At 35.4% G+C, this 72089-nt stretch overlaps 1 long non-coding RNA gene across 1 annotated transcript; it reads left to right on the plus strand.

Annotated features, from left to right (window-relative positions):
* Positions 1-10152: 10152 nt before the first annotated feature.
* On the plus strand, positions 10153-50217 carry LOC109029363 (uncharacterized). The gene is made up of 6 exons (XR_010130695.1): positions 10153-10282; positions 14828-14883; positions 28534-28618; positions 42453-42551; positions 47657-47701; positions 49630-50217. It is a non-coding gene; the product is annotated as an uncharacterized lncRNA (long non-coding RNA).
* The last annotated feature ends 21872 nt before the right edge of the window (positions 50218-72089 follow it).

Below are 72089 nucleotides of genomic sequence, written 5' to 3' on the forward strand. Positions count from 1 at the left end.
ATTTGCATTGTATTTTTAGTTTTAATTTAATATGCACATACTGTCTCTCAAAATAGATATGAGCTCTCTGAAGATAAGAATGTTTTTTCTTACTAATTCTCTTTCAACCTAAGATAAAATTCGATATAGAAAAATTAAAAAGCAAATGCACTAATTGATTGAATTCAAGAGGTGTTTTATTTACATTTATTTTACGTTTTAAAATTACTTTTCCGTATTTCACTGACATTTCAGGAGCTTAAGGTTTTAGCATGAACAAAAGTAAACTGAATTGAAGAGGATAAATGGATACCTGAGAAGAAGCTATCTAAAAGTCATACTACTCTAGGAAAAAAAAAAAGGTTTATTTTAAATATAGGAACATCAAAGAAATGTACAATAGGAAATATTCATTCACAGATAGTTCTGCAATATGTTACTAATTAACACAACCAGCTGCTCCAAGATTTCTCAAATCATATTATTTAATAATTATAGAAACCCACTCAAAGTTTAAAACACAATTAACAGTGATGTTTTTTCTGTGATGCTTTCGGGAGAGCAACCAAAGAATTAGAACCATGCAGCTTGTAAAAATCCCTTTAGGTGATCCTCTAAATGCTGCCTTTGCAAAAATACATATATTTTTCACCTTTTTAAAAATAATTTCAGAACCAGCAAAACTTTTCTTATTCATTTTTCTCTAGTGAATATAACTGCCAAGGTAATCAGGAATAAATTGACCAACTAAATCGAAATACAAAGCTTTGGTGTGATTTCGGCTTACTGCAGCCTCTGCCTCCTGGGTTCAAGCAACTCTCCTGCCTCAACCTCCCAAGTAGCTGTGATTACAGGTACCCACCACCATTCCCAGCTAATTATTGCTTTTTTAGTAGAGATGGTATTTTTGCCATTTTGGTCAGGCTGGTCTAGAACTCCTGACCTCAAGTGATCCATCTGCCTCAGCCTCCCAAAGTGCTGGGATCACAGATGAGAAAATTTTGTAAACTATGGGAAGATGGAGAACCAAGAAGAACATGGTTAGTTTTACAGAAAATCTGAAATGAGCAGTGGGAAAAACAAGAACCAGATATTTACATATTGAATATTTAATGTCCAAGGGAAACTTTCCCTGATGCATTAGGGCAATGGTTATAAAACATGTTTGGACATAACTCTTTCAAATGAAAACCTATACTGATGACACACACATAAAGCTGATAAAAGAAGAAATATTAAGCTTAATGTTAGGCTATGATCCTAGAATTTGTATGTTTAATTACCCACTTGCTTATTCTCTTCATTAAAGTACCTCCTAAGAACTTCTGAGGATCTCCTGACACATGGAATAGCGCAGTTTGCAAAGTATGTAAATTCCAGTGAAGCAGGAAGACTCCTGAGATAAAATAAACTTAGTTATAAAAAATAATATAAGTAATTTTGGTAGAAGCATAAATCACAAAAGACTACTAGAATTTGAAAGAAAACTAAAATATTATCAGTAAAAGTTAAATGAAAATTCAATAAATATCTCCTAATTTGTGTTTCACATATCAATAAAATTATGTCTCTTGTATTTAAATAATTTTATCTGATATAAATGCATTAAAGCAAATGTCACATGGGGAAAAAATCCCAGGGGTAAAATTCATAACGTGATTTTGCCTGCATATCAACAAAGGTTCCCTTAAATTTTTCATGATTTCTGAAGAACTAGCGCTATTAAAGTCCGAAAAGGAACTGAGAGGACTGAGTCTCTCAAGTTAGGAAGAGTTAAGGAATTTATTTGCACTTTTATACTGTTTTCAATGAATATAAAATAATTAAAAGGCTACTCATGTGTACTTTCTAGTGCTATATTTTTCAGGCCAGAAATAAAAATGTGAACAAAAATATTCACATGTATGTACAACAAACTTATAATTTGCAGTGTGTGATTTAGATTTGTGTTAAAGCCAGCACTGTAGAAAAAGTGGGCAAAACTATATGGACCAAATTAGAAGTAAATACGGGGTACAGCAGTGTACAAAAAATCAGAATGATGAAAGGTTTACTGAACTATTGAATAGGAAAAAAAAAAACAACTGAAATAAAAAGAGGATTATTCAAGGGAGAAATTAGAAAGGTATTTAAAAGAAGCTGAGAATTACCCATAAACCTAGGTTGAAAGGACAAATTAGAGTATTTATCCTTAAATAGCTAATTTTCTCAGAAAGAATAAAACTTTTACTTTCTCCTGTTAAATTGGCTTCCTGGTCATGAGTCTGCACCGTGGAAAGAAATTCAACTGCCTTCAAAATAAAACTAAGCATAGAATGGTAATTCTACAGAACAAGGGAATTTAAAACTGTGTGTGAATTGGAAAGCTTATGAGGAAAAGGTACATTTATCTGCCAAAATTTCAGTGTTGTGTTAAATCCCTAACATTCAGCACTGGAGATCTCAGGGGATTTTAATCAAAAGAACATTTTGCAGTTTGGTTTAAAAGGTCAAACTTACTAACTTATCCTTATGTGATGGTAGTTTAGTAATGGTCTAGTAACTTGGCTTGTGATTTGTCATGACCTGGATCACCCTGTGGCAATAGGAAATTGATGTGAATACTTTTAGCTTTACTCAACCATCAAAAAGAGCATTAGCCAGGCTTTTGTGTCAAACACAGTGTAGCTACTCAAAGAGAGAAAGTCTAAGAAGTTGCAAATAGAAGAGATCCAATATTAAAGCTTTTTTCCCCATAAACATTTGAATGTAACACAAAAATATAAACATCAGGCTGCTTCACACAGAATGAAAAAAAGTTGAGAACAAAAGGCAGAAGGGTGTTGGTGCATTTGGCTACTATGAGTTTCTGTATCCCTATCAGTCCTGAATATTTGCTCCAATATGGAAGATAAGGAGAAGTGACCTCTCACACCTCCACTATTTGTACTTCTAAAATGAATGTTTCACAGATACTTAAGGCAGGAATGGATAGTAAATGAGTTATCCAATTATGCAGATAATTAATGAAAACGTTGGTACCAGAAAACTAGGGGAAATTATCTATTACTTTACAGAACAATGTTCTCAAAAACTGAGGTGGGAAGGGAGAAGTCTTGGCTCAGATACTTCTTGATTCGATGCATATATGAATATAATTAACATAACATCTGAGTTCTTTATATCTGTGGGTCATTGGACAGATAGTGCTAATAAATGAGCTAGGACAAAGTTTATTAGATAATCAGGACATTGCTGAATTCAGGTTGTTTTAATTCCTTGCGGTATTATATGTGAAAGCAATGTACTTGTTTTGGTTTCATTTTCTTTTGAATTTTTTTAAATTATATTTTTAAATTGACACAAATTATAATTGTACATATTCATCGAGTACATAGTGATATTTCCAAACGTATAATGTATAGTGATCAGATCAGAGTAATTAGCATATCAATCATCTCAAACTTACATTACTTGTTTTGGGAATGTTCATTGTCATCCTATAGCTATCGGAAATTATATATTACTATTAACTGTAGTCATCTTATAGTGCTATAGAACACTGAAACTTATTCCTTCGGTCTGGCTTTAACTTTGCATTCTATAACAAATCTCTCATTTTGTAGGTTTTAGTAACAGTGCTTACATAATTTTATTATTTTTTATAAATATATAGAATATACACGTGAATAAATTCTTCAGATCAATACATCACGGTAGTTTTAAAGATACGTCCACAAACTGTCAGATACTTCTTTCCTCAAGTCACAGAACTTAACTCGCTTCCACTTGAGGGTAGGCTGGTTTCAGTGACTTACTCTAAAGAAGAGAATATCGTCATATTCTAATGATGGGATACTAAAAATACCATAGCTTCCCATGATGATCTCTCTCTCTCTCTTTCTGTCTCAACGTCTGGCTCTGGGGGAAGCCAGCTGCTATCGTGTGAAGATCCTCAGGCAGCTTACAGAGAGGCAAGGTAAGGAACTGGGGCTTGTCAGGATTTATGTGACCTTGGAAGCAGGTCTTGCCCCAGACAAGCCGTGAAAAGATTGCAGCTCTGACCAACAGCTTGATTTGAAGTTCATGACAGCCCATGAGCAAGAACTTCCCAATTTAACTGCTCTTGAATTCCTGATCCCCAGAAACTATGAGACAATAAACGTGTGCTATTTTAAGTCACTGATTTCAAGTAATTTGCTATGCAGGAATAGGTAATTTATGTGTATACAAAATGCAATTAGGTTAAAACTAATACTGCATATGTATGCATATTTTTATAATTTCCAAAGACTGTACCTATGTGAATAAGGAGGAAAAATATTCAAAGATAGTGATAAGGCCAGGTGCGGTGGCTCACGCCTGTAATCCCAGCACTTTGAGAGGCTGAGGCTGGTGAATCACGAGGTCAGGAAATCGAGACAATCCTGGCCAACATGGTGAAACCTCGTCTCTACTAAAAATACAAAAATTAGCTGGGCGTGGTGGCGCGTACCTGTAATCCCAGCAAGTGGGGAAGCTGAGGCAGGAGAATCGCTTGAACCCGGGAGGCAGAGGTTGCAGTGAGCTGAGATCACACCACTGCACTCCAGTCTGGCGACAGAGCAAGACTCTGTCTCAAAAAAAAACAAAAAAAATGATAAAATATTCTTAATTTTCACATTAAGCAAAGGAAGAGTTTACCTGATTTTCTTTTAAGAAAATTAATGAGGCTTTGGATTTTAAAGGGCTATTTTAATTTGCTGGACACTGAAGGCTGACCCAATTTTAAGTAGGAGAATGATATCAGAGTGGTAGCCAGTAAAGTGAATAGTTTGCTTTAGTCTCTTTTTTTTTTTTTTTTTTTGCACATATTTAACTAGACCATCAGGGTTAAAAGCAAATGTTTCAATAACAAGAGCAAAACAAAGGAAAAAAGTTGATCTAAACATATTTAAAAACGTGGTTTTACATGACTGCTCTCAGTGCATATACTTCATTTCCATTTTTTTTTTTACCTTTACTTCACTAATTTTTTACAGAGCTATACAAGATCATTAATGACCCATACCAAGGTAAACAATTTTAATTGCATGAATATATCACTGGGAATCTAGGCACTGGCCTGCTGAGCAATCTGGGCAGAAAGAAGAAGACAGAAAGCAGAGACTGGAGAAGCTTCTCTCCTTGCTTCTGCCATTTTCTTCCTTCATTTCCTTCCAGAAGCCTGTCACATAAAGTGACCACAATCACATCTTGGAGAGGAGACCTCCATTTATCTCTGTGACACAAACAGGACACTTCTGATTGAATAGAAACAAAAGTCAAGCATGTGATTGAGGTAATCATTTCTAGTAACAGAGGCATTTGCTAGGATGAACACCATCTACAACAACCATCTATGATATTGAGTTTCAAAACATAATATTAAGTTTTAGAAAATTCTTTTATAACCTATCCATCTCTCTCAATCTATTAAATATTCACATTCTTTTAAAAAAATAATAGCAGCTCCTCTTGTCAGGCACATGCTAGTTCTTAAGTGCAAACTATATTATTTACTCATTACAAAAACTCCTGTGAGATTGATATGGTTTGGCTCTGTGTCCCCACCCAAATATCATCTCAAATGGTAATCCCCACTTGTGTAGGAAAGGACCTGTAATCCCCATGTGTTGATGGAGGGAGGTGACTGGATCATGGGAGTGGTTTCTCCATGCTGTTCTTGTGATAGTGAGTGAGTTCTCACAAGATCTGATGGTTTTATAAGCGTTTGACATTCCTCCTTCACTGGCTCTTGCTCTCCTGCTGCCTTGTGAAGAAGGTGCCTGCTTCCCCTTCCACCATGATTATAAGTTTCCTGAGGCCTCCCCAGGCATGTGGAACTGTGAGTCAATTAAGCTTCCTTTTTCTATAACTTACCCAGTCTCAGATGGTATATTTGTAGTGGTGTGAAAATAGACTAATACAGAAATAGAAATTATAAAAACTTTTTAAAGAAAAACCCAAAACTTAAAAAATCAGGCAAGATGGGGCCAGGCGTGGTGGCTCACGCCTGTAATCCCAACACTTTGGAAGGCCATGGCGGGCAGATCACCTGAGGTTAGGAGTTTGAGACCAGCCTGACCAACACGGAGAAACCCCTCTCTACTAAAAATACAAAATTAGCTGGGCATGGTGGTGCATGCCTATAGTCCCAGCTACTCGGGAAGTTGAGGCAGGAGAATCGCTTGAACCCAGGAGGTCGAGGTTGTGGTGAGCTGAGATCTTGCCGTTGAACTCCAGCCTGGGTAACAAGAGTAAAACTCCGTCACAAAAAAAAAAAAAAAAAAAAAATAGGGCAAGCAAAGGGTTTTATTTCTTGCCTGTGCATCCAGAGTCTGTGTTTGTTCTGAGATTCTATACTGTCTCACACACTCAATCCAGGGAAAGCACAGAATGTGGATTACCAAATCTGGGTTCTATTTATTGTTCATCCACTAGGTACATTGCTGTTTCAAGTAAACCACTGAACAGGTGTAGGACTCCACTAATTCCTTGAAGTGCTTGTGTTTGCTTTAATTTTTAAGAAGGACTGGTCCATTAAAATAATCAATTCCAACATTTTCCAATCAGATTTTTGTCATGTAATGGATCTAGAAAGGACCCCATGAAATAAATTGCTCATGCCTCTGTATAAAGTGCTATGTGAAAAATTTCTTGCAGAATATAGAGCCCTCCAAAAAATATGTTTTTTGTAACGTGCACAAGAAAACGTGGCTACGGTTTTTAAAATAAAACCATGAAACAGTGAAAAGTTTTGAATGCAATATTTAGAAGCCAATGTGATTTAATCACATATTCACCCCTCTTACAACTCTTTAATTCCCATTAGATTTTTCTGTTGTGATTCATAATTTTGTTTAATATATTTCATAAAACTGTTTTATATAGTTTATATTTATGCAAAAATATATAATGCATATATATCTTTACAATAATTTATTGCTTCAGCTAATATGTTTTATGTATAATACCTAAAAATCCTTTGTAAAATGAAGTGAAAATGAAAACAGGTTGTTTCTTCCCTCTTCTTAACTTACGTCATCAACACAACTTCAGACCCAGTCATCTGAACCGTATTTAGCAATATTACCAAACAATAGCTCAATTAATCAACAATACTAGGAGAATCATAATAATTCAATCAGAGTGGTTATTTTTAATTATACGAGTTAAGAAACATTTCTAAATTTTTCATTTTTGAAACACATTGTTTAAGGCTGTGATAACACCTTTAGTAACTTGTGAAGTTAAAGCACATATACACACACATACATTCACAAAGCATATATTTATATCTGTTTACATAAGCCTTTTAAATTAAGTGGAACACAAATCCGTGAAAGCAGCTACCTGGCACAGTACAATCAAAACAGCTGGCTGATTGATTAGGTTTTGCCATCTGTAATTAACTATTGTATATGTATAGCTTCAAAATTAAAATGCTCAAAGAATATAAAACAGATGCAAACTGTATGCTCTCATTTGGTAAACAACTTTAATTTCATGCCTTTTTGCTGCATTGTTTGGAAGTTCTTTAAAGAGCATGTATTATTCAAAAACCGCATTTCATTCTGTTGCTTCAGCTATGTGGAGAATGCATGTAACAAAATATACAAACGTATGCAAGTTATTACTGTGTTCTAATTTATAGAAAGTTGCTCTCTGGCATAGTTTTCCTGCCCTCTGCATGTCCTTAGATGTAGAGTATAATATATACAATTAGTATTCATCCATGAAAAATAAAATTTAAAAATAATAATAAATCAAATCTTAATGTTTACTTCAAACTTTTTGGTTTTATTTTATTTTTGATGGAAAAATACGAATTGTACATATTTGGAATACAATATGATGTTTTCATACATGTATATATTTTGTAATGATCAAATCATGGCAATTAGCATATTTGTCACTTCAAACATTTATCATTTCTTTGTGGTGAGAACATTCAAAATCCTCTCCTGTAGCTATTCTGAAATACACAGTTCATGATTTTTTACCTGTCACTCTTCTTTGCCATGGAATGCCAGATTTATTCCTCCTATTTAATTGTAACTTTGTACTCATTAGCTATCATCTCCTCTTTGCCCTTCCACCCAGCTTCCCAGCTTCTGGTAACCACCATTCTACTCTCTACTTCTATGAGTTCAGTTTTGTTTAGATTTCACATATGAGTGAGATCATACGGTATTTGTCTTTCTGTGCCTAGCTTGTTTCATTTAACACAATGTCCTCCAGGTTTATTGTTGTTGTCACAAATGACAGAATTTCCTGTTTTTGTAAGACTATATAATATTTTATTGTGTCTATATACATTTAAAAAATATATTCATCCATGGATAGACACTTAGATTATTTCCATATATCAGCAATTGTGAATAATGCTGCAAGGAAGATGAAAGCACAGACATCTCTTGGCCATATTGATTTTAACTCCTTTGAATATATACCCAATAGTGACATTGCTGAAACATATGGTAATTCTATTTTTAGTTTTTTGAGGTGCCTCCCTACTGTTTTCCAAAATGGCTAAAGATATACGTAATTAACACGTAATTGTTACAGTATTATTCTGAATCTGACTGAGTACTTACTGTTACAAGTACATTTTATACATTTTAATTTTTTAAAATCAATAGAATTATTTCAGCTTGAAGAACTATCTTTATCATTTCTTGTAACACAGGTCTAATGACGATAAAGTAAACTCTGTTAGATTTTGTTTTTCTATAAAAATCTTTACCTTTGCTTTATTTCTTAAAAAAAATTGTTGGATAAAGTATTCTTAGTTCAGAGGTTTCCTTCAGCACTTTGAATATATCATCCCACTCTCTCCTAGCCTATAGGATTTCTGCTGAGAATTCTGCTGATACTCATGTTGGGACCTTCTTGTATATGATATGTTTCTTATCTCTTGCTGCATTCAGAATTTTTTATTTGTCCTAGATTTTTAATAGTTTGATTATTATGTCTTGGTGTACTTCTCTTTTGGGTAGATTTTATTGGAGATCACTGTGCTTCCTATAACTTAATGTTGGCACCTACTCTCAGATTAAACAGTTATTTGGCCATTATTCCTTCACATGTGCTTTCTGGCCCTTTTCCTCTTTGTTCTCATTCTACAAATTCTATTATGTAAAAGTTTAGTCTCTTGGTTGTGTCCCATAATTCCCATAGGCTGTCTTCATTCTTTTTCTTTATTTTGTCTTTTTTCTCCAGTGACTGGATGTTCTGTCCAGCTCACTGTTTCTTCTGACTGATCAAACCAGTCTTCTCTTAAAGTTTTCTGTTGAAATTTTTAGTTCAGTCATTGTTTTTCATCTCTAGAATTCCTACTTTGCTCTTTTTATTGTTTCTATTTTTTGTTGGTTTTCTATCTTTTATTTTATTGTTTGCCAAATTTTATTAAATTTTATATCTGCATATTCTTGGCATTCACTGAGCGACATTATGAGTATTATTCTGATTCTTTTCAGTTATTTCACAAATCTTCATTTCTTTGGGGTTCATGATTGGAGTCTATTTATTTTTTATTGAAGTGTCATGATTCCCTGATTCTTTGTAATCTTTGTGTTTTTATGTTGTTGTCTGCACATTTTAGGAGATAGCTTTGTTTTTTGGCCTTTACAGGAGTTCTTTGGCAGGAACAAAGAACCACTATTTTGTTATTTTCATTTTTGAGACAGAGTCTTGCTATGACATCCAGGCTGAAGTACACTGTCAATCATATCTCATTGCAGCCTCAAACTTCTGGGACTCAAGCAATCTACTCTCCTAAGCCTCCTGAATAGATGGGACTACAAGCGCACATCACCGTGTCTGGCTAATTTTTTTTATTTTTCTTTTTTGTAGAGACAGAGTCTTATCTTATTGCCCAGGCTTGTTTTAAACTCCTGGCTTCAAGCAATTCTCCCACCTCTGCCTCGAAAAGGGTAAGGATTATAGGCATGATCCACCACACCCAGTCCAGAGCTTCACATATTTAGTCTAGCCTGTGATTCTGGAAGGGCTAGAAAGTGAAAACCCCAGGCAGGTAGAAATTGCTGTGAGTTCTCTAGTTGGCTGATCCACTGCCTTTGCTCTGATGTCAGAATAGGCTATTGATTGGTTTTACTGACCAACGAGACCACTGTCTGGGCTTTTCTGTCAGATGAAACTACTGGCTGGGTAATGCAATGGCTTCTGGTCAATTCAGTCATAAGATGTATTCCTGGCTGGAAAATTCTGCTATTTGAAATCTACAGTTAGACAAGACTGCATGTTAGACTCTGAAGTTAGGCAGGGTCACAACCCTGGACAGGTAAGACCTGAGGCTGAAACACACTACTTACATAAAGCTGAAGATTTTTCTCCCTATCTGGGTAGAGCCATGAAGTGGGCTTCCAACTGAGTTTAGTGTCTTATTGACTTTCCGGATAAAGTAAGACTAGCCCTTGCTGTGTTTCTCCAAAATATAGAAAGGTGGAAATATTCCTTCCTGGTTGGAGTCATTGTGTGGGCTTTTTGGCTGTGTGGAGCTGCTACTTGTTTTCCCTGGTCAGGCCCAATCTACCTCTTCTCTTCTCACAAATAGGTGAAGCTGTGTTTCCCTGACTAGGCAGGGTTGTTGATGTGGGTTCTAAGGCCGAGCCCAGAGACTAGTAGTCTCGGGGCTCAAGTTAAATTGTACTTCCCACTGTGCTTCTGAAGGGAACCAGCTTAATTTTGTGGTTGTGCTATGAGGTTTACTGATATCCCTGATCGAGCAGCACAGCTGTCAGGAAAACAGAGGTACCACCAAGATCTGCGCATCAGTAATTTTCTTTGTTTCTGCCTGACCCTAGGGCAGTCAAGCCATGCCATTTCTCCTAGTATTCCCCATGAGGTGAAACCAGAGTTGACTTCCTGAGTAGCATCTTAGAACGTTAGGGAAACTGAATGACTACCTCTTATTCTTTTTTCCTGGTAGAAACTGTGAGTGCAGGGAAACCATCTCCATCTGCTGTGCCAACTTGGGGAAAGGGAAGGGGGAAGCCCAGGTGGAGTGAAACCATTCTTCCTACCCTTCTGATTCAGATTTCATTCAATTCTACATCCCTTGCTGGTATCTCAGGCTGGTTTCCAGGTGTAGGGGTTTTCAAAGGATGTTCCAGTTTGTGGATATTTGCCAGTTAAACTTTCTGTGGGCCAAGTAGAGCCTGAGATTTCCTGTTTGGCTATCTTTCTGACATCACTACTAAGATCTACTTTTTGATAGTTTAGACTGCCGAACTGTGCTCATCTTCTAAATTTTCATTTTAAATTATTTTATTGATGTCAAACTAAGAAACAATACTGAATTATAATGCATGGCCACTCTTCAAAATATAACAATGATTTTGTTAGTTTTTGCAATCGTTCAAGTGATAAAGGATTTTTTAAATAGAATGTTAGTTATGTAGAAGAGATAAAGGTTTTATTTATCCTGAAACATCTATCTTTGTATAAGTATTTCACAAGAAGCTCTGTGGGATCACAAGTAAAACTGAGAGGTGACAGCGTGCAGGCAGTCCTCACAGCCCTCACTCGCTCTCGGCGCCTCCTCTGCCTGGGCTCCCACTTTGGCGGCACTTGAGGAGCCCTTCAGCCCACCGCTGCACTGTGGGAACCCCTTTCTGTGCTGGCCAAGGCCGGGCCGGCTCCCTCAGCTTGCAGGGAGGTGTGGAGGGAGAGGCGCGAGCGGGAACCGGGGCTGCACGCGGCGCTTGCGGGCCAGCTGGAGTTCCGGGTGGGCATGGGCGGCCCCGGGCAATGAGGGGCTTAGTACCCGGGCCAGCGGCTGCGGAGGGCGTACTGGGTCCCCCAGCAGTGCCAGTCCGCTGGCGCTGCGCTGGTTTTCTCACCGGGCCTTAGCTGCCCTCCCGCGGGGCAAGGCTTGGGACCTGCAGCCCGCCATGCCTGAGCCTCCCACACCCTCCATGGGCTCCTGTGCGGCCGGAGCCTCCCCGACGAGCACCACCCCCTGCTCCACGGCGCCCAGTCCCATCGACCACCCAAGGGCTGAGGAGTGCGGGCGCACGGCGCGGGACTGGCAGGCAGCTCCACCTGCAGCCCCGGTGCGGAATCAACTGGGTGAAGCCAGCTGGGCTCCTGAGTCTGGTGGAGACGTGGAGAACCTTTATGTCTAGCTCAGGGATTGTAAATACACCAATCAGCACCCTGTGTCTAGCTCAAGGTTTGTAAACACACCAGTCAGCACCCTATGTCTAGCTCAGGGTTTGTGAATGCACCAATGGACACTCCGTGTCTGGCTACTCTGGTGGGGCCTTGGAGAACCTTTGTGTGGACACTCTGTATCAAGTTAATCTGGTGGGGAAGTGGAGGGCCTTTGTGTCTAGCTCAGGGATTGTAAACGCACCAATCAGCGCACTGTCAAAACAGACCACTCGGCTCTACCAATCAGCAAGATGTGAGTGGGGCCAGATAAGAGAATAAAAGCAGGCTGCCCAAGCCGGCAGTGGCAACCGGCTCGGGTCCCAGTCCGCACTGTGGAAGGTTTGTTGTTTCACTCTTTGCAATAAATCTTGCTGCTGCTCACTCTTTGGGTCCACACTGCTTTTATGAGCTGTAACACTCACCGCGAAAGTCTGCAGCTTCACTCCTGAAACCAGCGAGCCCACGAGCCCACCGGGAGGAACGAACAACTCCAGACCCGCTGCCTTAAGAGCTGTTAACAGTCACCGCGAAGGTCTGCAGCTTCACTCCTGAGCCAGCGAGACCACGAACCCACCAGAAGGAAGAAATTCCAAACATATCCGAACATCAGAAGGAACAAACTCCAGACGCGCCACCTTAAGAGCTGTAACACTCACCGCGAGGGTCCGCGGCTTCATTCTTGAAGTCAGCGAGACCAAGAACCCACCAATTCTGGACACAAAACCTCAAGTAGTCCCTCCACTGAAAGCACATTATAAGGATCATTTTGCCTCAAAGCCCTCCTACAGGCAAGAGGAGCTTACTGTGACTTCCAAGAAGAAAATGATGTGGCATGAAGCACTTCTCTGATCATATCACTGCTGTACTAAAGGTATGTTCTACATGTACTTTTTGGGAAGAAATTGATGGTTATTTCACTAGTGTTTATTTTTGATACAAAGGACCAAGTAAATCTGAAGATTAAGGTCTATTTTCTTATAAAGAAAAGAATATCAACTATTCAGACTGATGCAAAGTTACTTTCTTAGCATAAATTCTAGGGTTATAGTTAATACCTTGCCTGGAATACTTGGGCCAAAGTCCAGCCGTCTTTGTCCCGCTTCTTATTCTGTAAAACTAGTTTTCTGCTCCATGTCATTCCACCATATTTTGCTGGTCATTGTGAGAATGAAATTAAAGTAAGCATGAAAAGCATTTTACACAACACGTAATACTTACTAAATGTTCAATAAATAATTAATTAGAATTTAAATTTTTGTGCAGCTCACTTTTATAAATAAAATCCTAACATTTTTTACTAGTAATCAAGCAAACGTCTTCACATATCAGGCCTCTGTTAATATCTCAGCTTTTACTCTCATGGCATGAAGTAACTTAAGTACTTACATTGTTATACCATCATTTTGCTATTTTTGGAATCACCTTTCTGAACTGTATATTGATAATTGCAATAAAAAACTAGACAACACAGCACAAGGGATCTCAGACCATAAATTTAAAATAAAAAAATTGTATATAATTTAACCCAACAGCTGAACATAAATTATCTTAGAACAATAAGGGCAAAAAAAAAAATGGTTAAAGAATAGAAGTAAAATTGTGGGCTAATCTCCATAACTTTACTAGACAACAAACAGTGCTTTCATAATCTTAAAGATTTTTCTTTGGATGCTGTTGCTTAAATATGTATGATTTACTTAGGCTAGAAGAAGGAAATATATCAATTTGGTGCCTACTAAAGCAATATTTACTTGAATTAGATTTAGCAAAGTATTTCAATGTTATAAGATGGGTAAAATGTTCAGACATAGATTCTTTCTGGGGGAAAATGTATTTATAATTATTGCTTTTAGAAATTATTAAAATATAGTTGTGAAGCAGCGTTAGTAAAGCTGGACTGTGCTTCAGATCTGATGCATATCTGAAAGACAACGTTTAAGAGCTTTATTTTCTACATTCTTCAAATTGAAATAAAGCATTTTTCTAATGTATTAAAACACTATAAAAATAATGGTAATATTCTTTGAAAAAATTTAGCTCTGTATTTTAATACAACAGACTTGAATTATGAGAATTCATGGAGAAGGGATTTATTACGAGCTGAAATGACTATAAAATACTATCATTACTGGGTTAATTCTGACTAGAAATTCTCTCTGAATGTTTATGGCAGTCCTATTTTTGATCAATGAGTTAGAGACTTGAACCAAATTATCTGTCTTCTGCTTCTCTTTCTTCTTCTCTCTTTGTCTTGGCTTTCTCTGTCTTGCAAATGGAAAACATCATTATGTATACACACAATATAGTTTGAAGCTTCAAAGTTTTTATGTGATCAGAAAATCATGCCCATTTCTAGTCATATATGTGTGTAATCAATATTCATAAGAATGTCTATTGCAACACATTTTGTAGTGTGTTGTATATAATATTGTCCTTATTAATATAACAGAAGTGCCGATTATTCATTAAAGGAAATGTATGACACAGAGAAATTTTAGACTTATATCTCTTATGTTTTTTACAAGTGAAATGTTTTTCTGACCTTGTAATGAAAAATAATAGGTTACTGAAATATAAATGATGTTCAAATTAATTTTATAAAATAAGCAATTATACAACTTCTAATATTATTCTATGATTATTTATCTTACAACACACAATTGTGCCCTAGGTATGGAATGTATTCGGTGTTGAGGAGTTTGGACAGTACAGCAGCAGCTGCTCTAGGTAAGATAATCAGGGCAGTCCATTCTGAGAAGATTGCATAATACACACACACAGAAATATATAAATAATTTAAAGGCACTGTCTTATTTTTGTATGACATGCTTGTATGTCACAGTAGGAATAATTGTCTTCATCATTTCTTGGTCATTTTCTTGCTTAGTAATGTTGATCCTGAAGATCAAGTATATTTTCAAAAATGCTTAAGCATGGAGTAAGAGAACAATGTAAATTGTTCTCTCTCTCCCTGTCTTTCTTTCTCTCTTTTCTCTCTCTCCCTCTCTCTCTCTCACACACACACACACTCTCTCTCTCTATCTCTACACACACAACACACACACACACATCAACATTCTGAATGCCACATAAAAAATTTCTGAGACCTTTCATTTCTATGACTTGATTTATGGACAATAAACTTCAGTCATGTAATAAAATGTAACTTAGTTTTTAGTTTATGCATGGAAAATATAACTTAGAAAATCACCATCTGTATACTAAAAATAAATTGACGAATACAGATAACAGGGGATACAGTACAATACAGTTACAGAAACATAGTAATCTTATAAGTGGTAAGCAAATTGGACTTTGAGTATAGATAACACATATTTGTTATTGTTTTTCAAGTTATTTGTAATTTTATTTTCTCCAAATCTCTATTCTCTGATTAGTCTATTTCCAGATGGCATAATTACGTTTCCAAATTTCTAAGATTCTGCCCTTATGGTTTAACTTGTTTTATTTATACCAGAGCAGCTGACTTCAACAGCTGTTTTTTTCCTGGAATAGATTTTAGTCAATAGTTTGCCATTTCCATCAATTCAGATCATCTGATTTACTATAGTAGAATATTTCTATGGAGTATTTTAGGAGTTTTCCTCATACTTGAAATGAAAATTTAACATTAGATTTTCAAGTTGTTTGGCCAGTATCTCCCTGAAACTTTTTAATGGACCAAAATAATACATACTCATTTGGCATTGATATTACCAATTGAATAATATGGATCACTAATTGCTCTTATGATAGGTAATCATATCTTTGCCACTTTTTATTAAATTCAGATGTCTTATATTTCTTACATGTCAATGATAAGTTGTGTTGGAATATTTTCCCATTTATGCTATTTACAGTTTTTAATTTAAAATTTAAATTAAATTGCTTTAAATATCAAAAGATTCAATACACTTAAAATTTATTTATAAATACACATTTAAAAAGGAAGTTAAGTTAAAATAATAAAATACAGATGCTTCTCAACTTATGATGGGGTTATGACCTGATAAACCCATTCTAAGTCAAAAATATAAGCTGAAAATGCATTTAACACCTTGATAAAACTATCATAAAGTCAGAAAAAGTTATAAAGTCAGAAACCTGCAAGCCAAACAATCACAAGTCCAGAATTCTCTGCAATACAAATTTCACATATTTTTTACATAATTTTTTAAATTGTTTTTTAAATATTTTGATAATGTTCAACCATAGAGGGAAGCAAGGTTAATTAATGAGTGCAGATACTGAATTCAGATGGAAGCTTAATGGTATTCAGAAGGAAATGTATGCTTTACTTGCTTTTATAAAACAAAATGAATAATTTCATATTTTACAAAAACAATGTTCAAGAAATGCATGATCCAACAAAAATAATGTGTAAAAAAATTCATGAAGAAAAATATAAAATTTATTGAAAGATCTTTGAAAGGCCTAAGTCAAGGAATAGGTTCACCATGTTTCTCTTTAGGACGATACACTGTGAAAAGGTGCATGCCAATTAAACCTACATCAACCTATAAAGGCAATGCATTCTCTTTTTTTTCTTTTCTTTTTTTTTGAGACGGAGTCTTGCTCTGTTTCCAGGCTGGAGTGGGGTGGCACGAGCTTGGCTCACTGCAACCTCCGCCTCCCAGATTCAAGGGATTCTCCTGCCTCAGCCTCCCAAGTAGCTGGGACTATAGGTGCGCACCGCCACGCCCAGCTAATTTTCGTATTTTTAGTAGAGATGGGGTTTCACCGTGTTGGCCAGGAGGGTCTCGATTTCCTGACCTCGTGATCCATCTGCCTCAGCCTTCCAAAGCGCTGGGATTACAGGTGTGAGCCACCGCTCCCTGCCGAGGCAATGCGTTTTCAATAAAAATGCCCCTGTTTTATTTTTAATCCATTTGGTATGAGTAAACAATTAATATTAGATTGTATATTAAAATGTAAAGCCAAGAACAAAGGTGTCAATTTTGAAGCAGAAAGAAATGAAAATTCCACATAATAAATATCGTGGCTTACTATAAAATTATATATTGTAACACTGGTGAAAACTGTCCAATAACACAAATGCAGAGACTGAGGCCTGTATTTTCTTGTTGGCTCTAGTTACCAGTTTAGAGACACTCTTAGCTTCTAGAGGACTTTCTCTAGCCCTTGAGCATAGCCCCCACATCTCAGAACCAGAAACTGGCATCATGTGGTTCTCATATCACACCTCTTGGGGCTGCTTCCACAGTCACATATCTCTCTGACCACAGCCGGGAAAGTTATTCCACTTTAAAGGACCCATGTGATTAGACTGGGCTCACACAGATACTCCAAAATAATCTCCTACTCTCAAGGTTCATAACCTTATTCACATTTGCCAAGCCTTCTCTCCTCTTTTTGGCATAAGATAACATATTTGCAGGTTTTGAGGATTAAGACCTGGATTTCCTTAGGGCTCATATTTTTCATTCAATCCCATAAACTAACGATGAGATAGGCAAGTTGATAGACTGGATATGTGCAGATCAGATATAGTATATATAAGAGCAATTTTAGCTTACTGTCTGATACTTTTCAAGACTAGAAAGATATTTATTGAAAAATATTCTGTTGTGCTCATATATGTTGTCTTGATACTGAGTCCACTTATTTTTAGTACTTGCTGCAGGGATAAAACAGTAGATACATTGACCTTGACTAGTTTCCATCTATCTAGAGTGTCGAATCTGTTATATCTGAAGCAGAAACGTGTTTTCATTGACATTTTTACACATAATTTGCATCTAGAAAAAATGTAGGGACAGAGCTGCTCTGTCGTCAGATCTGCTAAAGGAAAACGTCACCCTCCCCAGTCAAAACCAACTATTCATGGATCAACTGCTTTATTTGACACAAGGAAGAAATTTTGGTGAGAGCAGGAAACATTCCTCTGCTTAAACTGAAAGATGGGGACAATATTATCTGTAGCTATCATTCATTGATTTCTAGATATTCACTGTCAGAATCACAAGTTATCTGTATTACTTGTGTATCTATTTATCAAGCATAAAACATCACAATAATATTAATCTACAATGCCTAATTTTTAAACTCATATATGTTTTCCATTGCTCCATTGTCTAAGATAGTGGTTCTTAAATTTGAGTGTGCTTCAGAAGCACCTGAAGGACATGTCAAAACACAAATTGTTGGGAGACACCTCCAGAGTTTCTAATTTATGTGTACGCCATACACATATGTGCATATGTACACACAGGCATGATACCTGCTTACAAATAAAAGAGTAGAAACATAACAGTAAAAACATATAAAACAGAGCATTATTATCTTTCTCCTTCACTAAGAGATCATCAACATTAGCTGAAGATGCTTCTTTCCTTGTAATTTCTTGAAGGTAAAGATCTTTTATAGTGCTCTTAGGTTAAAAAATAAAGTCAGAAATAGGTCTCTAATCTAGCCAATGAACAATCACTTGATATCCCTGGTCTCAGATATAAGGAGCAAATGTAGCTCAATAATCTCAACTGAAATAGTTATAAGGGTAAAGCCTGGGATCTCTGCAGAACCCAGAAGCGTAAAAGAATGGAGGGGAGGTCCAAGAATAAGAGGATTTAAGGAATCCACTAAAATGAGGCTGTGTGTAGACTTAAAGGTGACAGGAGGGCAAAGGAAAGAAATGCTTTGCCCACACTCTGGGCTCTAGATTATCAGGATCAGCCATGAATAATCATAAGTCTTCCTGCCAATGGCTTGTCTGTGCCTGTGTGCCCAGCCAGATGCCATGGCCATGATGGAAAGGCTACGCTTTTGTGCACTGTCACCCAGAGTTGTTGAACTGTGATGCAGTAATCAACACCCTCACTTGTAAGCTTGCCATCAAATTCAGCAAAGCACACTACACCATTACATCCAAATTGTTAGTGGAGGGGTGCCAGGGAGTGAAAGCAGATTCAGCAAAGACAGTTATGGTGCCAAGAGTAGGCACTCAGTGAGAAAATGATGCCATGTAGACCACTGGGTAATGTGAGATTCAAGACTAAGCGGGCCAATGAGAAAGCAAGGAGCATACTCTAGAGTGTCTGTTCTTCTGGAAGTTTCCACTGAATTTTTCTTCAGAAGTTGTTAAGGCAAGAGAGGTAGCTAAAGGGCAGCTGGATAGAGTGTGATTGATTGCAGTTATCATCCTCCTAAGTATATGTTCAACTTAAGAAAAATAGTAGTTTTAAAGAAAGCTTCCTTGCCCTTTTTACCAATTGCCACTGCCTTACCCTTTCATACAGGTGCCACTGAGAAAAAGGGAGAAAAAGTAGCTATTCCATGTGCCTGTACTCTTCAATATTATTGTGCAGCAAAGGGTTAACTTAGCAGGTCTAGCTTGCCCAAACTGCAGATTCCAAAGGTCTTCAGGACCAGCCCTTGATCGGCTCCTGGGAGATAACCTCTGAACTCTTGGAGTCTTTTGGAATACAAAGAGTGCTTTTGTAGATTTGAGACCTTGGAAATGCCAGACAGTTTATGCTAACAATGTGATTAATGGTAGATGCTTGTTTTCTATTCCTGGAGCTTTGGGTCACACTGTACCAGTTTGAATTCTGGGGGTTATGGGTCTGAGTAGCTCAGGTGAATCAAATGAGAGCCACATGCCTATATGATTTACCTTTAAGTCATATAGGTAAAAATACTATAAGTCATATAAATCAAAAACCCTGGGAACCGTGGTTCAGGTGAACTTCTCTGATTGGCACCATTTTACATGTGCTGTCACACATCGTTGCTTGGAGAATTAAGCACTATTTCAGTGCTTCCAGTGAGAGAGGACAACTAGAAGCTTGTTCCTGGTCTCTCTTGGACCATCTGCTATAAGTGTCTTTTATCTTGCTAATTTTAAGCTGTATCCTTTACCTGTAATAAACTACTACCATGAGTGTGACAGCTTTGCTGATTTCAGTGAGTCACTCTGGTGAATCTTTGAACCTGACAATGGTCCTGGGCATCCCTGACACAATTATTCAAAAAGCTAACTGTTCCTCCATAGTGACAGAAATATGTATCATGAGTGTTTTTGGCAAAACCAATGAGATAACTCAGTGTATTAGGAATACGACAATATACTACACATGCACATGCACACACACAGACAAAACCAGGACTCTGTGCTGGAGGGCTTGAGGTAAACAAGAGATAAAATTCATAAAAGCCAATGTAAACTGGATACAAATTATTTTATTTACACAATTGTTTCTATATTTTTGGTATTTATAATTTATGGGCTTGTTTTTATATTTGGTTATAGGTGACTCCCACTCGAAATATTTTGTTATATGAAGAAAAGGCTAAGCATGAGGAGGTAGAGCCTATCTTTTAAAGAGTAGTAATAGATAACCTGTATGACATAGGTATTGGATTAGCAGGAGACAGGGCAAAAGGTCTCTCTTTTTTCACAAATAAAATAATAGAGGAAGATGAGGTGAATTGAGGAAGATAGTAGCAAAAGAGGTAATCACCTTCGCACTTCTTTGAAACTAGTGATGTTGTTCTTAAAACCTCAGCTTACCCGAATGTCACCTCTAAAATAATTAGAATGTCACCCCATTTTACGAATAATTTACTACCATTAGCCAAGAACTGTCATAATAAATACTCAAGTCTATGATACTGTGATGGGAATGGCATCCCCAAGGTGCAGTCAGTGGCTCCAGCTGCTTGGCTCCTCAAACAAAGCTTTGGTTGATTTTTTAATGTCCAAATCCACCCAACAAATAGTTATCAGAGTTCAATTCAAGTTCAGGAAACATTGCATTTGAGTCTTGGTTTTACTACCAGAGTTTTATTTCTTCTCAGAGGTATTGGGTGTGAATGATTAGCATAGGTTATTTTACAAACTCTCTGGACATGACTGGCATCCAAGCTCAAAATTCTCATAAACTTCCAATTAATTGTAAAGTCTAACTTTGTGATATTGAATAGGGTCAGTAATTGTCTGATCTTTGCTTAGCAATTATGGATAATTGCAATGGCATGCATGAATTAATAGACACATATGGCACTTAAACATATTTCTTTATTAATTTTTACTGAGCTGATTTTTGTGCTAATTAATATGAGTGTACTCTAGGGGGCAATAAACAATAACCTCACAGGTACACATCTTGGCTTACAAATACCTGGTTCAAGGAAGGTTTATTTCCTGGATGGAATGCAGTAAATTTTTTAAAAATATTATGTATGCTTGGTTCTGTGCAATTTTAGATTTTATGATAAATTTTGATTTTAACTTTTGTATTATTTTAATTTTTGCATTATGGGAGTAAATGATTTAATTTCACTTTTAAGATTAAATTATTTATTCATCTATTCATTTTCTCTTATGCCTATCCCCTAGTTATGTTCCCTGCTATCCTGAGTGCTTAGAATATATATATTTTTTGTTTTACGTTCAGGGTTATATGTGCAGGTTTGTTGTATAGGTAAACTTTGTGTCATGGGGGCTTTTTGTACAGATTATTTTGTCACCCAGGTTTTAAGCCTTGTACCCAATAGAATGTATCTTTAAATTGTATTTATTCTTTTAAAATATGTAGATTGTGTATGTATTTGACTAACGTAAATGGCATTTTGCTATAGATATTTCCTGTCATAATTTTTTACTCAACACTGTTTAAAGACCTATTCACACTGCTTACCGTACAAGTAGCTTTTTTGGCTTTTGACTCCTGAGAGTATTTCACTGTTTGTTTTTCATCCATCCCTCAATAATGTGTGCCCCTACACTGCCTTCTACTCCTTACCACCAAGTACCATCGCAATTAAAATCTCACTCTTGGCTTGTTTGGAACATTTATAAGAATCTTTCTAGGATTTTTGAGCCATGAATGATAATACTTAAACTATCTAATACTGCCAGTAGGGTTGCACCTGTATAAATTCCTGCAGGAAGGGCAAGATGGTTTTCTTTTTTCAGAAAACTTGTCAGTTTCAACTTTACTAACTTTTTGCCACATTGATATATGTAGAGTAGTACCTTACTAATGTTTCACTTATTCTACACACTAAAGAAGTTGACTGTCTCTTTAATTGTTAATGATTTACTTTTGCTTATCTACAAATTGACTTTGCCCATTTTTCTATTGTTTCTTTTGCCTTTTTGTCAATTTTAATTAGGTCTTCTTTTGTATCATAGATACTCTTTCACCATTGATTTTATGTTTTGCAAATATATTGTAATATGTACATCTCTGTTAAATTTGCACAAGTTGGTTTTTATTGAACAGAAGCTCTAGACTTAGACAGTGAAACCTTAGTATGATTAACTCAAATTTATTATTTATTCCTGTATGATTTGTGATTTATTCTGGCATGTTTAGTATAGTGCTTACTCATTCCTAAGACATAAAGATATTTTGCATATTTCTATATATCATGTTTTTTAATTTGCTTTTATACAAGTTTTACATTAATCCTAGGTCCGACATTTTAAACAGTATAATTTTAGTTTTACTCTTTCATGTAACAAACCCATTTTCCTTACACTACATTATACATAGTTAAACTCTTCACCCTTTGACTTGTGAGACCATATATTTCCTATATAAAACACTTATGTCTCCAAATTGTCTATGTCTTTGTCTGATTGTCTGTTCCTAATCCATTATCATACTGCCCTTATCATAATGTCTTTATAACACACATGCTAAAGCCTAACAAGGAAAGGACTTCATTGTGACCCTGATTTTTTCAAAGTTAATTTAGCTCTGTGTGGTCCTTCATTTTTAATTTTAAAAGGTTTCAAGACTCTTTAAATTGTAAAGCCTGATAATATGATGACTGTTACTCCAAAACTCATTTTGCGTTTTTAAAAAATTATCATTGCATTTAATTTCATAGGCAAAATCTTCCATGCTATTATGACATTTTGATTGTTTAGGGATTTATATTATTACAAATAATGTTACTGTGAACATTTTTACCTGGTACATATATTTATGATTTTTTTTAAACAGATACGCTAAGATTTGGTCTTTGTATCCATATATGCTCAATTTTAGTGTTTAATGTTTAGTATTTAGTATTTATTATCAATTTTAGTGAAACTGTATTTGATGTGATCTAGTAGAATACGCAATTGTAGTAAAATTGTATCTGATGTGATCTAGTAGAATATAGTAGTTGTACCAAATATTATACTCAGTAGTAATGTATGAATGTCCCCTTTGCTACAAATTTTGCCACTTTCATACTGTCAAAACATTTAAACATTTTGCCAACATACTGTGTTTGAAATGTGGTTCTACCCTGGAGTTTTAACTTGCATTTTCGAGGTTACTATTAGTATTGAGCATCTCCCTAGGTTCCTGGAGGGCCCCAAGAAGGGCTGCCAGATTTATCTGACTGGCTGCCTATCTGTGGGACTCTAACTTACATAAGAGAAAAATAAACCACATAATATTGGAATTTCTTTGTATGCACAATTAAGTCTAAACTCTCACTAATACAGAAAACTTGGAGGGTGCCTGATATTTTCTGTTTGGGTCAAACCTCATTTTTACAATAGACAAATTGTAAATAGTTTAGATTTAACAGAAAATTTGCTGAGATAGTACAGAAAATCTCCATACACTCTGCACCCACCTTCCCTTATTATTATCTTATATTTGCATGACCCATTGTTGCAATGAATGAAAGAATACTGATACCTATCTTAGTTCGTTTGGGTTTCTATAACAAAATACCATAGACTGGATAATTCATAAACAACAGAAATTTATTATTCACAGTTCTGGAAACTGCAATGTCCAAGATCAAGGCACAAGCAGATTTGGTGTTTGGGGAGGGTCCTTCCTCATAGATGGTGCCTTCTTGCTGCATTTTCATATAGCAGAAGGGGAAGGTATGTTTCTGGGGCCTCGTTTCTAAGGGCATTTATTGCATTCATGGGGCTTGAGCCCTATGACCTAATCACCTCCCCTAATACCATTACTTTGTTGGTTATAGGTTTCAATTTGTGAATTGCTGGGGGACACAAACATTCAGACCATACCAATACCTTTCATTTTATTAAAGTCCATAGAATATTCAGTTCCTCTTGGTTTTAATCTAATATCCCTTTCCTATCTCAGGATGCAATCACATTAGTTGCCGTGCCTTTTTAGGTTCCTCTTGGCAATAATAGTAATTAAGACTTACTTTGTTTTTGATGATCTTGACATTTTGAGAAGTACTACTGTACGATGCACTTTATAGGAATTTGTTTGATGTTTTCCTCAGGAGTATATTGACATATGGGACTGATAAAGTTGGATTCCATTCAAATTAAAAACATTTGCTCTGTGAAAGACACTGTCTAGAGAATAAGAAGACAAGCCGCAAGTGGAGAAAGAATATTTGGAAAGAAATATTTAATAAAATACTGTTGTGTTTAATATTCAAACAACTCTTAAAACTGAACAATAAGAAAATGAACAAACAAGCTGTGGCTGTAGTCCCAGCTACTCAGCAAGCTGAGGTAGGAGGATAGCTTAAGCCCAGGAATTCAAGTCCAGCCTGGGTGACTCTACCTCCAAAAATTAAATAAATAAATAAAATAAGGTAAATAAAACAAGAAAATAAAAACTTACTTAAAAATGGGCAAAATATCTGAACAGACACTTCACCAAAGAAGATATGCATATAGTAAATAAGCATATACAAAGATGATCAACATCATATGTCATTTAGGAACTGCAAATTGAAACAATAAGATACCACTAGCTATTTAATAGAATAACTAAAGTCTCAGACACTGGCAACAACAAATTCTGATGAGGATTTTGAAGCAGTAAGATTTTGGTAAAAATGGCACTGTCACTTTGGAAAACACTCTAGCAGTATCTTACAAAACCAAACATTCTCTAACTATATGACCCACAAATTAATCTTCTTGCCATTTACCTAAGTTCATTGAAAACTTATGTCCACACACACACGAAAAAAATGCACATGGATGTTTACAACAGTTTTCTTCACAATTGACAAAACCATGATGCCCTTCACTACTTGAATTGATAAGTAAACTGTGGTACATTCTGAAAATGGAATATTATAAACCTTTGTCATTTCAAATGAAACAATTTCTTAGATACAACACCAAAACCAAAATCTATCAAAAAAAAATGATAAACTTCTTTCATCAAAATGAAAGCTTCTAGTCTTTGACATATATTGCTAAGACCAAATGCAAAATATGTACTGTATGAAATAAACATTTACAAATCATATACATGATAAAATACTAGAATCCAAAATATAAAATAACTTCCAAGGCCCATAATTTAGAAACCAGCAATCCAATTTACAAAACGAGCAGGTGATTAGAACAGATAATTCATCAAGAATGACATAGCCAATAAGCATGCACATGAAAATATACACGTGAAAAGATGCTCAGTATGATTAGTCATTCATAAAATGCAAGTTAAAAGCACAGCTCAATGCTACTGCATACATATTAGAGTGGCTAAAAGCAAAAAGACGATACCAAATTTTGGTAAGCATGTGGAAGAACAGGAATTCTCATACACTAATGGTGGGAATGTAAAATGATATAACCATTTTGGACCACAGGTTGGCAGTTTCCTAAAAATTTAAACATACATGGACTATACTGAGTGGATACACTATTATGTATTTAAGAGAAATGAAATTTATGTCTCTACAATGACTTGTACATGAATGTTCATAATAGCTTTATTTGTTATTACCCAAAACTAGAAATAACTCAAATGTCCATTAATTAGTAAATAGATGAGCACACTGTGGTATGTCCATACAATGGAAGGCACTCTCCACCAGCCCCAGCCCCAGTAAGGAACTCTCAATCTCCTCACTGTCTCTCAGCTTGCTCATTACTTCTTATGAAAGCTATTTTTTTCTTCTAAATAGGATAGATTCCCTCTTATCAACTATATTTCTACTGCATGAGGAATATCCACTATGATCCTTACATTAAATTACAAATATGTGTATAGCCCTCCCTCTAAATAGGAACAGAAAATGTTATTTATATTTACATTCCAAAATTTAGAAGTATTGATATTATAAAGAATTATTTGGAAATGAATATATCACTATGGTTAAGCTGGTCATTATATTCTTACAGAGCTATCCTAAAATTAGAACAAGCTGAATAAGCTGGAAATCAGATTTTTAGAACTTATCATAGATCTGAGGATACAAAAGAGGTTTAAATGATCTAAATTCAATAAAGAAAATGACAGGCATTCCTAGGAAGAAAAGACTTGTGGCTACTTAAAACCTTGTCTAAATGTCTTGGTTCTGCACTAATTCTAATGTGATTCGTGTACCCAGATAGGAAGAGTACTTTTCATGATATCTATTTCCAAATCCTTTACTGAATACACCCGTTTTAACTACTCTTATTACTTTTATAATATCCGTAAGATAAAAAGAAGATAAGCATAAACTCAATCACAAAATAAAAGCCTCTGAATACAACCACTCTAAATTCTAAATTTGTGTAGTAAGATTTAGAGTTGACCTTGCCAATGAGATGAAATTTAAACTTTGTTTTCAATGAAAGCATCAGATAGGTAACATTACTCTTAAGAAGGCTTGCAATTCTCTTTTGAAATGCAAATCTAAAACTTAGGTATTTCATAGAGCTATAATATGGGATGTATATAACAAGAAGATACATGTTTCATATATCCTGCAATAAAATGGGAATCAGTGAATGAGCCACCTTAATCTCTTGCCTATTTTAAAAGCTGAGCACACACTTTCTAGTAAAGAAAATCGATAGAAAGGGAGACAAAATTTTAAGAAAGAGAACTACAAGTCTGAATTAGAAACATACGTGATTAATACCTCAACTCTGCTATGCTATTAGGCAGTTTTAAATACTTAAAATTTTAGCAGGAGGCTGAAAGGATTATAGTATGTTTGCAGATACAATATTACATCCATTATGTTAAGAAAACAGACTAATCAAGAAATCACTCTTTAATGTACTATGACTCATCAATTCTTGAATGTATTTTTACAATTATTAGATGTATATGAGGTTTCCTTCAAGGATGTCACCTGGAAATAAAAGAGATGTGGAACTTCGAAAAGAATTACTTGACAGATACCTTGTATATATACATTTAGATAATCATTTTGGGAGACCTAAAGATAAATGCTAGGAAACTAGCTTTCAACTTATGTACATCATTTGATCGCATTGCACCAGATTACTCTTAGGAGAGGGTCTGATCAACCTGATAAACACACTCTGACTGGGAAACTGTAAGATAGGAACAAACTCAGCATACCAGATGATGGGTCCAATGTTTGTCTGAAAGAACCAATTTACTCTGTCAAATCTTTCTATATGCAATGAGAATAATAGAAGCACCTTTTTAAATAGTTATATGAGGCTTACATTACATATTATTTGTAAAACAGCATAGTGATAGTATACATTAGATACTCTTTTTATATATAAATAAAATTAATAAACCAATGATGGTGAATCCAGAATTGAAGTTACAACTTAAAATATATACTAAAACAATATTAAAAATGATAACTGAAAGTAGTAAAAGACTGATAGTCTTGTTTCTGATAATCTAATGACTAATAATTACAATTCGAAAATTAAGAAAATAGATTTTTAACAAGTACCAAAATCTATTTCCTCTGAGATTAATTATTTCTGAGAAGCTATTGATGAGAGTCCCTTGGGCAAGTCATATATTTTCTGGCTTCACAATTAAATGATGACCTTAAAATGAAGAAAATCTTAAGTCTTTTCCAAATCTTGACTGCTATGATTTTGATTTTAACATGTAATAAATATTTGATTTATGAGCTTAGTTTTAAGGGATTAGAATATATTTCCTGAAAAAAACTTTGTAATTTCTAATATTCATGTATCAATAATATTTTGATAAAAATGATTTTCCAATACAGCTAGTGGTCATTAATAAAACAGAAAAATCATTTTGAGAAAGTTTGGTAATTATAATAATTAAACAATAAGAATTGCTAACATTTACTCATCACGCTTTGTTTACCAGGCACAGTGCTATGGGTTTTATTTAAATGGCTTTATTTAATATCCTCCTAAATCACATCGGGTAAGTAGTTTTCCTCATTTGACCAGAGATTGAGAGAATTAGGTAATACAGCACCAAGGCTGGAAATTCAGTCATCCAAGTTTAGATATTAAAAAGAAGAAATACAAAGATGAAGAATTGATGTTTATGGAGAAAGATTACTACCTTGAAAAGGAAAGTAAACTTGAGGCCAGTGAGTGTTTCTAGAATATGGAGTTTGACTTGTCTAGTATAGTGGTGGTTGAAGTCAGAGGTTTGGGTTCTCTAATGAGGGTGCTTGTCTTCCTTCAATTGTATTAAACAGAGCATAAGCAGATGGTAAATGTTCAAGTTGATTACATTGACCAGATGGAATTGGATAACAAACTTGAAATAGTTTGAGAAAAAAGGTAATACAGATTTGAGGATATAGACCAACAAGTTACCAGAGATTACCAAGGCAGCTATAACTAAACAAAAGAGGGAAAAGATCTATAAGAACAGCAGTGATTTCTCTTATTGGAGGATTAGATAATTAAAGAATCTGTCAGCTACAATTTAATTGAATTAAAGATGTATAAAAATGATAAAACATAAGTGTGTGTGTGTGTATATATATATATATATCTCATGATAGTTTGCCATAATTTAAAGAAATCGGTTTGTATTCCCAGCTAAATTTTTAAGAGAAGCATAATTCCCTTTTAAACACCTGAAAAAGAGTATCTATTTAGTCATATGTATTATTTGAATTTTTACAAAACTGAGGAATATAACACTGGAGGTATTCTACTTTAATTACCATAAAAATTAGTTAAAACTATGAAAAAATAATCAGATTATAGATAACAATTTAAAAAGACCTTAAGATAAAGTCTTAAATAATAAAATCATGACAAATTTAAAATCTTATAAAAATGTCAGAAATTATTACAAAGAACTTCTCATTTTTACAAGTATTACTAGAAGTGACAAATGAGAATGATCACTATAAAATTTTCTGTTTGTCATTTTGTTTTGAAATTTTTGGCTAAAGCCAAACCATGTGAAAATTAGAAAGAGGTAAAAAGAATTACTGGAAAGGTTTAGATAAATTTATCATGTCTCGTGACTTATATATGGTTACATAAGACAATGACATAACAAGAAAATCTAAGAAAACAAATTAAATATACCTGTTAGATAAATTTTCTTTTAATTAAAAGTAGAGGATGATGATACTATTGTTTTTAAGGCATCTGGTAGCATTTACCACTCCAAATTCATAAATATTAATACCATGTAGATATCATGAATTTGTCTTCCAGTATTTAAAATAAGGTTGTTTTTGATATTTTTAAAAGGATAACTCTTTTTGTGTAGAACATCATGAACACTTCAGGTTGTTTACCAGTTCTGCTGTGCTCAAAATTAAGTGTACGTGCCAACCTCAATCACTGAGACTTTCAAGAAAGCTGCTGCCTATTTCCAAACTTTCTGTGCAGAGTGGAGAGCGGGAGGGCAGGAAAAGAGATCTACCATGCTCTGTTGATAAACAGTGATCCAGAAGGAGCATACGTCTTTATGATACAATTTTTTAAATATATAATATGCATCTTGTATCCACAAAAAGTTTTAAGTGGCTCCAATAAATGCTTTCTAAAGTACATGCATTCTTTTTTTTTTTTTTTTTTTTTTTTTTTAATTGAGAAGGAGTCTTGCTCTGTCGCCCAGGCTGGAGTGGAGTGCAGTGGTGCCATCTTGGCTCACTGCAACTTCCGCCTCCCGGGTTCAAGCAATTCTCAGCCTCAGCCTCCTGGGTAGCTGGGATTGCAGGCGCCCACCACCACGCCCGGCTAATTTTTGTATTTTTAGTAGAGAAGGGGTTTCACCATCTTGGCCAGGCTGGTCTTGGGCCGGGCTCACGCCTGTAATCCCAGCACTTTGGGAGGCCGAGGCAAGTGGATCACGAGGTCAGGAGTTTAAAGTACATGCATTCTAAAGCTATTTTCTGTCTTAGAAAGGGGAGCCATTATGTAAAAGTGCCTCAATATAAGCAGGGCTAATATTAGAGAACTAAGAAGAAACTTTCTGTCCTAATCTCCATTCATTTATAAATCGATTTTAATATTACAACTATGTATTAATAGAAGTAGGTTCTAAATCACTTATTTGTAATCAGAAAAAGGTAAGTAGCCTAAAATATGAAAATAGTTTAATAAAATACATTAAAATGATTAAATAAAATTCAGTCAGGAATATAAATTGGGTAGTTACTTTGTAATAGGGAATGTGAAAAACTGCTGAAAATGACAACTACATTGTGCTAATATATAATATATATCATCACAAATAATTACATATATAAGATATATAGTATATATAATATATTGCTTATCTAATTTCATCTCTGTGACTTCTCTAAATTTAGACATTTTCTCTGTTTACAAATGAGAAATTTGAAGCCCTAAGAAACAAATAGCTTTTCCAAAATCACATTAGTATTCTGCAGAAATGATGTATTTATATATAGGTCTAATTCCAATACTGGAAAATTAATTATTTTAATTAGCCATGTAGATCAGTTCAATCAATAAAATTAATCATTTTAGTTAAGTATCCAAAATAGTTTAAATATTTAGAACATAATATTAAAAAGTATGTAGAATAATATGAAAAAATGTTCACTCTACATTTTTCTAAGAGTAAAGGGTGACTCTACATTATTACAATATTGCTTCTGTATTTGTCGTATTTCTTAAAATCAATTGTGCTCAATGATACTTACAAACTTTCTGAAAAATGGAATCTAGTAACCAAATTTTATTTGTTAATTTAATGGTCATGAAAGAAGAATGAATAGATTTTTTCAGAAAATGTACCATCAATGTTATAGGTAATTTATTAAGAATATGAAAAATATAATATTTGATGCAAAAGTATAAAATGTCTAGACTTTTTTAAAATGTCACAAAAATAATTCAATAATAACTCAATGGGATGAATGGCATAAAATGCTTTTGTATCTGTTTAAATGAAGTAAAGACACTGGTTACCTGATTTGGCGTGGCATAAAAATATTATTTTAACCAGTAGGCTTTCAAGAAAGTTTGTATTTGTTTAGAAAAATAACCAAATAGGCTTTTCAGAGGATAGAAGTTTTCATGTCAACGCTGTGGATGGAAGAAGATACTCATGTCCTAAGTTAATTTCTCAGCAGTATAATAAGAAATGCAAAGGAAATTAGAGAAGGGGCAGTAGAGAGAGAAGAGAAAAGGTGAACCCACTTGTTGAGTGGACTAAAGCTGAAGTTATTGGAAGGGAGTGAAGGAAGGAAAATGAGTCTTAAAAACATTTTTTATTTATCATTATTACAGATAATTATTTATTTATTTATCTACCTATTTATTTCAAATTATGTTTCAAAGTAATTGTTTGCCAAATATGATGATGCATAAAGGTGAAATTTTAAAGGTGAAATTTCAAAGATTTTAAAGTGATTATGTTCTAAATCACTGTCATGATTGTAACTTGTGATGGTGGTAGGGGAGAAGGCTTGACAGTAATTAAGAAGTAGAAAAATAGATTAAAATATCTACTCAGGATGAGAAAGGCAATATAAAATAATCAATAAAGGTAACCATGAGTTGAGCAGCTGAAATACAGAACTTTCAGAGGGGTGAACAGAGCTAGCCTGTCTGAGTTGGTAATATTTGCAGTGAAGGCTAAATGATGGGAAGCAAAGCTTTCTAGGAGAAGAGGACCTCAGGCCCTTGTTTGGAAAGGTCTAAGGTGTGTGTTTGGAAAAATTTTGGCAAACTTTAGCAACTGTGTCACTGTTTGTGGGGAGATTTATAAAGATATAGCTAGAGAGAGAGTTAACAGCATTTCCAGTGATAAGTTTGGATTTTATTTCAAGTACTAATGGAAGAAAATGATAATTTTAATCAAAAGAGTGCCGTAACTATTAGTTAATGCTCTCAAATCTCCAAAAAACAAACAAAAAACAAAGAAACACAAAATACGGAAAAACTTTACTATATAAAATGTAAGTTTAGTGTGGGAGTTATTTGGTAGAGTGGGAAGAAAATTGCTTGTCATCAAGAAGGGGTTGTGCAGCCCATTTAGCTCCACTCCAATCTCGAAAGAAAAAAAATTGTAAGGCAAAGAAAAAGGAAAAAAAAAATAGATACTAAAAATTTTACCCAGAACTGTTATGAAGGTTTGTGGTTATATTTTCTACATATTGACAGATGGCATATGTAATACAATGCATATATTGATTTTCTTTCCAAAGTGTCATGAAATATGGTGAAGATACACATAAGCAATTAAAACATTGCCTTAAATTTCTTATATTTCAAATACGAATTTTAAGAAGAGGCAAAATGTCTAATTAACTAATACCCTGCACCTGAGATCTTTAGGCCTAAATTGGGCTGAAATACAAATAGCTGACACCTTTTTCTGATATAAATACTATTGATAATGTTTCAAAGATGTGGGCATGGCCATTGACACTAAATCTATTTCTAGGAGGGTATCAGGATACGTTTGGCTCAAGTAAGGAAATACCAACTGAGTGTCTTATTGAGGGAGGTGGTACTGTAGGTGGTTTTAGGAGTCAAAATTATCACACAGACCCAATCCTTGGCTCTTTTCATTTTTCCATCTGCATTCTCATCATGGTACTTCTTCCTTTATAATCATAAGATAGCTGCCATAACTGCAGTGATTATATCTTCCCACATTTATTAAGAAGGGAAGAAGAAAGCCAAGGAGATTTCCTCTCACTTCTCTCTGTTATTGTCAAGAAACTAAATATTGTTCCATGACATTGCAGATGACATCTTTTCTCTCTAGTTGAGTAGAACAGAGTAGCCCAAGTTCTACTATGCCTGTCAGAGGAAAAAATGGAAACAGATTGTTGCGATTACATAAATTCTTACTCTGGGACCACTTTTACATCTAAGAAAAATCAGGAATCCGTTGGTGAAGAAATGAGAATGACAGGCAAGTGACAAACAGTGTCTGCCACAATAAGGAAAATATATATGCTAAGAAGGAAATTGTTAAAGTGTTAGAAAAAGATAAAATCTAATTACCCAAAGAGGGAATGGGAGTGTATTTTCAATAAAGAGGATAATTTAATTGAACACAATGTGAGGAAAAGCACAATTATTGCTCTGCTAAGGGGAAGGAGCAATAAGGAGATTAAGAACATCCAAAGAAAATAAATCACTGTGAAATTCTTTGGGCAAATCACTGTAATATTTGATGTGTTCATAAAATATCACCTATTTTATGATTAGATATTATCTATGGACACACATTTATGAAGGACAAATGAAAATATCAAGAAAAATAACAGCAAGACATCTGAAAAACAACATAATTAAATATAGATGACAAGAGTAGAATGGCTAAAATCCAAAGCACTAATAATACCAAATGCTGCATCAGCATCTCTCATTCATTACTGCTGAGAATGCAAAACAGAACAGCTAATTTGGAAGATATTTTCAGTTTCTTACAAAACCAAATATACTCTTACCATATGAATCAGCAATCTTATCTTGATCTTATTGATAGCTACCCAAATCTGCTAAAAATGTATGTCCACGCAAATACCTGCGCATTGATGTTTACAGTTTTATTCAAAATTGCCAAACCTGGAAGCAACCAAGATGTCTTTCAATAGGTTAATGAATAAGTAAACAATGGTCCATCCATACAATGATTTAATTATTATTCACTGCAAAGAAAAATGAGCTCTCATGCCAAGAAAAGATATGGGAAAACCTTAAATGAATGTTACTAAATGAACAAAGCAAATCTGAATAGAATCACTGTATGATTCCAACTCTGGCATTCTGGAAAAGGCATAACTATGGAAACAGTAAAAAGATCAGTGGTTAACAGTGGGTAAGGGAAGAGGGAAGAATAAACTGGTGGGGAACAGATGATTTTTAGGGCAGTGAAGGTATTCTGTATGGTATTACAATAGTAGATACATATCCTTATACATTTCTCAAAAGCCATAAAACATGCAACACCGAGAGTGACTCTAATGTAAATGATGGACTTTTAGTGATAATGATGTCTCAATGCTAGTTCATTATTTGTAAAAAGTGAACCACTATCACCTGCCTAAGTTCTCAGGCCAGTAGCAGCTCTGCACTTCCCCGGGATGAGGCTCCCAGAAGGAGAGGCAGGTGGCCATTTTTGCTGCTCCACAGCTCTCACTACTGTTGCCATCAGGATAAGAGGGTGTACAGTGATCAGGGACTAATCCAGAACCCGAGCACAGTGCAGCTGTTTGCCATGTGGGCCCACACCACCGCTACTCCACTCTAGGCATGGCCTCCAGACCCAGGACTCCAGCCACTTCCTGCCTTGGCTCTTGGGCCAGCAGCAGCCCTGCATTTCCCTAGGATGGACCTCCCAAAGGAAGTAGGTATGCCATTATTTTTGTTGCTTTGCAGCCCTTGCTCCTGTTGCCCTGAGATATGGGAGGGAGCACAGTGATTAGCTACTGATGGAGATCCTGGGCACAGTGCAACAGCCTTATGGAAAAGTGGCCAGACTATTTTCCACACAGGTCCCCACCTCCACTACTCTTCACTGGGCAGTGTTTCTCCACCTTGATCCCCAGTACAACCACATTTCCCCCATCTGGACACTTCAATCAGTGTCAACTCTGCATTTTTCTGAGGAGGGAATCCTAGAAACAGCCTACAGGCCCTCTCCCATTGCAACTGCAGTGGTAATGACCTTATTGCCCTCAGTCTGGGAAAGAAACAAAGGGCCTGATCACTACATTGGACCACCAGGACACCACAGCCACTATACAGAAAGGAGTCCAGTCACCCTTCCCTGTGAGCCCCCACCCCTCACTCTTCACCAGTCAGAGCCCCCAGCTTGGGAACACACAGCAGCTGTCTTCTACCCACAGCCAAGCATTTCCACTGCCAGTGGCTCTGTGTTTCCCTGAGAGTGGCTCCCAGAAGCAAAAAAAGGCTCTCTGTCCCTGCAGCAGTTCTGTCCCTGCTGCCCTCAGACTGAAGAAGACACAAAGAGCCTGTGGGCTTTACTCATTTCCAACACAACACAGTCACCATCTGGAAAGTTGCCCACTCTCTCCTAACTGTGAGCCCTCAACCACCAGCTTTTCATCAAGTGGGGCCAATAGTTGGGCCAGCAGTGCAGCAGCCCCAGATCCTTGCTGACCAGTTCTAATAGCAGTGGCTCTGTGTTTTTCTGAAGTGGAGATCCCAGAGGCAACTGAAAGTCTGTCTACTACTGTCACTGTTCATCGCCAGGTAAGGTGCCCTGGTTTTGGTCCAGAACACAGCTGCCCCACCACAGGCCAGTCACACTAATGGAAAGCCACTTTGCATCTCTCTCTGGAGTGGAGCCCCAGGAGACAAGTAAAAGGTCCTCTGCCTCAGGCACTGTCATGGTCCCTCCTCCTACTGCCTCCTAGCTGGGAAGGGAACATAAAGCCTGAGCTTGCCCCAGTGCTGCAGTGTGAAGCCCAGCAGTGCCAAGCTGAGAACTGCAGGCAGCACTCCAGTGGGAGAGGAGCACACACTTTCAGAGCATTGAGAGGTAGCATGGCAGCAATCACGAGGAAATACAGAGGAGTCATGTGGCTGAGCAAAAGCCTGTCTACACATTCTTTGGTTATATGCCATCTGTTGGATCAAAGCCCAAACTTCAATACCAAAAATATTAACATACACTCCTGTGAAACCGTGGATGAGAATTCAGCTACAGATAAAGACTTGCATAAAGCCTTGGCCTTCTGGAAACATATAGAAAAGAAGTCAACTGATGGTACTCAAATTGCACCACAGTTAAAGGAGCACCAACCCACACAGATGAGAAAGAACCAGCACAAGAACTCTGGTAACTCAAAAAGCCAGAGTTTCTTCTTACCTCCAAATGACCACACTACTTCACCAGCAAGAGTTCTTAACCAGAATGAAGTAGCTAAAATGACAGAAATCGAATTCAGAATATGGATAGGAATGAAGATCATCTAGATTCAGGAGTAAATTGAAACCCAATTCAAGGAAATTAAGGTTTACAACGAAACAATATGGGAGCTGGTAAACAAGATGACCATTATAAAAAGAAACAAACTGATCTGATACAGCTGAAAACCCCACTACACAAATTTCATAATGCAATCACAAATATTAACAGCAGAATAGACCAAGGTAGGAAAGAATCTCAGAATTTGAAGACTGGCTATCTAAACTAATTCAGTCAGGCAAAATTTTTTTAAAAAAGAATAGAACAAAACCTCCAAGAAACATGGACTTATGTACAGAGACTATGTCTACAACTCACTGGCATCCCTGAAAGATGAGGGAGAAAGAAAGCAATTTGGAAAACACACTTTAGAATATGGTTCATGAAAGTTTCCCTAACCTCACTAGAGAGGCCAACATTCAAGTTCAGGAAAAGCAGAGAATCCCTATGAGATACTACACAAGAAGCCCATCCCCAAGATACATACTCATGAGATTCTCCAAGCTTGAAGTGAAAGAAAAAATGTTAGAGACAGCTAAAGAGAAAAGGCATGTAAGAAATATTTCAGCAGAAACCCTACAAGCCAGAAGAGATTGAAGGCCTATATTTAGCATTCTTAAAGAAAAGAATCTCCAAGCAAGAATTTCATGTCCAGCTAAACTAAGCTTCATAAGCAAAGGAGAAATAAGATTATTTTAGACAAGCAAATGTTAAAGGAATTTGTTCCTACCAGACCTGTCATAAGAGAGACCCTGAAAGAAGTGCTAAATATGGAAAGACTATAACCAACCACTACAAAAACAAACTTAAGTACGTAGATCATTGATACTGTAAAACAACCACACAAACACGTCTGCATAATAACCAGCTGATAATATAATGACAGGATCAAATCTGCACATATCAACGTTAGCCTTGACTGTAAACAAAATTAATGCCCCAATTAAAAGGCAAACAGTGGCAGGCTGGATAAAGAAGCAAGACCTGATGGTATGCTGTCTTCAGGAGACCCATCTCACATGCAATGATACCCATAGACTCAAAGTAAAGGAATGGAGAAAAATCTACCAACCAAATGGGAAATATAAAAAAGCAGTGGTTACTATTCTAATTTCAGACACAACAAACTTTAAATGAACAAAGATTAAAAAAAAAAGTTGAGCATTACATAATGGTAGAGTTTGACTCAACAAGACAACAAATCAAAATATATATATACACACAACACAGGAGCACTCAATTCATAAAACAAGCTCTTAGAGACCTATGAAGAGGCTTAGATTGCCTCACAATAATAGTAGGAAACTTCAACACCCCACTGACAGTATTAGACAGACCACTGAGGCAGAAAACTAAAAAAGACATTCAGAATCCGAACTTGACATTTGACCCAATGGACCTAGTAGACATCTACACAACTCTCCACCCCAAAACAACAAAACATACATTCTTCCCATCTGCACATGACAAATACTCTAAAATTGATCACATAATCATACATAAAACAATCCGCAGCAAAAGCAAAATAACTGTCAGAGTTTTGTTTACCAAACACACTCTCAGAGCACAGCATAATAAAAATACTAATCAATGCTAAGAAAACCACACAAAACCATACCATTACATAGAAATTAACCAACCTGCTCCTGAATGACCTTTGGGTAAGCAAAAAATTAAGGTATAAATCAAGAAATGTACTGAAATTAATGAGAACAAAGACACAGCATACTAGAATCTCTGGGACAGCAAAAACAGTGTTAAGAGGAAAATTTATAGTGCTAAACAACCACATTGAAAAGTAAGATAGATCTCAAATCAGCAATCTAACATCATACTGAGAGGAACTGGAGATACAAGAGCAAATCAACCCCAAAGCTAGGAGAAGACAAGGAAAAAAAACGAAAACAAAAACAAAAAACAAAATCAGAGCTGAATTGGAGGAAATTGAGACGTGAAAAACCATACAAAAGATTAACAAATCCAGGAGCTGGTTCTTTGAAAGAATCAATAAGATAAATAGACAACTAGATAGGTTAATAAAGAAAAAAAGAGAGAATATTCAAATAACCGCAATCAAAAATGACAAAGGGGATATTAACACTGACCATACAGAAATACAAAAAGCCCTCAGAGATTACTAGGAACACTTCAGTGCATACAAGTTAGAAAACCTAGAAGAAATGGGTAAATTCCTGGAAACATACAACCACCAAGATTAAACTGGAAGAAATTAAATCCCTGAACAAATTAATAATGAGTCCTGAAATTGAATCAGTAATAACAAGCCTACCAACCAGAAAAAGCCCAGGACCAGATAGCTGAATTCTACCAGATGTATAAAGAAGAGCTGGTACCATTCTGAAAGTATCTCAAAAAAACTAAAGAATATGAATTCCTCCTTAGCTCATTCTATGAGATCACCATCGTACTGACACCAAAACCTGGGAAAGACTTGGCAGAAAAAGAAAATGTCAGACCAATATCCTTGATGAACATAGTTGCAAAATCCTCAATAGAATACTAGTAAGCTGAATCTACCTGCACTTCAAAAATATAATCCCTCATGATCAAGTATGCTTTATCCCTGGGATGCAAAGTTGATTCAACATATACAAATCAGTAAATGTAAAAAAAAAATCGATAAATGTGATTCATCACATAAACAGAACTAAAAACAAGAGCCATATAATTATTTCAATAGATGAAGAAAAGGCTTTTGATAAAATTCAACATCCCTTCGTGTTAAAAACCCTCAACAAAATAGGCATGGAAGAAACATATTTCAAAATAATAGGAACCATCTATGACAAGCCCATAGCCATCATACTTAATAGGCAAAAGCAAGAAGTATTCTCTTTAAAAACCAGATCAAGACAAGGATGCCACCTCTCACCATTCCTATTCACCATAGGACTGTAAGTTCTTGATAGATCTATCTGGCAAGGGAAAGAAATGAAAGGCATCCAAACAGGAAGAGAGGAAATCAAAGTATCTCTGTTTTCAGACAATATGATTCTATACCTAGAAAAACCCATAGTCTGCCCAAAAGTTCCTTAAGCAGATAAACAACTACAGCAAAGTTTCAGGACACAAAATCAATGTACAAAAATTAGTAACACCTTTATACACCAACAACATACAAGCTGACAGCCAAATCAAGAATGCAATGCCATTCACAATAGCCATAATAAGGATAAAATACTAGGAATACAACTAACCCAACGAGGTGAAAGTCCTCTACGTTGAGAATTATGAAACACTATTCAAAGAAATCAGAGATGACACAAACAAATGGTAAACCATTTCATGCTCAATAATAGGAACAATCAATATTGTTAAGATGGCCATGATGCCCAAAGCAACGTACAAATTCGGTGCTACTCTTATCAAACTACCAATGACATTCTTCACAGAATTATAAAACAAACTATTTTAAACTTCACTTGGAACCAAAAAAGAGCATAAATGGCCAAGAGAATTCTAAGCAAAACCAACAAAGCTATGTCACAAGGTTATAGTAACCAAAACAGCATGGTAGTGGTTAAAAAAAAAAAAAAGACACATAGACCACTGGAATAGAATACAGAGCCCAAAAATATTTCTGTACACCTACAATCATCTAATATTCAACAAAGTCAAGAAAAACAAGCCATGAGGAAAGGATTCTCTATTTAATAAATGGTGCTGGGATAACTGACCAACCATATGCAGAAGACTGCAACTGGACTGTATACCTCCTTATCCCATATTAAAAAAGTCAACTCAAGATGGATTAAAGACTAATGTAAAACCTAAAACTACAAAAACCCTGGAGATTTCTTCTTGGCCTTTTGGCTAACATTAAGTGTAAAACCCTGAAAAATAACCTAAGAAATATAATCCTGGACATAGGACCTAACAAAGATTTCATGACAAAGATGCCCAAAGTAATTGCAACAAAAACAAAATTGACAAATAGGGCCTAATTAAACTAAAGAGCTTCTGCATAACAAAAGAAACTATCAACAGAGTCAGCAGACAACCTATAGAATGGGATAAAATAGAATGGGATCCTATAGAATGGGAGGAATATTAAGCCAAGCTTGGATAGTGTATAAGAACTAAGGTCATACCAGAGGAGCTATGATCAAATGATGTCACTACTGCTATCTTGGCACTCTGGCAGCTGAAATTGTCACAGACATAAATTGCAAATTATCCAACTTTATGTGCTTCTATCACTTAATCTAGATTTAAAATGTTGGACAAAAATCCAAATTAAAATAATTAAATACAGACATTTTGATTCCCAGATTAGTATATGAGGAAAACAGAGGCAACTCTACAAAAGAAAGAATGGAGGGAGTGGCACATCGTAACAAATTAGAAGACAGAGGGGTGCAAACCAACAGCCTCATTCAATAGCTTATTTCTCACAAGGTTAAAGTTTTCTTAAGTTTTAACATATCACAATGAGCAACTTTAATAAAATTAATTTTTAAAAAGAACATTAGTATTTTTAAAAAGTTTAAAAAGAACATTTAGTATTAAATACTAAATTCATTATCATTTGACAATCAACAATATAGATAAATGAGTTTATTCCAAATTGAAAAGATTATATTAAGCTAGAAGTATAATTATCTGCATGGCCTGTTTTACCAGATTCAATACATTTTTAAGAATTCTAGGGCAATTTGGAGTTGCCTCAGAAGCCTCAAGGGATGGTTTGGGAGACAGAGGGAGCAGAGCTCTGGAGAATTCTGTTTTAATTACAGCAGTTTTACAAACATTTGCTACATTGGAGGTCTGCATAAAAGTATTATTTTGAAAGGGTTTTGAGCTCCCAAAATTTGAAAACCAGTGAATTATGAAATGGCAGCTTCTACCCACACTATAAAGGAACAATTCTGTATATAAATGAATTTGATTGTTTAAAGAAAATGATTTATTTGTTTCACAAGTTAACTATGTTTTATCAAGTGTTTACTACAAAGCAGATACTTTTCTAGAATTTTCAATAAGCTATTGAATTTAAATAAGTTTTATAGAAGGATAGGGATGTAGTGTTTGGTAGCACAATTGGGGAAATATAGTTAACAGTAATGTATTTTATATTTCAAAATAGCTGGAAAAGATTTTAAATACCCCATCATAAATAAATGATCAATGTTTGAGATAATGAATCTTCCAAATACCCAGATTTGATCATTATACTTTAGAGGCTTGTATCAAAATATCATACGTACCTTATAAATATTTACAACTACTGTGTGTTCCTAAAAATTAACAATAAAATTAAAAGTTAAATATCTTCACAGGTTTGCCATTGGATGTAAACGAAAAAAAGTTAGAAATATGTACAATCATTTCAAAACACATTTAGTTTTATGTACTTAGAATCTCTTGGCATGTTTTGGTGTTGCCAATTAATTTTCACTCAGTCAAACATTCTGGTCTACCCTACTCCATATAAGCCTTGTTACAGTTGGATTGAAACAACAAGAGGTTTAATGGGTTAATGAGACTAATGTAATATCCCTCTACTGTATTTACACAAGTGGAATCTCTTCATTATATTAATAGAATCCTGTAGCAAGCCTATGCTTTCTTCAAATGTGCACTTGCATAGACTGTACAATACCTAAGGTGAACCCTAATGCAAACGATGAACTTTAGTTGATTATCATATGTCAATGTAGGTTTATCAGTTGCAACATGTGTACCACTCTGTTGCAGAATGTTGATAATGGGGGAGGGTATACATGTGTAACAACAGAGAAGAGATAAGAAATCTCTGTGCCTCTCTCTTATTTTTGCTGTGAATCTAAAACTGCTCTAAAAACATCCAGTACTAAAATTAAAAAGTACACTTGAATATACTTGAATGCCACATAGTATCTGAAAATATTGTAAATTTAAAATGCTCCAGCCAAGAGGAAAATAAATTTTTACAGTAATCCTCTTATTGGCAAAAATTATAACTTCCTCTTAAACAGCTGTTAATCACCCACATTTAATCTCCAGTTTCTAACCACAAAAGGAAACTAGAAGGTATACATAGTATAAGGAATATCTTCCTATATAGAGAGAGAAAACTTTAAAATATGTATTTGTATGTGCTTTTCATATAATAAAATTTGCTTTGTCTCTTACTTCTAGCTTGTTAGAATTGACAGAGCTATTAAATGAATTTGTATCTTTTGACTATTGCCTTTCTTCTTTCCTTCATCTTCCACATTGGAGCACACGTATGATGCCTAGAGATGTAAAAGCCGTTTTGCAAGAATGAGAATGAGTGCTACATGCTAAGGAAGGTGGAATGGAAAGTTAAGAACAGTTAAGGTAACTGAGGACATAATGGAACTGCCATACTTCCTCTGAATATTCTCCAATACTACGTATGGAACAGAAAAATAATTCCTATCTGATGTAGCCAAATTACTGATTCATTCAACTGAAAGTAATTCTAATTGATATGACAACTGCAAATATTTATTGATTTATTATGGAAGTTAGTAACTGAGATGACAAAACACATAGGTGAAAGGAGGTACAAGTTATACATGTTCTACTTTTTCCTATGTTGCCACACATGACTATAAATGTCCCAAATTAAAAACACGTAGACATTCAATGTTAGATGTATTCATGAAATAATATTTTTATTTAATAAAATAATCTTTTATACATTAACAAATATTGATGGATTTTAATTATATAAATTTTATAAACACATGTATTTTTCCAAGAACAAATAAGAAATATCATTAATTCAATGAAACTAAAATATGAAAAATTACTTTTATGTGTTTATTCAGTTCATATTCAACTTAAAGCAACTCACCTGGATTATTGGTCATGATTCAGTTTGTTTATTCTTTTTAGAAAAAATATTTTATATAACAAATGTTTGCATGCGGTTTTATACTGATATTTATATAAATGTTACCTGATTAATTATGAAGATTTTCTAATTTAAATTCAAGTGTTATAGAAGAAGTGGACCTATACATGGTGCTCAGATGAGATCTGTACAAAACACTCCTACACCCTTATAGGTTTTTCCATTTATAAATTATATGTTTATATAAGAATTGTAGACAAAGATTTTGTTCATATTAATTAATTAGAAGTCATATATGAGGCTGGGTGCGATGGCTCACACCTGTAATCCCAGTACTTTGAGAGGCTGAGGTGAGTGGATCATTTGGGGTCAGGAGTTTAAGACCAGCCTGGCCAACATGGTGAAACCCCATCTGTACTAGAAATACAAAAATTAGCCAGGCCTGGTGGTGGGCGCCTGTAGTCCCAGCTACTCAGGAGACTGAGGTAGGAGAATTGCTTGAACCTGGGAGGCAGAGGTTGCAGTGAGCCAAGGTCACACCGCTGCACTCCATCTTGGGAGACAGAGTGTGACTTAGTTTCAAGAAAAAAAAGAAGTCATCATATGAAACAAGTTCATAAACCACAGTTTAATGCACAGTTTAAATACTAAATAAGATGTTGGCCACACTTGTCTTCCCACCCAAAGTGAACTTTGGTTTATTTGACACAATTTAGGAGTAGACGTTTTGTTTAATGCCTCTTTTATAACCACTGAAAAGGAAAATTTTGACATAATATTTCAGATTGTTCAGGGGCTTATGACTGTATTTTTTCTCTTTATCAGATTGTTTCTCAAATGTATTCATAATTTTTTTTGGATTTTTTTAAAATTTTATTTTATTATTATTATACTTTAAGTTTTAGGGTACATGTGCACAATGTGCAGGTTAGTTACATATGTACACATGTGCCATGCTGGTGCGCTGCACCCACTAACTCGTCATTTAGCATTAGGTATATCTCCTAATGCTATCCCTCCCCCTTCCCTCTACCCCACAACAGTCCCCAGAGTGTGATGTTCCCCTTCCTGTGTCCATGTGTTCTCATTGTTCAGTTCCCACCTATGAGTGAGAATATGCCGTGTTTGGTTTTTTGTTCTTGCGATAGTTTACTGAGAATGATGATTTCCAATTTCATCCATGTCCCTACAAAGGACACGAACTCATCATTTTTTGTGGCTGCATAGTATTCCATGGTGTATATGTGCCACATTTTCTTAATCCAGTCTATCATTGTTGGACATTTGGGTTGGTTCCAAGTCTTTGCTATTGTGAATAGTGTCGCAATAAACATACGTGTGCATGTGTCTTTATAGCAGCATGATTTACAGTCCTTTGGGTATATACCCAGTAATGGGATGGCTGGGTCAAATGGTATTTCTAGTTGTAGATCCCTGAGGAATCGCCGCACTGACTTCCACAAGGGTTGAACTAGTTTACAGTCCCACCAACAGTGTAAAAGTGTTCCTATTTCTCCACATCCTCTCCAGCACCTGTTGTTTCCTGACTTTTTAATGATTGCCATTCTAACTGTTGTGAGAGGGTATCTCATTGTGGTTTTGATTTGCATTTCTCTGATAGCCAGTGATGGTGAGCATTTTTTCATGTGTTTCTTGGCTGCATAAATGTCTTCTTTTAAGAAGTGTCTGTTCATGTCCTTCACCCACTTTTTGATGGGGTTGTTTGTTTTTTTCTTGTAAATTTGTTTGAGTTCATTGTAGATTCTGGATATTAGCCCTTTGTCAGATGAGTAGGTTGTGAAAATTTTCTCCCATTTTGTAGGTTGCCTGTTCACTCTGATGGTAGTTTCTTTTGCTGTGCAGAAGCTCTTTAGTTTAATTAGATCCCATTTGTCAATTTTGGCTTTTGTTGTCATTGTTTTTGGTGTTTTAGACATGAAGTCCTTGCCCATGCCTATGTCCTGAATGGTAATGCCTAGGTTTTCTTCTAGGGTTTTTATGGTTTTAGGTCTAACATTTAAGTCTTTAATCCATCTTGAATTAATTTTTGTATAAGGTGTAAGGAAGGGATCCAGTTTCAGCTTTCTACATATGGCTAGCCAGTTTTCCCAGATCCATTTATTAAATAGTACATTTGGTCAAATTTAGACACATACAAACACATATACACACTGTATTTATACATATTCTCATTTTTCTTTTTATGTATGAATATCAATTCCTCAACATAATGTTAAGATATTTCCAACATTGATATGGTAAATATTGCTCAATGCATTCACAATTCAGTAAAAATGTATATAAATCTTAGAAGCATATTAAATCTTTTGTATTCACTCTTAATTGAAGAAGTCAGTACAGGAGATAACATTTTTATGTAAAATAAAAATTTGCACAAAATTGTACATAAGAATTAAATTTCAAAAGGAATTTGATAATGCTTATACTGTTGTGCTCATTTTTTCCTATTTTAGCATAAATTACCACAAATTTTCTAAGGTAAAAACACAGTCAAAGGGAGATATAGTAGTGAAATAATACTTACAGTTAATCAAATAGTTGCTAGTATATTAACAAATGTTGATGGATTGATTATACTGACATGTTTCCAAAAAAAGGCACTTATAAAGGTAGCATTCAATGTACAGATTAAACAAACTACAGAAAGCATTCAATTTAAACCTACGTGATCTATGTATTATTTTGATTGAATATACTGTGTAAAATGTAAAAAACATGCATACAAAGAAAAATGAACAAATAATCATGATATGCTAACAGTAATCACAGAGATATAGTAGCAGAGGACACAGTAAAAGATTAAAGTGATGCTGAGTTTTCACTGATGTATGTTCTGTCACAGAAAGTTTAGGCCACTAGTAACAGAGTATATAATAAAAGATTGAAGAGATACTGAGTTTTCACTGATGTATTTTCTGTCATAGGAAGTTTAGCCTATTGTTTTCCCAACACCTCAAGTGGGAAAATAAATACCTTCTAGGCAAATAGAAAGTTTCTGTAGGCTAAAGTAATTTAGTATCTGTTCTGGCAGATGACATATGCAATTTTTTATCCTCTCTGAGACCACCTGAAGAGCTGTCCTTGTGTGCCTAAGTGGTTATTAAAATACCTCTTTGTAATTGTTTACCTGAAGGCTATAGGAAGAGTGAGATGTCTTCTCAATTCTGGAGAAATTCAATTTAATAAAGTTGATTTTAAGCTCTATTACATCTCAACTCTATTTTCTCCATGGTTATTTCAGATGGAAGGAAGGGATGTCTCTGTTGGAAAACAGATCTGTGGTGTCAAAAGACAGTATTTGGATTCTTTTCTTCATAACAGTGAAAATAATTCATGGGTAATTAGTAAAGCCATTCTGAAAACTAAAAATAAAAATACAAAGACTCCTTAGGAAGGAAAAATAAAATAAGAATGCACCTGGATTCTTGGTACTATTTCAACAAAAGTAATTTCTATCTCTTGAACATACTAGGCATTTTCCTGACTCTTCTCTGCATGGAGCAGTTTTCAGTTAGAAATTCAAGGGAAATTTCCTTTACCTCCTTCGAACTTACTCTAATCACATGCTCTCAATAAGCCTGTCTTAGGCCACCCCACCCTCCATGCCAGCACTCCTAATCCTTCTCACCCTGTTCTATTTTTTCTTTTTTAACATTTATTTTCTTCTTACAAACTGGACATTTTACTTAAACGTTTTATTGTCAGACCCCTTCTTGTAGAATGAAAGTTGTGCAAGGGCAGGTGCTCAGGCAATATCTGTGGAGATGATGGGTGGATAAATAATTAATAATCTGTAATATTTATTTGCTTTTAATATGTGCCATGTCCTTTCAGACACTATAGATATTTTCTCTGTGTTTATACAGAAATCTTCTAATGTGAAATATAGCTATTAAATAAATGCTTAAAAATGGATCAATAAACATTAAATATTATGGGAAATTATGGAAGATAATGATATCAAATCCAGGGCTTCAGAGAAGTTCCACTAAGAAATTGAGCTAAAATTTTGTTCTGACAAATGAGTAAAAAATTTTCTAAGAAGTATGAGCAAAAAGCTTTTTGTTTGCAAACATTGTTGGAGTCACCTTGTTTGTTGACCTAATAACAGTTTTCAGACTATACTTAATCTTTGTTATCAGAAATTTGGCCTCATTCCTTCTCATGTGACCCATATCCTCCAAAATAAAAATGGAATCACTTTATTGATTGGCATAGGTAGTCAAGACACCCTTACAAATGATTGACTATTAAAATATTTATATTTATATCACAAATACTTGTTTTATATACAAGCAAAGGGGAGATGCAATGAGGATTGTTACATCTCTTACTTTTATACACTAAATTTATCAACAACTACTGATTAAACCAGAGCTAGTAAAACACAGTGTAAACTCTGACTAAAAATATCTCTAACTTACCAGAAAAGGTTTGGCCCCTTTCCTCATGGTGATGAGGTATAAATATTCCATGGAGCACTAACTAGAGAGGACGGGGTCCACAAGAAAGATATATTGGCTATTTGGATTCTCATCAGACAACTTGCCCCTCTGTACATCCCTTTTTTTTTGCCTGGCAGAATGAGGTGAAGACTAGAAAAGGGAAAATTGTCTTTGTTGAAGAGGTAAGAATCATCAAACGTCTTGGGTTGCATGTGAATATAATCGGGAGAAGGTGAAACAGAGATGGTCTGTGAATTCTTATGGGTCAGTTCACAAAGTCGCTATCTCATCTCAGACAACATCACTCACAGGATAATTTGTTCTTGGCAAATATCATAACAGCCTCTTTAAGAATATCTACAGAATGGATCTGCTTGTACAATTGTAAAGCTAAGGCACTGGTAGGAATTGTTTGCTGTGTGCTATGAAAAGAAATCTCATGTAGATGTTAATATTTGATAACATTAAAAGATGAGAGAACAAGCTGTACAATACTGGTATTTCTGAGATTTTGGTCAGCTGTAAGCCAAAAGTGTACATACTCATTTTTCTTATTTGTCTAGCACTTTTATGGCAAGACAAAATAAGTGAGCAGGTTGAGTCTGTGCATGTTTCCAAAGAATGCACAGAGGAAGGGTGAGACCAGTAACTGGGTGTGTGGAGTATCCTTCCAGGACACCTACTGAATATTCTTTTGACTATTACAGGGAGGAGATTTTTTATTAATCACCAAGTATTTGATCACTTATTCTCAAGATTTATGTATAACAAAGGATACAATTAAATATGAGTGCTACAATTAATGCTATTAGTTTCATATTTCAATACATATTGTTCTTTTAGATTTAGGTTTTTACCTCTTTGTACAATGAATAGTTGGAGAGATTCTTTTTATACATATATATTTTTGGAGACGGTGTCTCACTCTTGTTGCCCAGGCTGGAGTGCAATGGCGCAATCTCTGCTTACTGCAACCTCCACCTCCCAGGTTCAAGCGATTCTCCTGCCTCAGCCTTCTGAGTAGCTGGAATTACAGGTACGTGCCACCATGCCCAGCTAATTTTTTGTATTTTTAGTAGAGACGGGGTTTTGCCATGTTGGCCAGGCTGGTCTCGAACTGCTGACCTCAGGTGATCCACCCGCCTTGGCCTCCCAAAGTGCTGGGATTACAGGCGTGAGCCACTAGTTGTAGAGATTCTTATATGCATGAAACATATTTATTACCAGGTAGAAATTTTCGTATTCTCCATAAAAACCCTCTATGTTTTATTTCCTTAACAATAATGCATATTTGTCATTATGCTCAAGCCAGGTGTTACTGTTACTTAGCTAGTCTATTTTTTTAACTGGTTTACATCTGACTATAGTCTTTGTCATTCCCACCAGCTGTACACTCAAACAGCTGTGCCTCCCCCTCTTTCACTCAGAGCAATTTCCAGGGACTTGTATTTAAAGGAGAGTGAAATGTTGTCTCTAATTATAACAGCAATCTGTTCCGCAGCAGTTTTCACACTCTACTTACATTCCCTACTGTGTTTTTCCAATAGTTTTACCCTTTCTTCCATTTCTCTAATTTTTGCTCTAAACCCATCAAACTGCTGATTAGTTGAATTATTTTTCAAGTTCATTAATTCTAGCACACTTTTTTGAAACCTTTATGGTTGTTTGCATTGATATTTAACATCAAATTGGAGTTATTTCTCAACTTGTAATCCATGCAAATATATTCATTCATAAATAAAAAAATTCCCACTCTATCCCTCCCATTGTAGTTACTATGGATAAAGTAAAAATGGGTACTGTGATTTTTATTAGGTATAATAATTTAATTCCCTCAATTAGAGTTGCATTACCAACTTAGTTATAATTCTTATCCAGCCTATATTTGTTAAAAGAAATAAGTCCCTATGTTAGACCCTAGTGTAAATATAGTTATAGTCTTCTTTAAATTAGTAAGCAATAACTTTTCTAGCTTGTGCATGTGTCTGTGTGTGTATGTACATATATGCACCTATATATCAGAAGATTTTACACCAACCTCTAACCTCAACAACATGTCTTTGGGTACAAATAAACAGATGGTTTTAAGGATGGATATTTCTTGTCATAGCGCTTGTCTCCTGACAGTTACTCAGTGATGCAAAGCTAAAAAGAGCACTGTGCTCATGGTGGAAAATAATTCCCAGGACTTGACAGGGAAGAATGTACTCATTCCATATCCCGGGCAGAAGTCTGCTGAGATAAACAGAAGAAAGATAGTTAGTGAGCAAATTCATCAAGACCAATATCATGTATTTCTCCCCCTGGCCTGATGGCTGATTTGCACTCCTCCTGTAAGCAACAAAATTGCAAAACCAGTGCTACAAAACAGAAGCACCTGTAAGTCCGTGGGAGCACATCTTTGCTCAACAAGAGATCCTGACAACTAACAACTAACAACCATCTGCCTGAGACACAGTTCGAGTTTTTAAGATGCATCAGTTCCCCTTTCCAGCCTGAAGCCTCATCATCAAACAATGCTTCCAATGCTTGGCATGTTTAATTATAGAATTATAAACTATCAGAGCTTGCTTCCTGGGCAATTATGTGAGGCAACCCTCAAACTTTCCAGAGGATAATGAGCGTAGGCTAATTTGATGGTATTTCAAGGTCATGCATCTATTTGAAAAAGAGATCAGAATAAAATCCAGATTTCAAATTCCTGGTCTAGTGTTCTTTTTATGCTGCCTTCCTTAAATAGTTATTTCTTAAACTAAAAATAATCAAGTCAGAGGAAACCTCTGAATTAACATGCCGTTTTGAAGACTATGATTTTCAAGATAAGCCTTCTTACTCTTATCCCCGAGCAATCAGCCCATGTTTTAACTTTACAACAGATAGTCCATGTTTTTTTTTTTTTTTTTGCCAGATCCCCCTGGTGAATGAGTGGAGAAATTGTTGAGTTGGCAGCCCAAGTTTACGAAAACAATCTGTAGCACTGGAACAGTGAAGCTAACTGGCACATATGGGCAGTGAAAACATGGCCATGGCCTCATTAGCACCATGTGTTAAAAAATGGAGCTAAGCAGTCAAGTGTGAAGGTGAAGCAGGCATGGAGAAGGTCTGTGCACCCTAAAATGGACATGCTTGGTTTCACTGTGGAGTTTTTCCTGGCTGTAATTAAAGCCTGATCCTTTCCAGCTGTAGTGGCACAGATTGTTTTAAGATAAATTCAATCTATAATTAAAAATCTCATTAATCGTTTCCCAAATTATTTGTTGTAATATAAAATGGAGATGGAAATCATTCCTGCTGTGAAAAATGGTAACAATATTAATAATTGTGGCTGTAACAGATGTTAATGGCAAAGGGACCTCTCTGTTACTGCTCATAGTTTTCCATTTTCACACCTCCATCACTAAGCAAGCAACTGAATATCCAAGTAATCTTTAATCCAATGTGTTTTCTATTTTAAAATACATTTAGCATTTTTAAGCATATTCATTGTGATATGAGAATTTTAGTTGTGATTTCAGATTAAGTTTACTAAATAGACTCAAAGTACCTAAGTGTAACTGGACTAAAAATGAGATTTAAACTATTATGGTCACTGAAAATCCATCTAGATAATTACTCTTAATATTTCTAGCTATCAGACTTTGAGCTTTTCTCTTTCCTAGAACTCAATCTTCATACCAACTTTATGAGTTTATAGAAATAAAGGAACTTGCCCAAACTAATGGGAATAATCAACAGAACTCTAAATAGGTGACCATTTTAGTTGTGGTTCTATGGTAAAGAACTTCACAATATTGTGTGTAACCAAATGTTGGTTTCCCTGGGAGATATCCAGGTTATATTTATTGTCCCCGAGACCTTTATGGTGCATTTAGCAGTTGTTCCTGATTTTTTGTTGTTTAAAATCATTATCAATAGTTGCATTAATTTAGGATGGGTTTGGCATATCTCTAATTTTTATTTTCATCTTCTGGTATTCTCTCTATTGTATTGTGTGAGACACTCATGGGTAGAGAATTGAATTCTAACACATTTCAGTCTGAAAGACAACCAAAAACCCAGTTCTAATTTCTGGACCTTTTCCAGAAGCAAAAGACCCAACATATTTAAGAACAGCATGCTAACTAATAAAATGAGGTGCACTCTTCTATGTGGCTATCCGTGCTGACCACTTGAAAATAACTAGTGTGCCATGACCCTTGCTGAAGCTTAGAAGATACCAAAAGCTACCAGGGTTAAAGAGAAATTCTGTCAATTTTTATTGGCTATATTTTAAATATATGTATTACACAAAGACAGAGTAATCCTGCAGTAGAACACTTAGTAGTCCAGATGTTTTTTTATAATGATTTTTTTTGTCATTTGTGGTTCAAAACTACAATTCTATATTTGTTATATGGTCATGCTTTTGTCTTTGTTGTTCTGTATTATTTAAAAAAAAAAATCAGCAGCAATAAGCCCAAACAAGTACATGTGCAATGGAAAAATAAGTTCTGAATTTCTATTGTTTAGGATAGTTGATATCGAAAACGTAATCTCACAAAATGTTCATGTACATTTACCACCCACATTGGTGACACAATGAAGCACAAGGGAACTCTGCGACTTGAATTTGTTGAACAATCAGTATAAAGCTAGTTGACATGTGAAAAAATGTGCACCCAAATATAATAATTTAGCAAGAGTAACTGCTGAAAGTGTGTTTACACACCTTCCTATGAAAACCGAATTTGCATTCAAAGATTTCTTTCCGAAAATTTTTTCACTATATTCATCAGCAAGTTTTCTTATGCACTATGAAAAATGAAATAACCATCAATATGTGGCTATGCTAATGGAACTTCATAGATAATAAAGTGATCCCAGTATATATCAATGCCATCAGATAACTTCAAATACAAAGTCTGTTGATTCCTGATATAGGTTAATTTTTAAAATCCAATTTGTGAAATCAAAGTGAAGTCATTAAAAATTCATTCTGTCAAAGGTTAAACATCAGACATTACTCTGAATGCTACTGTAAGGTTATTATTAGCTGTCATATTTTACCAATTGAAATAGAACTTGTAGTTATCTGAGTTTACTCATACATATACATACAGACAGAATGTAATTAAAATACAAAATTTTAGTTATGTAGCTCTTGTACAAAACAAAATTCTGCATATTATGTTCTTTTGCACTCTGATGCCTCTTATCAGTTATATTTTAGAAATGTCTGCCCTTGGAAAAACTATTTTATAAATCAACCTAAAAAACCATGTGTGGTATTTAATGTTACGTAAGGCAACACCTATATTTCAGTTGAAATTTATTCAAAGTTGAAAATTTTATTCAAAATATTCACTGAATAGGAAGCTAAAATTTAATCCTTAGTAGCTTTTAGTATGTGTAGCTATTTAAAACAAGACTTAGAGCTTCCTGTTTTCCCAGGAAGCACCCAGATGGCAGCGTGGGTCTCCCCACCCATCCCACCACTGGTAGCCAGGCAAGCCACACCTGCTAGAGTTTCTAACCCAGTGGTACTACTTCTGCCTACATTTGCCAAGGGGTGAAACCTGTTTCCCTAAAAATACCTAGATGGTGTGGGGGCAACTCCAGCCATCCCACCTCTTGTACCCAAATGGGCCATACCTGCCATGGCTTCTACGTCAGTAGTCCTGCTTCAACCTGAACTGTGCAGGCAGGCACAGAGCTGGTTTCCCTATGAAGCACACAGACAGCAGATTGGGGCTGACCTGGCAAGGATGCCATTTGTATGCCAACTGCAGCCACTACCTGAGGGAGCCTCATTGACTGGAATACCCTACAATAGAAACACAAGCATGGAGACAGTAATCAGAGGGGATTTCTCTAAGACCCAGGAGCAGACTAGAATAGAAGTCAGTGAACCACACCCACCTTATACCATAATCAAATTCCCAAGGGCATGAAGAAAGAAAAAAGAATAATATTTGCAAAGGACAGCAACTTCAAAGATTGAAGGAACAGCAGCCCACACAAATGAGAAAGAACCAGTGAAAGAACTCTGACAACTCAAAAAGCCAGAGTATCTCCTTACCTCCAAATAATTGCATGATTTCACCAGAAATGTTTCTTACCCAGGCTGAAATGGCTGATATGACAGAAATAGAATGCAGAATGTAGATAGAAATGAAGATCATTGAGATGCAAGAGATAATCAGACCCTCTCCATGTTATGTAAGGATTAAAATTTAAAAATACAGAAGCTGATAGACAAAATGGCCATTATAAGAAAGAAGCAAAATGACCAGGCAGAGCTGAAAAACAAACTAGAAGAGTATCATAATCCAATTGCAAGTATTGACAGTAGAATTGACCAAGCTGAGGAAAGAATTTCAGAACTTGAAGAATGGCTGTGTGAAATAACTTTGTCAGGAAAAAAAATTTTTTAATCAATAAAGAAGAATGAACAAAACCCCTGAGAAATATGTACTCATGTAAATCTATAACTCATTGGTGTCCCTGAAAGAGAGGGAGAAAAACCAAGCACCTTGGAAAATATATTTCAAGATATTAGCCATGAAAATGTCCCCAACTTGGGCAGAGGGGCCAACATTCAAATTCAGGAAATGCTGAGAAACCTTGTCAGATACTGCACAAGAAGACTACCCTCAAGACACATAATAATCAAATTCTTAATGTTGAAATGAAAGAAAAAAATGTTAAAGGCAACTAGAGAGAAGAGGCAGGTCACTTACAAACAAAACCCCAGCAGGCTAACAGCAGACCAATGGCAGAAACTGCAATCCAGAAGAGACTGGGGGCCTATATTCAGAATTCCTAAGGGAAAGAATTTTCAACCAAGAATTTCATATCCAGCCAAATTAAGCTTCATAAGCAAAGGAGAAATCAGATTCTTCTCAGACAAACAAATGCTAAGGAGGATTGTTAACACCAGACCTGCCTTACAAGCAGTCCTAAAAGGAGTCCTAAAAGGAGTGCTAAATGTGGAAAGTAAAGGCCATTACTGGCCACTACAAAAACACAATAACATAGGACAATGACAGTATAAAGCAGCCACACAAACAAGTCTGCATAATAACCAGTTAACAAAGTGATGACAGGATCAAATCCAGACATATCAATAGTAATTTTGAATATAAATGGGCTAAACTCCCCAAATAAAGGTCACAGAGTGGCAAGTTGAATAAAGAAGCAAAACCCAATGGTATGCTGTATTCAAGAGACCCATCTCACATGCAGTGACACCCAAAGGCTCAAAGTAAAGGGATGGAGAAAAATCTGCCAAGTAAATGGAAATTATAAAAAGGCAGGGGTGGCTATTCTAATTTCAGACAAAACAGACTTAAAATGAAACAAAACCAAAAGATCAAAAAAGACAAAGTGGAGCATCACATAATGTCACATAATAGCAAAGAGTTATTTTAAACAAGAGGACCTAATTGTCCTAACTACATGTGCACCCAACACGAGCACCCAGATTTATAAAGCAAGCTCTTAGATACCGACAAGGGGACTTAGATAACCACCCAATGATAGTGGGAGACTTTAACATCACACTGAGAGAAATAGACTGATAACCGAGGCAGAAAACTAAACAAAGATACTCAGGAACTGAACTGAATAGTTGAACAAATGGACCTAATAAACATCTATAGAACTTTCTACCCTAAAACAACAGAATATACAGTCTTCTTATCTGCATATGGCACATACTATAAAATCAACCACACAATCAGGCATAAAACAATCTTCATCAAATTAAAAAAAAAAATAACAAATCAGACCAACCTTGCTCAGACCACAGTGCAATAAAAAAATCAATACTAAGAAAATTACTCAAAGCCATACGATTACATGGAAATTAAACAATCTCTTCCTGAATGAGCTCTGGGCAAATAATGAAACTAAGACAGAGATCAAGAAATTCTTTGAACCTAATGAGAACAAAGATACAATGTAACAGAATCTCTAGGACACATTCAGAGCCGTGTAAAGAGGAAAGTTTATAGCACTAAATACCCATATCAAAAAGTTAGAGCTCTCAAATTAACAACCTGACATCACAATTCTAAGAACTAGAGAAACAAGAGTAAACCAAGTCCAAGGCTAGCAGAAGTTAAGAAATAACCAAAATCAGAGGTAAACTGAAGAAAATTGAGACATGAAACAAACCTACAAAAGATCAATTAATCCAGGAGCTGGTTATTTGAAAGAATGAATAAGATAGATAAAGTATTTGGTAGACTAATAAAAAAATAGAGAATATCCAAATAAACACAATCAGAAATGAGAAAGCAGACGTAACGTACCACTGACCCTGTAGAAATACATAAATCTTCACAGACTACTAGGAAAATCTCTATGCATACAAGCTATAGAAAACCGAGAAAAAAATGGGTAAATTCCTGGAAACAAACACAACCTCCCAAGATTGAACCAGGAAGAAATTGAATCCCTGAACAAATCAATAATTAGTCCCAAAATCTAATCAGTAATAAAAAGGCTACAAACCAGAAAAAGCCTAGGACCAGACATATTTACAAATTCTACCAGATGCATAAAGAACAGCTGGTACCATTCTTACTGAAACTATTTCCAAAACTTGAGTAGGATGGACTCCTTTTTAGCTCATTCCATGAGATCAGCATCATCCTAATACCAAAACCTGGCAGAGACACAACAAACAAAAAGAAAACTTCAGATGCAAGGTTGGTTCACCAAACATAAATCAATAAATGTGATTCACCACATAAACAGAATGAAAAACAAAAACCACAGGATCATCTCAATAGATGCAGAAGAGACTGTCATAAAATTCAACTTCCCTTCATGTTAAAACCGTCAACAAAATAGGCGTGGAAGAAACATACCTCAGAATATTAAGAGCCATCTATGAAAATCCCATAGCCAACATAATGCTGAATGGGCAAAAGCTGGAAGCTTTCCCCTATAAAACTGGAACAAGACAAGGATACCCTCTCTTACCTCTCCTGTTCATCATAGTACTGAAAGTCCTAGTGAGAGCAATCAGGCAAGGGAAAAAATAAAAGGTATACAAATAGAAAGAGAGGAAGCCAAACTATCCCTGTTTGCAGATGATATGATTATATAACTAGAAAACTCCACGGTCTCTCCACAAAAACTCTTTGAGCTGATAAACAACTTCAGCAAAGTTTTATAACACAAAATCAAAGTAAAAAATTAGTAGCACTCCCATACACCAACAGCATCCAAGCTGAGAGCCAAATCAAGAATGCAATTTCATTCACAATAGCCACAAAAAGAATAAAATAACCAGGAATATAGCTAACTAAAGAGGTGAAAGACCCTTACAATAAGAATTACAAAACACTGCTCAAAAAAATCAGAGATGACACTAACAAATGGAAAAATGTTCCATGTTCATGGATAAGATGAATCAATATTGCGAAAATGGCCAAACTGCCCAAAACAATTACTGATTTAACGCTATTCCTACCAAAGACCAATGACGTTCTTCACAGAATTAGGAATAACTATTTTAAAATTTATATGGAACCAAAAAAGTGACTGAATTGCCAAGGCAATACAAAGCAAAAAGAATAAAGCTGGAGGCATCACATTATCTTACTTCAAACTGTGCTATGAGGCTACAGTAACTCAAATAGCATGGTAATAGTGCAAAAACAGTCACACAGACCAATGGAACAGAATAGAAAGCCCAGAAATAATGCTGTACACCTATAACCATCTTATCTTCAGAGAAAATGACAAATTTCCCATAAGCAATAAGAAAAGAACTCCCTGTTCAATATATGGTGCTGGGAAAACTGGCTAGCCATATGCTGAAGATTGAGCCTAAACCCCTTTCTTACACCATATAAAAAATTAACTCAAGATGTGTTAAAGACTTAAATGTAAAGCCTAAAACTATAAAAACTCTGTAAGATAACCTAGGAAATACCATTCTGTACATGGGACCTGGCAAAGATTTCATGATAAAGATGCCAAAAGCAATTGCAATAAAAACAAAATTGACAAATGGGACCTAATTAAACTAAGGAGCTTCTACACAACAAAAGAAACTATCAACAGAGTAAACAGATAACCCACAGAATGGGAGAAATATTTGCAAACAGTGCATCCAACAAATATTAAATATCCAAAATCTATTAGGAACTTAAACAAATTTGCAAGCACAAAACGAACAACCCCATTAACCCTTTTCCCATTTTACCCTAGAATACTTGTCAGTGGTGCTTGTGGCTGCAACATTTACCCTAAATAAGTTTGCCACAAAATATCTCACTTTTATTATTATTCTTGTGTCACTCTAGTGTATCAGCTTTGGAAACAAAAGACATTATTGTTATTTATAGCATTCTGGTTTTAGTAGTTGTATTTCCATTTACAAAATATAGTATTCTTGATCACTGAAAATGTCCAATCTGAGAAAATGTAGCATTCCTGCGTGTGATGTTAACATTGTTTTTGAACAATTTTTGGCCTAAGATTCATTTGATAAATTAATTTTTCCAAAATCGATGATTCTGCTGATTCAGACAATTCTGTTGTTACTTCTGTTTAGAAATAATTCCAAGAACTTTTATGTTTTCTTTTCACATTGAAAATCAGTCAGATTTGCTTCAGCCTCAAAGAACATGTTTATGTACAATTAGATGAGTGCTGGCAGCGAGCTGTATTTTTTCTTCCTAAACAGCAAAAAAGTTAAAAAAGTGGGCAAATGACAAAAACAGACACTATTTAAAAGAAGACATATACGCAGTCAAAAAGCATGTGAAAAAAATGCTTAACATCTGTAATTATTAGAGAAATGCAAATCAAAATCACAATGAGATACCATGTCACACAGGTCAGAATGGCTATTATCAAAAAGTCAAAAAATAACAGATGCTGGCAAGTTTGTGGAGAAAATGGAACACTTACACACTGCTGGTGAGGAAGTAAATTAGTTCAGCTATTGTGGAAAGCAGCTGGTGATCTCTCAAGGAACTCAAAACAGAGTTACCATTTGACCCAGCAATCCCGCTGTTGGGTATATAACCAAAGGAATATAAATCATTCTACCCTAAACACACATGCACATGTATATTTGTGGCAACACTGTTCACAATAGCAAAGACATGGAATCAAGTTAAATGCCTGTCAATGGTAGACTGGATAAAAAAAAAATGTGGTAAATGTATACAACGGAATGCTATACAGCCATTTTTAAAAAGATGAGATAATGGCCTTTGCACCAATATGGATGGAGTTGGAGGCCATTATCCTAAGCAGACTAACACAAGAACAGAAAACCAAATTTCAGACATTCTCACTTTAAGTGGGAACTAAACATTGAGCTTGGACTCAAAGAAAAATCCTATAACCACTGGGGCCTATTTGAAGTTGGATGGTAGGAGGATGGTGAAGATAGAAAAACTAACTTTTGGGGGTACTATGCTTATTAACCAAGTGCTAAAATAAACTGTACACCAAATCTCTGTGACATGCAAATTGCCTGTGTAACAAACCTGCATGTACCCCTGAACCTAAAATAAATGTTAAAAAAATTTAAAAATAATAAAATAAGTTTAAAATGTAAAAACTGATTTTTTTGTTTTTCTCATATGAATATTTATCAAAGAAAGATACTCTGGAATCCACAGGTAAAAAGACAGTAGCTCTGAATATATTTGGGCTGTAATATTTTCACATTTAAATAATAAACAAGCAGGATTGATACTATTCTTTCTCTACTAGTGTATTTTTCTGAACATTCCCCAATTAAAAATCTGCTGTAAGATTGAGTCAATTGAAAGCATCAAACATTTTAATTAAGCACACAATTAGACTGTGATGAAGATTATGAACATATTTATGATAAAATATAAAAACTGAATATTGAATATTGAAAACAATTTTTCTTTATAAATGCACAAATGACTTGGTATTAGTGATACATACAGTGAGAAATTGATTAAAATATATAAAGTCACAAAAATAATTTAATGCTTATATTTTAATGTTTAAATAAACACAGTATTTTTAAAATTTTGCTGTAATATATTTTAAGGTGTATTTTTGAAAATAATTTTCTTTTTAAAAACATATTTTGAAAATTTTTATTTTAAAAAACAAATTTATTTTGAGAACTTTTTATGTCTCAACTTATTAAACAAACATTATTCAATAAAATATTTCAGAAATTATATAATTTCAATTATTTTCAGCAAAATCTTTTACTATCAAAAGTGTCCTGGTCTAGACAATAAATTGTATAGTTAACTTATTGCTAACACATAAAAGTCTCTTTCATTTTAATTTAGCAAATGCTATAACAACACATAAAAATGCCATTTTTTAATTGGAAAAGATTCAGAAAAAAGAGAAATCAGAGAGAACGTGGTCTCCAAAAGATCTCAAAGAATCTTCTTAAAGATACACATGCCAGTAATTTTTGATAAAAGAAAACAGTAATTATAAGAAAGTATTATTTATCTAACACTGTGGCAATTGTTACAAGTAACAATTTGCAGATAGTGGGGTTGTGAAGCAAGATATTCCCCTAACCCCTTTGCAGGACTTGCGACTTGTTTACTCAGCCTGCAGCGCTCAACTCCTCATAGGAGGAAGTACATCAGTGAACAAGGGAGGAACTGGAGTACACAAGGCACTGGAAACCAGCTGGCTATTTCAGTGCCAGCAGGAGTGAACTCCACTCACTCAGACCTGCTGTGCTCCATCCCTTGTGGGAGGGAGCACACAGGTGAGTGGGTCCAGGAGCTCAGGTGATTGCTTTTGGGCACTGGAAGCAGCAAACTCCATGCAGGCCCTGCAGCAGCGTTTGGGGGTGTCCGCAATCCCTGAAGCCCCAGAGAGCATGTTACAGTGGTCTTTTAGCTCTGCCATCTGTAGATGGCTGAAGTGTTAACAGATAAGTGGGCCCTCTGCCTTTTTGATGAGGCACCTGCCTTCCACCAACAAGGGCAAAGAGCTAGTGTGGCAGCCTTTTGCATCCGCACTCATAGCTCCTGACCTCTTGGCCAGCATCCAGGAAAAATGAAGTCATGCAGAAAATTGAAGAATGATAAATGTGGGGAATTTGATTGCCAATGAAAGTGGGTCTCAGCAGGAAGGGCAGCTGAAAAGGGAACTGGGTGGGAAAGTAATCTTCCCCTGAAGTCCAGTGGTCTCTGGCAAGATACTTCTCTGAAGTTATGCAGTCAAGCTCTCCCTCTGAAGTCAAGCTGCATCTCTCTGATATCCAGCCGTAATCCCTCATGTCCAGCTGCTTCTCCTCTCTGTCAGCTGAGTCTGGGGTCTTTATAGGCATAGGATGGGATGGGGTGGGGCCATGGATGTTCTAGGAAAAGGCAACATTTGAGCAGAAAAACAGAGATATAAATTCTCACTTTGGGCTGCTGTCTCAGGCTTTTCAGCTTGAGGGTGGGGTTTCACCAGGGACCTGCCCTTTTCTGCCTAGAATTTCTCTGCTTCTTGTCCCCATCTGTTGAACTAATCAGGATAATCTAACTTCTCTTACAAATATTAGGCAAATATTCATGGCTTAACACAATAAAGTTTGTATGTCTCTTGTGTCATGTTACAATACAGGTAACCAGTGGCCTGTGTTTCATGCTGTCAGGGAGACAAGCCAACTCCATCTTCTACGTCTGCAATATTTAGGGTCTCAGAATCCTCCACTTAATTGCAGGCATTTAGATAAGAAACAGATCTCGAAGGAGCTTGGGGAGATTTTATAGGGGTCAAGCCAGGAAAAAGTCCATAATTTCCATTGAAAACACTGACCAGAATTGAAGGCACGGCTCTGCCTAACTACAAAGGGACTTGGAAATGTAGAGTAGAAGTTGTCTGTATAGTCTGTTCTCATGCTGCTAATAAAGACATACCTGAGACTGGGTAGTTTATAAAGAAACAAGGTTTAATTGACTCAAAGTTCAACATGGCTGAGGAGGCCTCACAATCATGGTGGAAGGCGAATGAAGAAGAAAGTCACATCTTACATGGTGACAGGCAAGAGGGAGAGCTTGTGCAGGAGAACTCCAATTTATAAAACCATCAGATCTTTTGAGACTTATTCACTACCATGAGAACAGTATGGGAAAAACCACCCCCATGACTGAATTATCTATACCTGTTCCCACCCTTGACATGTGTGTATTACTCATTTCAAGTTGAGATTTGGGTGGGGATACAGTCAAACTATATCATTTCAACCCGACCTCCCCCGCAAATCTCATGCCCTCACATTTCAAAAACAGTCATGCCCTCCCAACAGTCCCCCCTCCAAGTCTTAAATCATTTCAGCATTAACTGAAAAGTTCACAGTCCAAAGTCTCATCTGAGACAAGGCAAGTCCCTTCCACCTATGAGCCTGTAAAATCAAAAGCAAGTTGATTACTTCCTAGATACAATGGGATTACAGGCATTTGGTAAATACATTCATTTCAAATGGGAGAAATTGGACAAAACAAAGGGGCTACAGGCCACATGTAAGTCTGAAATCCAGTGAGGCAGTTAAATTTTAAAGCTCCAAAAGGATCTCCTTTGACTCCACGTCTCACATCTGGGTCATGCTGATGCAAGAGGTGGGTTCCCATAGTCTTAGGCAGCTCTGCCTTGTGACTTTGCCGGGTACAGCCTCCTGCCCCAGCTGCTTCCATGACTGGCATTGAGTGTCTGCAGCTCTTCCAGGTGCATGGTGGAAGCTATCGGTGGATTGGATCTATCATTCTGCGGTCTGCAGGATGATAGCCCTTTTTTCATAGCTCCATTAGGCAGTGCCCTAGTGGGGACTCATGTGGGGGCTTCAACCCCACATTTCCCTTCTGCACTGCCCTAGCAGAGCTTCTCCATGAGGGCTCCACCCCTGCAGCAGATTTCTGCCTGGATATCCAGGCCTTTCCATACATCTTCTGACATTTAGGCAGAGGTTCCCAAACCTCAATTCTTGACTTCTGTGCACCTTCAGGCTCAACACCACATGGAAGCTGCCAAAGCCTGGGGCTTGCACCCTCTGAAACAATAGCTCAAGCTGTACGTTGGCCCCATTTAGCCACAGCTGGAGCAGCTGGGATGCAGGGCATCACGTCCTGAGGCTGCACACAGCAGGGGGGCCCTGGATCCAGCCCAGAAAACCATTTTTCCCTCCTAGGCCTTTGGGCTTGTGCTGGGAGGGGCTGCCACAAAGGTCTCTGTCATTCCCTGGAGACATTTTCTCCATTGTTGCAGTAATTAGCATTTGGCTCCTCATTACTTAAACAAATTTCTGCAGTTGGCTTGAATTTATCCCCAGAAAATGAGTTTTTCTTTTCTACTGCATCATTAGCCTGAAAATTTTTCAAACTTTTATTCTCTGCTTCCTCTTGAACTCTGCCACTTAGAAATTTCTTCCACCAGATAGGCCTAATCATCTCTCTCAAGTTCAAAGTTCTATAGATTTCTATGTCAGGGGCAAAATTCCACCAGTCTCTGTATAGCAAGAGTGACCTTAACTCCAGTTCCCAACCAGTTTCTCATCTTCATCTGAGACTACCTTAGCCTGGACTTTATTGTCCATATTACTATCAGCATGTTGGTCAAAGCCACTCAACAAGTTTCTAGGAAGTTCCAAACCTTCCCACATCTTCTTTTCCGCTGAGCCCTCCAAGTCTCTAGGAAGTTCCAAAATTTCCCAAATTTTCCTATCTTCTTCTGAGCTCTCCAAACTCTTCCAAACTCTGCCTGTTACACAGTTCCAAAGTCACTTCCACATTTTTGGGAATTTTTAGAGCAACACCTCACTCTACTGCATTGACTGTCTGTTCTCACGCTTCTGATAAAGACATACCCAAGACTGGGTAGTTTATAAAGGAAAGATAGTTAATTGAGTCAAAGTTCCACATGGCTCAGAAAGCCTCACAATCATGGCAGAAAGTGAATGAGGAGCAAAGTCATGTCTTACATGGCAAGAAGCAAGAGAGAGAGTTTGTGGAGGGGAACAAGCTTAAATATAAAACTCTCAGATCTCATCAGACTTATTTGCTACCACAAGAACAGTGTGGGGGAACCACCACCATGATTCAGTTATTTCCAGCTGGCCCCATCCTCAACACATGAGAATGATTACAATTCAAATTGAGATTTGGGTGGGGACACAGCCAAACAATATCATTGTCAAAGCAGACAACTCACAAGTATTTGTAAACAATTAGATTTCTGCCCCAATCACCCACAGAGAGTATTTATTCATTGAATAGTAAGTCATATGTCCATTTACAGCTTATTTAAAACAGTGTTCATTACAAGAATACAACATCAAATGCCTCCATGGAGAAGGTAACAAAGAAAATGTGTAGAGCAGCCAAGTATAGGAAGTGATGGAGACTGAGGCAACAAACAAGCACATGTCCCAGCAAAACAACAGCAGATTTTACCAGCTCACCTGGAGACAAACCTAGAGTAACTGGCCCACAGATATTTAAAGAGATGTTGGTAGTGAAGACTTTTATGAGAGAATCTCTGATGTTAAACTTCCTTTTCAAATTCAAAATTTCTTTTAAAAAGGTTTTGCAGACAAATTCAACACTCATGGATCTTTTGTGTATGTAGGTTGGGATGGGGCGGTGGGAAAGGAGTGAAAGCATCAAATTGCCCACATTTAAAACATAAAAGAAATAAAGAAGGAAAGGGGACTATTGAGGCAATAGAGTTGATAGTCACAGACATAAAATCTGTGCTTATCTAGAAATATGCTTTGAAATTAAAAGATACTTTGGCTCTAAGAGTGGCTGCAGAGGGTGAAACAGATTCAGTAACAGACTGACAACCAGCAAGAGAGACTGAAATAGTTATAGTGCCCCCAAATTAAGGCAAGGGCCAGTAGTATCTAGATATAGGAGCTAATCAACTGATCAGATCAGCCAGTGGCCTAATGAAGAATAGGTAACCTCTATTTGTTCAATTTTTTTCTCCCGAATATTTTCTCATTTCCAGCATAATTCCCACTATGTATCTACACAGTTAAAATTACCTTTCAGCAAAAGTGTTTCATGCCAAAAAGCTGCTGTTTTCTTTTCAAAAAGAGGTGGTTCTTAGAAATGCCTCTACACTCTATGCTGTACCACAGTTAATTGTCTTCTTAATAATCCAATTTCCAAGTCCTGCCTGAATTAATTAAATTAGACTTTCAATAAGCTGGACTGGCACCTTACTTTAGTACCTAGAGATAGCTTAGATATCACTTACATAAGTAACAATATAGATTGAGACTTCACTGCTCTGCATTTGAGGGCTAGCCGTACATTGAGAAATATAAAGTCATGAGCCGTGTAATAGCATTTCCATTAACAATGAACCACAGCCTGGGCACGATGGCTCATTGCTGTAATCCTAGCACTTTAGGAGGCCAAGGTGGGTGGAGCACAAGGTCAGGAGATAAAGAACATGCTGGCCAACATGGAAAAACCCCATCTCTACTAAAAATACAAAAATTAGCCTGGTGTGGTAGCATGCTCCTATAATCCCAGCTACTCAGGAGGCTGAGGCAGGAGAATTGATTGAACCTGGGAGTTGGAGGTTGCAGTGAGCCAAGATCATGCCACTGAACTCCAGCCTGGTGACACAGCAAGACTCCATCTCAAAAAACAACAACAACAACAAAAACAAAACAAAACAAAAAACAATGAACCACATATAAGGTGGTGGTCCCATAAGATTACAATACTGATTTTATTGTACCTTTTGTATGTGTATATATGTTTACATATACAAATACCATTGTGTTACAATTGCCTACAGTATTCAGTACAGTATGCAGTACAGTAACATGTAGCCTAAGAGTAATACACTATATTATATAGTCTAGGTGTGTAGTAGGCTCTACTATCTGAAGTTTGTGTAAGTATACCCTATGACATTTGCACAATGACAAAATCCCCTAAAGACATATTTCCCAGAATATTTTCCCATTGTTAAGCTATGCATTACTGTAATAAATTACTTATGAAATAAATTTTAATATTTTTTAAAAGTGACTTATGATTTTTCTGGTAAAATAATTTGATTGCACACTTTGAAAGACATGATGAATTTATTGAATTCATTTCTTGTGTCATAGTCTGTTCATCATTATCTTACAGTACAGATAATTAAGAGCAAGTAGTTTTTTTTACTATTCACATAATGTTCATTCTATAATTGTTTTATTTCATAATACTTAGCTTCATTGAATATCAAAGTGTTTTTGTATCAATATTACCCTCTTCACCTCATTTAGATATAAAAGATCAAAATAATTATTGTTTATATCAGTAGGAAATTGATTTCATTCTTATAAATTGAACTGAATGAATAACTGGGATGGTGTTTATAGGTTTTATCTTACATTATCTATTTTGAAACTAAATCAAATGGTTGTTTAACTAATTTATTTTCTTCATTTTGCATTATTAAATAATGACCCATAGAGACAAAAAATAGGTAGAAAGCTTTTCTCAAACTGATTTGAAGAAGTATTATGTGTATTATTACTTTCAGAGTAAATACTAAAAACCTCAGGATCAGCACTGCCTATCGGGGAATGAGATTCCTAGTCAGTGTTTCAGTGGACAGAAGGGAAGGTGATCAGTGGCAGAGAGCAATACAAAGATGGGGAGAAATAGCATCTGATTGGACAACGCATGATAGGCATGATTACAAAGTATAAACCGTAAGAAAGGGAAGTAAGGGAATTGCCCCAAGGGGAATCCATTGAATTTTTGGTTGAAAGAATAGTCCTGTCATTTCAGGCACAAAGAAAGACATTGTTTTTCTCATCAGCAACCTCACCTGTAGGTCTCTTCCCAGTCATCTAGCATTATGTCATGCTATAAGGAGAAGTGCACAAGTGTCAAAGTAAAGCTTTTGTTATTTGATCATTTTGCCTAGCTTTGACATTTTAAAAGGTCATTTAACACACAGTGGTGGCAGTTTCAAAGTATTCACAATTAGGGGTTTTGTGTACTATGTGAGCAAATGGAAAGTATAAAAGAACTTTTACATATTTTAACATGAATTTGTCTCTAGTAATACCATTAATAAGATAATTATAGTAATATTTTAGCAAATCTTAATATTATATCAGTTTTTTCCAGACTTCTATGAAATTTTCTTTGTCAGTTAAGAGATCTTAACTTGCATTAAATACATCAATATATTTACCTTTATCAATATCTCTAGTGAATAATTTCACTCTAAAATATAAGTTCAGTTTTTCTCTATTATTTCACTCATGTTCAGTTGTTTACCAGTTTATGAGTAATTATTTAAGGAGATTCTATTTATAGACAATTTGTTAAATTATATAAATTTAGGATTTAATCTGCTAAATTTTATAAAATAATTACAGTAAATGCAAGGAAGCTAAGCATTATTTGAAAAAATTAAAATCTCCATTTTTGTTTTTCAAAACATTGGATTTCAAATTCTACCTTCTGAGAGTTAACTACTTTTAGAGTATATACTACTTTTAGAATCTTTGCATTCTAAACCCGAGTTCTGAATATTATGTTTAATACAGAGTCATTTTACGTGTAAGTAAATTTGACTTTCACAATGATTAAAAACACATCAAAAGTGTTCTGATAACAAAGCAAGACTATATTTAGTAATACATTCTAATGTTTTCAGAAATATTGTCCATTCTGTTCATATGTGTGATTTCTCTAAAGAAATAAAGGAACATGGGAGATTTATACTGTATAAAATCAAGCATATTCATATTAAAATTTTAAAAAATATATTTCTGTGACATACAAATATATGCATATATATTGCATAAATATATATTGTACTCAACCACATATTTGCAGGGGAGACTAACAGTTGATCTTGTCTTGGACTCTGTTTGAACATGATGAAATAATGATCTACTTGTCACTGTTCTGCTATTCTTCCTGTTCTCTGACCAGATTATAAGTAGAATCATATAATAAAATTTTATAAATAACCATGAGGAATATTTTGCACAAACTATTTACTCCTTATTAGGGAATTGTTTTTAGGCAAAGCCAAGACTAGAACAAAGTTTTTCTGATGTCTACTGCAGTGATTTTTAAAAAGTGAACATGCATAAATGACTACTTACCAAAAGTATTTTATTGACACAGCTTTTCATACACCTATGCATATTTATCGGCACATGCTTATCAAATACTTTGTATAGCAGGCTACCTACATATTTAGTTGAATAGTTCTCCTAATGTAGTATTTGCATCATTTAAAAAAATAACTCTAGTCCTTATTGGCACAGGCAACAGGGACTATAAAAGAAAGAGACAAAAAAATGAAGTTAGACCAGTTTGGCTCATTATGAAACAAAATCTTCTCTTGACCAGCATTTCTCTACTTTTTTTCTCCCTTTAATCTTGCACATGGAAAAGATAGCTCAGCCTCCTATAGAGTATAACATTTTATAACAGATGCAGAAGAAATATTTCAGCATCCTCAAATACCTCTTATCCCTGCTGTTGATTTCTGTGTTACTTTTGCCTGATTGTTTTAGCAACTCTGCGGAGCTGTGTTGTGCTTTCTATTTGGATGATGTTTTCATAGCAATTTTAGGCTAAAGACTTCACTCAATTAGCCCTTTTGAAATGTATTAATCTTGTGGTGTTGGTGGTGAACCAAGAATAAATTAGGATGCCTTTATTATTGATCTGTCCAAAGCTTTCATGTTACTTGATCATGCTCTGCTGTTTATACGGCTGAAGGCAATTAATTTTAGAAAAGAGACAAGCTGTTAACACAGAACAGTTTGCAAGCCTTCCTGTAACACAATATGATACATTGAAGACACTGTACTTTATTGTAAAGGGTTGGATCATTTCAATTAATTTTCTTTCAATTCTAAATTAGCAGAGTATTTAAATGTGTACTTGCTCTGTTCTGTCCTCTTATCTTTCCAAATTCGGTGTCATCCTGGAGTTTAAACGGGAGAGGTCAAATGTAAAAGTACTAAGTGTCTTGAGTTGTTTGGCAGCCTTGATAGCATTCTATAGCTCACTTTCTTTTAATGCTTGGTGATTGGGATCCTGAATAGGCTGTTTTAATTTTTTAAAAATCAGTTTTTTAAACTCTTAGATTTAGTTTCCTACTTAAAGACAATTTCTTTGAATACCCAGAATTCAGATCTCTGCCAATATTATAAATATACTGTTAATATTATAGCAAATAATCCATTAAGATGACAGAAAAACCTGTTAATATTAAGTGTACAAAGCAGTTTTATATCGTTTAAAGGAAAAATCTATTTAAATTGAATAGGTTAATGTTTCTGTATTATTTAAAAATGTATAATTCTACGGAACTGAATTTCCCTTTTTATAATATACATGCTAAGAAAAAATGTGTCATAAAATCAATAAAATATATTATTCAAACTCCACTTAACGTTAATTAAATTCCCCCAGTTTTGGAGGGTTTTTTGTTTTTCTTTATTTAGTTATATATCTACAAGCCTGACATCTTAGAACTAAATGAGATTGGTCAAAGTTTATAATGACGTGGTATTTTAGGAAATGCTATTTTAAAGAACTTCATGATGAAGGGTAAACAAAATAGAGCAATGTTTCCATCTGAACTACAGCTACAACAAAGCTTTAGAAACATTAAAATTATATACATCACACATTACAGACACTTCATTATTCTATTGAGCTTATAAATATCAGCATCAACATATTAGTTGAAGTGTGAGGACAATTGTAAATATCATTCCCAACATTTACAGTTACCATTGCTATATTAAGTCATATATCAGCACAGTTAATGAGTTAAAATGGTTTAGTAAAAAGCAACGTGATACAGTCATTTTTTCAAAATGTAAAGATGAATCTATTTTTGTGAAATTGACTAAATTGGCTCACTTATCATATACATTTATATAGAGAAAGGTATGATCTTGGTTGAATTTTCCTTACTCTGAACTATCTAAAGCCCATCTTCCCAATTCTGTGTAAGAGAGATGTATATTGTAACAGATACTAGAAGTAGCTTCACTGAGTTGGAGGTAAATATATAACATAGTGTGCTTATACAAGGGCATGTATCAATGGACCTTAATGGACTCTGGTTATTTTAAGCAAATTACACACTGAAATGTAGGCTTTCTTTCCTTTGTGTTTATCATGATGAAATTAAAGTAATAAATATTACATATACTATGTAAAAAGAAGCAACTTCTATAGGCATAGTATGAGGAAAAAATAGCTACACATTTCTGAAGAAAGCTAAATATAATTTGTAGTTGAAGAAAAGAATATATTTTTGTATTTGTCCTGTATAAGATGGTACTTTGTGGCTCTATCATGTAATAGGGAAGGTTTATGGGAAACGATGAAAACTGGCTACAGGTAAACAAATTACAATGCATTCCAGCCAACATTTTTTTCCTAAACAAATCATGCATAATTTGAAGTGTATATAATGCCATTTGAGTAATGAAGTCTACACATGATAATATCCTTTTATTTTTCCTAAACTCCAAGGAGTTTCATTTAATACTGGTACAATTGGAATTCAATGATCTTATTATGACCTTTGGAAATAGAAATAATATTTTAATATGACAATTTTTATACATTGCTTAAATTATATCTGGATGAAAAAACTTATGAAAATGCATATGTTTCCAAAGTAGTAACAAATAAACCAAATCCCTGCATAACAGAACAGAAAATATGCCCAGTATGACACTAAATAGTTCAGAGGTCTGAATTACTTTAAATAGATAGATGTGCTGAAATGTATTTTATTATGAATTAAGGTTCAAAAGCAAGAAACTTGTATAAAAGTTCAGTAGATATTTCTCTAATGATGCTTTTCTTCCATATTAATTATTCATGTCAAAAACTAAAACATTGGCCCTCATTATGTTCCAGATTCAGTAAGACATTTTTAAACTGTGTAAATGCAATCCAGGCACACACTGTAGTTAAAAACTTCATTGCTAGAGATGAAGTCATTCAATAGCCAGCAATTCATTGTGGACTTTAGGAAAATATGAATGGGTCAAGGTGAGAGTTCAGGACACTTTGTTTGTTTGAACTAAAGGTAAAGATTGAGTGTAATGAGACTCTCTTTATAAATACACAAAAGGAATGAATATTCAGAGCAGTTTTAAGATGTTAGAGAGGCCCTATTTGGGTACTAGCATTTATCTTTATTCCCTGAGTAACTCTGTGAGTAATAGACACCAATCTCAACCTAATGCCCAGAATTTTTGACAGAGTAACTTTAAAACCATAGGGCCAATCACAATGTTTAACCACATCTGGACTAAAAATTTGTTATAGCATCTAGCATACTTTTACATAAGTTCTTGTGAAATTGAATAGGATATTTGACATATTTTCTACTGAGTAATGGTCATATATAGAAGCCACCCCTTAATTAAATTCTTCACTTATGCTGGATGCAGTAACTCACACCTCTAATCCCAGCACTTGGGAGGCCAAGGAAGGAAGATTGCTTGAGGCCAGGAGTTTGAGACCAGCCTGGGCAACTTAGCGAGAATCTCTCTCTACAAAAAAAATTTAAAAATTAGCCAAGTGTGGTGGCATGTGCCTGCAGTCCCAGCTACTCAGGAAGCTGAGGTAGGAAGATAGCTTGAGACCAGGAGTTCGAGGTTGCTGTGAGCTATGATCAAGCCACTGCACTCCAGCCTGGGTGACAGAGCAAGACTATCATAAACAAACAAACAAATGAAAACCCTCTTCAGTCATTCACTTAGAGTGTTAGTCCATTTTCACACTGCTATAAAGAACTACCTGAGACTGGGTAATTTATGAAGAAAAGAGGTTTAATTGACTCACAGATCTGCAGGCCATACAGGAAGCATGACTGGGAGGCCTCAGGAAACTTACAATCATGGCAGAAGGTGAAGGGGAAGCAAGCACGTCTTACCATAGCAGAGCAGGAGAGACAGAGACTGAAGGCGGAAGTGCCACACTTTTTAACCATAAGATCTCGTGAGAACTCACTCACTATCACGAGAACAGCAAGGAGGAAATCCACCTCCATGATTTAATCACCTCCCACAAGGCCCCTCCTCTGACACGTGGAGATTACAATTCGAGATGAGATTTGAGTGGAGACGCAGAGCCAATGCCTGTCACTTGGGTAAGTGAAGGAGATTGAGCAGAAGTTACAATTCTAGTATTTCCTCACATAATTGCCTTATATTAATACAACGTATTTTATTTTAAAATTAGAATAGCTACACAAAAAGCAAAACTTATTCATAATCTGATCCCTAAAAATTAAGCAAGATCAAGAATTGCAAATTCTTCCAGATTCCTTTCTGTATATATAGATTGATATATTATGCATGAATTATAAAATTGATATTCTATTTACATACCATTTGGTAACCTGCATATCATTTAACTCTTTATAAGGTGAGATATTTTCCAAGAACTATATATTTTGGTGGTATAGATTCCTTAGTGGCTTCCAAGTATGCCTCTGTATGTATATGTATTTACTTAACACACTACCTATTAATGGATTTTATATTGTTTTCCATTTTCATCGTTGTAAACAAATACATTTCAAAATCAATAT

This window comes from Gorilla gorilla, chromosome 14 (genome assembly GCF_029281585.2).
Source record: "Gorilla gorilla gorilla isolate KB3781 chromosome 14, NHGRI_mGorGor1-v2.1_pri, whole genome shotgun sequence".
In the NCBI taxonomy this organism is placed as follows: Eukaryota; Metazoa; Chordata; class Mammalia; order Primates; family Hominidae; genus Gorilla; species Gorilla gorilla.